The sequence below is a fragment of the Lepisosteus oculatus genome, chromosome 11 (assembly GCF_040954835.1).
Source record: "Lepisosteus oculatus isolate fLepOcu1 chromosome 11, fLepOcu1.hap2, whole genome shotgun sequence".
NCBI lineage: Eukaryota > Metazoa > Chordata > Actinopteri > Semionotiformes > Lepisosteidae > Lepisosteus > Lepisosteus oculatus.
In genome coordinates this window covers 4,582,782-4,651,816 of record NC_090706.1, presented here as the reverse complement: position 1 = coordinate 4,651,816, position 69,035 = coordinate 4,582,782, and the positions used below count along the sequence as shown (strand labels likewise).

The window sequence follows — 69,035 nt, the reverse complement described above, 5'->3', positions numbered from 1 at the left end:
TAGACCTTTTCTGCACTCGGTTCTTGGTTGTAAAAATATCCAAATATTAAACCCTACTGACACTCTACTTGAAAGTATATAGTTGCTAAAATTATATTCATGAAGAAATGTATATACTCTTCAACATGCTAATTAAAACATGGGTGGGAATGATAATGTACCAAACACTACTTATAGTAGGTCCAGTTAAGACAGCTCACAGTGCCTGAACAAGGGGAGTTTTGAAACTCAGTAGCTGACATAGGGTTAAAACCCATTACTGTGCCCACACAAATGAGCTCTTGGACACTCTGCAGATCGACAGTTGGGTTGCAGAGCCTGAGCTGTGATTGATAATGTAACTGAAATGAGCTATTCACCAACTGGCAAATCATCTGCATCATCAGCAAATCTACAGAAAGCTGGCAAAGTGGCACGTGCATCCAAAACAGGGCTGTCACTGATCCAGCAGTTTAACACGCTTCACTTTTTCCCATAGCTCAGAGTTCATTCATGTTTCCTCGTTTCTTAATAGTCATTGTCAATCCCTATGACATCAGATCAGGTTACGCAACTGAGTCGTGTAATGACAGAGATGCGAATGATGTAAATTAAGAGTCTGAGCAGCTGATGATTCATAATAGAAATTCTCAGCATCGTGTATTGCTTTTCTTCCCAACGGAACTCAAAGCACTTATGTATATGAGGGACCAATTCGCCCACCACTGAAATCACCCTCCTGAGTGATGCATAGGAGCAATTCTGCACCAGCAGCCCCACTATATAGCTGAGCAGATAGGGAAGTGAGAAATACGTTCAGGAGTGTAGGCCTTTAATACTGCCGAGCTCTGCATCACTGAGTGACTGTGATACCTTCAGGGATCTTTGGTACAGTAGCTTCTGGACTCAGTAGCATGAAAATGTTCAATATCTTTGTACTGAAGAGGACAGTAATGTGAAGGTGGATATGTAACAGCTTGGAGACTGCTAGCCAAATCTGAACAAGGTCCTTAAAGTTATGCAGAGTGCACAGGTAACCCTGTAATGTAACTTGAAGTTTTAATGTGGATTTCTATTTTCTTTTCTAGTCTTGAGCCGGACAAGGACAAGGACAAGGCAGACACTGATATCCCCAAGCTCTATTATAATGGATCGGCCAGATGCCATTACTGTTGAGTGCCATGTCTTCACCAACAGAGCTCGTGACAATGACAGCAAGCCTCAGGGTGATAAAACTGAGCAGAGCACGTCCCCTGCCCACTGCAGAGACTCCAGTGTTGGTAAAGAAGTGCCCACCCCCAACAGGACCGATTGCAGTGCCACTGGCACCAAGCCCGGTGGCCTCTGGAAGGACTGCCATGTCCCTTCCACTGTACTGCAGACTCACTCCAGTCACTTCACTGAAGATGACCACAGGTGTACCCAGGCTTGCTCTCACTCAAATGTGTCTGTCACCCCTAATCATAAGCCTCCAGTCCCTGGCGATGATACTGACCTCCTCAGCAACCCACTGCATATTTCTTCTTCCCAGCCTGTCACCCCTACAAAACAGGCTGGGACACCTCATGACCACCTGATTCCTCCTAGCGACCAGACATGCGTGTCTGGAGCAAACCCCAGTAACCATGATGAGCACGCCAGTATGCATGGCAACCAGGGACACCTTAACAGTAACCACACAACAACCCCTGCTGACAGCCTGCCTGTTTCCCCAGTTGTAAAGGCTTTCCCTCATGGCCAGCCAGCTCATACCTCTGGAGACCACGGGAATCCAGTTTCCCAACTTTGCCATGAGACAGTTTTTGATGGCGACAATCGTCTTTGTCTGCTTGGCAGCCAGACTGATACCCCCAGACCTCTGACTTGCATGCTTGACAACCCCACTGCAAACACTTGCAATGGTGCTGGGCATTTCAGCAAACAAAGTGATACCCCAGAAGACCTAATAGGCGCATGTAGCAACAATAGTGTGAGCCCTAGAGTGGATGCTTTTCTCTCAAGCAGCCCACAGTCCCCTTCTGATGACCAGATAAGCACCCCCGAGTGCCAGCCAGTTGCTCTGCCTAACGCAGCTAAAAACCATGGGTTTACCCCCAGTGACGTGTGCCCTCCTAGACAGCCTAGCGATCATGTTCTCCCACACAGCCATCAGCCTGCCCCAGCTTCTCCTGGGGCTAGCATCACACCTGTCCAGGAGATCAGGTGTCCAGCGTGCGGGTGGACATGGCACCAGGAACCTACAGAGACGTGGGAAGGGCAAAGCCTGGCATGGACAGCGTCTGGCAGAAAGCTGGAGAGGAAGGAACACTTTCAGAGAGATACCCCACCAGGCTCGGAGGTCCGCAGAGGGAGACGGCGAGGAGACCAAAGCCTTCAGACAGCCGCCAGGCAGCACAAACAGCTCTCAGTAAGAAACTGTCAGGTAGCGTCTTTCAGGGCAGATAGGGATCTAATCAGCAAACAGTCCTTGATCAAAAAACGTACTGGTACAGTAAAGAGTAAAAAAAAAAAACCATGAACATTGCGAGAGTGCATCAGCTCACACTAGGTAGAAACACTACGCATAGCTCTGCAATTTGGAAAGCCCCCCATTCCTTTTTGAGAGATGTCAGCAGACACAGACGCGCCTACCCTGCTGAGCTGTTGAAGAAGTGCGGGGTCAGAGGTGGCACACGTGTCGGGGTGCCCGCTGCACTCCTCAGCTCTCCCTTCTTCTCGTCTCTCGCTCCCAGCATTCCCGCTGCAGGCGAAGTGACCAGCCGGCCCCCCCGGAGAGCGAGCTGGCCCCGCCCGAACCCGCGGGCACTCAGTCCGACAGCGCCATCCAAAACCAGGAGCTTGTGGGCAAGGAGAGGCTGTTCTACGGGGCACACGTTGGCAGAGAGACCCGCAACGTGGAGTTCAAGCGTGGCGGAGGCAAGTGCAGTAGGATGAAGGTGTGATATTCCGAGGCAGAGGGGCGAGGCTGCCTGTGACCTCACTTACTCCGCCTGTTAACTTGTTGCAGATCTGTACTTAATTGTGTGGGGCTGCTTGAAAAACCTTCAGGACTCCAGTTCTTTGATACCCCTGCCAGAGGGAGTCAAACTGAGCTGTTCGATGTTGGAATTAAAACCTAAAAGCAAAGGAATGATATTGTTCTTGGGGTTGATAGAATACACAGTATATACACAGTTCTGTGAGTGTAGTGGCAATGCCATATACAGTATATAAATAAGGTACAAAATATCCAAATGCTTTATATGAACATATTGGATTGAGATGTTTACGAATGTGACTTGATTTGGATAGTTTTCCCAGTGCGCTGTGTTCGGTATTAACACACAGTGGCTCATGCGGTCGAGAGCAGTGATCTTGGCGAGCAGAACCGGCCCAGAACCGGGACAGGGGAACTCTGGGAACGACTTCAGCGGGAGCACATTCGTGTCCAGATACCGCCTAGGCCTTCGTGTCTGCGCTGTGAGTGGAGTTTGATCTCATCGCCGGATTCCATGGGCCGCAAATTATCTCCGTCACGTTTAATATTCTGGAAACTGATCGCATTTAACCGTCATCTTCGGCATACAGCGGGCCAACACTAGGTTTTTCGCTCAGGTAACGCCGTTTTTTTTGTCTACATTTAAATGCTGGAAATGTGTATTGGTGTAGATGCAAAGCACCGCCGCAGCTCACTTTAATGAAGCGAAGTGTTTTCTAACAAGAGAAAATGCTGGTAGATGATTTTGTGGGATTACGCTGGCGGGGGGCGCTTTTGGGCGTTTATTTTTTTCCCATCGATTTTGTTTCCAGTGTAATATGTGAACCAAGCTTCAAGACTACGGTTGCTTGTGTTTTATATTAATGAGTCGTTACAATTTGCATTGTTTTCCAAACTGCATTGTGCATTGAACGTGTGTGTTAATATACGAGGATTATTCGCGGCTTTATGTACACAGTTCGGGCTAGGCTTGGCGTATTTTTTCTTTATAGCAGAGCCTTTGAAAAGCTGTGCACAGGTGATCTGTACGTGGCGTGGCGCTACTTGCTACAGTATGCTGAACGTGTGAACACGCCAAGTTGAGACGGCGATTGCAAATTCATTTACTGCTCACGAGGCTGAGAAATTAATATATATATTAACACAAACAGCGAAACTTTTGGATTTTATCCACGCGTCAATTTCTCTTAAGAGCCCTCGTTTCTGTAGGCATCTGAAACACTGCTCTTGCTCATTTCAAACAGGTGGCATTTGTGGTTGGTAAGATGTGCGTTGTCAAGTGCCACTCGTTTCTAGAGAGCTCTCTTAGTTTTATTCCACCCGAGCTGTTAATTGTTTCATTGTTGAGATGATAATTCTGTTTCCCAGCTCCATTCCGGTTGGAATTCACGGTAGACCAGGTCTTAGGTGCAATTTGTAAATTATTGGTCAATTCTGAAAGATAACATTCCCTGTGAAACTCGTCTCGTTATGAATTTTGGAAAGCGCTTATTTTATTATTTGAAATACTAAGTAGAATTATTTTGCATCCCAAGCATTGCACTTTTCTGTCCGATTAAACACCATCCTGTAGGAGTTTAACCACAGATTCAACGACTTAGGAAAAGGCTACCAGTGGGCTCAATTTTATACGGTTTGCTGGTAATAATTAACTTCATGACCAAGCTTTCTCACGGCTCGTGCCCGAGGATGTCGATCCAGGGGAAGTGTTAGGGAACCGGTCCAAGTATCTCATCCAGCCGTTCCCGGAAAGAAACCAGGGTTTCGGCACCTTCCACACTCAGGGAGTACCTGAAGAAGGGGTTCCACCAGCACCTCCGGAAGTACGCCTGCGCCTTCCTGAACGGGGGAGGGGGCAGCCTGCTGGTGGGCGTGGACGACGCGGGCGTGGTGCGGGGCGTGCGCTGCGACCCCCGGCAGGAGGACCGCCTGCGGCTGCTGGTCGACGCACAGCTACCGCCTGGGCTTCGTGCCCGTGGTGCGGCCCGGCGCCCCCTCGCGGCTCTCCCTGCGGGTGCTGCGGCTCCGCCTGTGCCCGCCGCCGGCCCCGGCCCCGCCGGTGCTGTACCAGACGGACCGGGGCCAGGTCTACCTGCGGCGGGACGGCAGCGTGCAGGGGCCCCTGCCCGCCAGCGCCATCCAGGAGTGGTGCCGACAGGTAGGCCTTCCCGGGACTCCTTCCCCTTTTCCGCTCACGCCAGCCGCCATCCCCACTCCCCCGGTCTGCGTACGGACCCTTCGTCACGCGCTCGGACTCCAGCTCTTCGTCAGGGAGAAGTGCGCCTCGAAAGGCCCGTGCAGTGGCTGCCGCCAGGCTCTTCTTGGATCGTCTTCAAAATGGGCAGCGTGCGCGGCCAGTCCCGGTCCTTCCTCCTTGAGTACTTCAATCAAAACATCCCCACTACTGTTCTTCAGCTGTCGGATTGTGTTCGGTGTTGTTGATTAAGTAGTGGCTTCCGTAAGGAAAGGACAGCTGCATAAATGAGTTGGAAACGGGGTGCTCGTTTCTGTGCCCCGCCCGTGACGTCTCCAGCTGACTGTGTGGATGTGTTGTCCAGGGGTGGAGTGTGGAGGTGGGGAGGCTGCAGCACTGTGTGGAGACCCTGCTGATGGAGAAGCAGCGGCTGCACCAGGAGATCCAGGAGCAGAGCAGGGCCATCGCCTTACTGCTGAAAGGACCGAGGGGAGTTCGGGGACTCAAGGAGAGGATTGGGGAGAGGCTGAGGTGGAGGCAGAAAGGGCCAGGTACGACATCTCCGTTGGAACAGAAGGGAGCGGACTAATCAGTAACTGATTAAAGCATAAAAAAGACTATGTTCTTAACAGATAATTAGCTTAGTAATCAGGACCAGAGATATGGTGAAAATCAAAGGATCCTCCTGTGACCCCGAAGCCTGGGGGTACTCATCCCTGGTCTAGCTATGGTGTGCTCTTTGTTGTTTGGCTGCCATATTGTTTTTTTGCAACTCTGCACCACTGTTGTTTCAGTACTTCATTAACAGGTTAAGAAGTATGCATCTCTTTTCTTCCTTTGTTGCTCATCGCCTAGCAGTGTGGTGTCTCTGTGCTGTAGCGAGCAGTCAAAACGTCCACAACATACTGTAATTCAAACCACAGCCCCACAGCATATGTAGATTTCCAGTCACCCCCCAGGATCTTTGGTTCCATCAGAGACCTATTTCCCGCAGCTCACCTGAGATCGGCAAATTCTTCCGGCTGCCATCCAGATCCCCTAATGGACCAGCCTTTACAGACGGACCAGAAGTCCTCCAATGACCCAAGCTTATTCTGGCTTCAGGGTTCTCCGAAAGACCTGCCTCCTACTCAGATCAGGGGGACCGGAAGGGATGACTGGGATCTGGGGAACCTGGTGTCTCTTTCAGCTCATTCAAGGGGACGCAGTGGGTTTACTGAGGAACCACTCTGCTCCCAGAGATCCAACAGCAGCTACCAGAACTCCCACAGCCCGCAATTCCGTTGTCCCAAGAGCGTTGAATTAATTCAGGGATACGGTCCTGGCAGCAGGGGAGGTACAAATGATGCAGAATCACCAAGTGAAGCAGGTGAGGGAAATTCTACAGGTCAGACTTCTGGCAGAGATTCTTCTTCACAAAGAAATTTGAGAACTCGCTTTTGCAGCCTAATGTAGCCGCGTTACATACCTGAGAAACATGACCACATTGTGGACTGAGATTTCAAGGCATGCTTGTGCTTCTGCAATACATACCAACATAAGCAACGTGAAGCTGTCTGTTCTGATTTCTTCATGTGTCCTTCATGAATATGAGTCCTTATGGGTTTCTGCTTAAGTAGGGTATATTTTTTGGGGGCTTCATCAATTTGTACGAGACGATAGTGCTGAAAAATCTAAAATGAAGAAGTGTTACCAGGCTCTAATAAAGTGGCTGCTCAGGCACTAGATATCTATCGTTCTTCAGGGTTCCTTTTGTTTGGTGTGTATCTCTTCTGCCCAGTAAGTAAAGGAGGGAGCATGGTACTACGCGTTGTAATATTCTGTCTGTACACCAGAGGGCGCCAAAGCAGCAAATTTGTTTTAAGTGATCCGGGTGAGTTTAGATTAGTGTTGATGAATCTGCTGTTCCACACAACAAGATGAGTCACAGGGCACGGGGAGCTGTAGTGACGGCACAGTGGCGCACTGGCAGGAGTTACGTCACCTTCAGGAAGAGACACACATTGCCTGGAGTGTGACAGAAGCTGCCAGTCCAGTTTGCGTGTCAGGCTTGGGGGTGGCCATGAGAATTATACAACGTTGAGGTATAATCCAGTGTTAGTAACACTATTTATTACCATTTGAGTGAAGAGCCTGGAGGTTACTGAAGTCTAAAATGTACAGTATATCATAAGCATAATTCCTCAAACCAAACTTATGTGCAGAAATTAGTTTAAATTAAATTATTTCCGCTACCTGTCCTGTACTTTTGTCTTCCAGGGGGTAATCGCGTTGTTTGTAATCCTATTGATTTGTCCCCTGTTAGGAAATTAGGTTTACAGCCTCAACAGGTCCCCCCCCTCTCCAACAAAATACCATCTGCAGATTTCTGTTGTCGTGTTGACTATGGTCTTTGCACCAGCTGGGGTGTGATGAGTTGTGTGTGCATGTCTATGTTGTGCACATGTTTGCTTCCAGGTGGGTATCAAACACTGCACCCCTTGGTCCATTTTAGTGTTGTTCTTTGGCATAGCCATTTCAATTAATTAAGTAGTTGAATTAAGTACCAACTAATGAAACTTGCCAAGCTGAACATCCTGCTGTGGAAGTGATCAGAAGGACAAGCTCCTCTTCTAGGTTGGAGCCTTGGTCCCGGGCAGAAAAACAGTTTTAAGTAGCAATGGGAAATTCCAGTCTCGCCCCTTATGTTATGGTAAATCACTAAGACCGTGTGGCACATAGCACAGACAGTGCAGCTGCCACCCTCAAGAGCTTCTTCGCTTTTCATTCTACCCCGGATCTAAGTTGCTTAATTAAACTCATTATTTGGATTTTAAAAAATGAATCAAGCCTTTTTAATTGCTGTCTGTTGTTGGGTTGGGGGTGCTTTCCCACCCAGTTTTCTATTAATAAATTGAACCAATTCATGACCACATCCATGAACATGTATATGTGATATGTGGGCTGAGACTGAAGTCATCTACAAAGTTGGGACCGTTGGTTTGTGTGGTGTGCTGTGTGGTAGGCTCAGATACCCCAATGGTGGATTACTTGTGTCGCACAGGTCTCTCTTCAATCCATTGATAAACAAAGCTCTTTGTTAGGATTTTCCTAAGTGTTGGTGCGCAGCTGACGTCTTGTTGATGGGGTGACTATTTCTGCAAGCTGGTCAGGGCCCTCTGAGCTCTCAGTGATCAGGGACTCCTGCATGCTTGAGAGATGCGCTTGTCAAAGCTGACTCTCCTGTCAGTGTGATCCTGAAGTTGGGCACAACAGAGCAACAGACCTGCTAGTCTCATTATTTTCCTGAGCCTGTAGAGGAGTCATCATCAGAGAGCTGAAATGTAAACTCCAATTGGCAATCCCAAGTTTGGCTGGTGTGTGATAAGACAACGAGCGATTCTAACTTTAAAAAAATGGGGAAAGATGTTAATATGTGACAGATCTGTTAAATGAAATGTTTAAGATCTCTGGTTGGAGCAACGACCAGTCCAGTTTTATCATATTTCAAGAGTTGATGTCTACACAGTTCCTGTGGTCTAGCTCACACATGGGCAGATACAATCAAGGTGGATGACTTTGCATTTTACAGGTAAATATCAATCAGTAACTGATTAAAGCATAAAAAAGACTATGTTCTTAACAGATAATTAGCTTAGTAATTAGGACCAGAGATATGGTGAAAATCAAAGGATCCTCCTGTGACCCCGAAGCCTGGGGGTACTCATCCCTGGTCTAGCTATGGTGTGCTCTTTGTTGTTTGGCTGCCATATTGTTTTTTTGCAACTCTGCACCACTGTTGTTTCAGTACTTCATTAACAGGTTAAGAAGTATGCATCTCTTTTCTTCCTTTGTTGCTCATCGCCTAGCAGTGTGGTGTCTCTGTGCTGTAGCGAGCAGTCAAAACGGACACAACATACTGTAATTCAAACCACAGCCCCGCAGCAAGAAAACAGGAAGGCACCCAAAACAGTCTGTGTTAAAGTGACCAAAACCACTGATTTGAGCAGATTGGAGGGCAGAGAGTGAGCAAGAGATGGGTGATGGGACTGTTTGTGTGAACTAGCTTTCTTAAATATCTGCACTGGCTTCAGAGACAAGAGAGAACACAAAATAATTAATCAGCCCAGGGCATCACCTTGGAAAATCTTCATTCTGTTAAAATACTGGGTCAGGGATTTCTGAAAAGTGCACTACACTGCATCCTTCCCACAGTCTGAGGAAAGATTGGTTGAGTTTTTATTCCTGCAAGACTCTCATTTGAACTAATTATTCAATTGATGTACTGTATTCAGCTATAACAATAGTTGTAATTTTCTAGTTCGTTATGAATATGTGGGTAAGTTTAAAATCTTTTAGAGGCGGAGAGCTCAAAAATGTTGTAAAAATGTCTATGGTAAATTACTTATCAAATGTGGCATTCAATTGACAATTAAATTGGAACAAAAACCAGACAGTTGAGAGACAGACAGATGACATTGGATTGAGAAGTGAACATTGGTTTAATAGAACAGTCACATGTTGGGAAAATGATTGCATACCTCTTGTGTACAAAACAAAAACCCAGAACTGTAATGTCTTTTTGTGCAATCACTTTCTGATCTGTTGATCCATTTTGACTGGTGCTAACAATGTGTGGTGAAGCCTGACTAATACACCGGATATAATGGCAATGATTTATTTTTATTTCCACTTGGAATACTAGTGCCAGAGCAAATCTTTGAATAGGGCCTGAAGGACAGTAGAGACGATACAATAGCATCCATCTGGATAAAGAACTGCCAATTCATCAGTCCAGTTTTCCTCTAGATCAGGGGTTCGTGACGGTACTGCAGGGAGTTCGTGAGATTGTGATGGAAATGTCAATGTCAAATTAATTAGTCCTATTAATAAATAACAATGTCATAATAAGAAAAACAACAGTAGTGATATTAATATTGTACAAAGGGAAAAGAAGCTTGTGAAGGGGGTTGCTGTAGCATTGAACTACATTTATTGAACAGTTTGATTTAGTTAAAATCTCAAGGGTGTACTTGAAGCAAATAATTTAGGTTGAAAGGGGTTCAGCTGACAAAAAAGGTTGGGACCCTCTGCTCTAGATGCAAAAGATCTGTGGATCTGTCAGTCAGTGTTAGGTTCCTGTTGTTGGTTCGGAAGCATATATCTTCCTTGTTATTGTAGGAAGGACCCTGGCTTTGTCAAGGTTACTCAGGTTTTCAGAGTCTCTTTGCTTTGCATTTTGATCAGCTCAAGACTTAAAGAAAAGTCCTCCACTGACGTATTGTACATTACTTGATTTTCTGTCATTATCTTCCTTTGACTTTTTACTGTAGCTCCCCCAATGTTTTATGTAGCTGCAAGGATAACAGCCGCTCTTTTTCAGCCTGCTTGTTAGCTTTTGTGAAGAGAAATCTTCTTTGGTGGAGATTAAACAGGGCTCACTCAATAAAGGGGAACATTTTAATTAAGATTAGACAGGGAATAATAAGGGGAAAACAACACAGTACAGTAGATCTGAGTAAAGTGGTCAGAGAAATCCTGTCAAGTGAGACGGACATAGAGGTCTGAATAAAGGATCTGATCTTTTAAAAACACAAAGAAAGTTTAAATCATCCTGGCTTATCTGACTCGGCACGTACTGTATGTGTATTTACAGGTGAAGATACATTTGCATAGCCTGTGCAGAACTCCTCCCAGAAGCACTATCACAAGTGATTCATGAACAAGGCTGCTGTGGCAATGAACGCTGCCTCCTGATCTTGGATAAGAACAGGCTGTCCGGCCAGTCCTGTGTGGATCTTACACAGAGTGACTGAGGGAGAGGTTTCCAAGGCTGAAATCTAAATAGAACAAAAAATGCTGAGGATGCCTGATAACGAGGCACAACCTTCTAACTTCATGTCTACCAGGAAAACCCTGTGCGTGGCAGTGGACATAGTGTCCTCAACACAGACAGCGGTGTGGCCTCTGCGCTGGGGTGGTAAAGTTAGGTCTGTTGTCTGCTTGCCTTCATCTTGTCCACTTCAAGTGGGTTGATTAATGGCAGCTTTGTTTTGATCCGTCTTTCCGATCTGGGCATGTCTAGCCCTTTATTGAGCAATCTGCGTGCTGTCATTGAGGTGGTAAACTCAAAACAAGACTCCCAGGTCTGCCTGGAATGGAAAAAAACAGGGGGAAAACAGATAACCAGAAAACAAGCAAAGTTGCCTACACCTCTGTACTGAGTGCTGACGCAGAAGGACTGTCTGTGGGAAGCCTGTGACGTGATGATGTAGCCATGCAAATCATGGAAATGTTGAACTCTGGAAATGATCCAAGCCTCTGTTAGGTGAACTGTGTTATTTTGTGGCTGTAGAGGATAGACCTTGAGAGAATGGAGGTTGTCATCTCAAGCATCATTGCCTTCTCTCTGTTGTTTGTTACGCCCAACATGAACAGTGCTTTGGTATTCCTGGACAGTAAAATGTTGCAGTACTGGGATATGGGTTATTATGGAACCTCAGGGTGTTGGTTATGGACAACAAGCAGACTATGGCCATGTATTTATTATTACAAGGCACACCTGTGCTGTACTCACCACTCTTTTACATGAGCTTGGAAAAACATGCTTACTAATCTCTCAAAAACCAAACTGAGACCCACAAGCAGAATCAGGTTTTTGATCCTTCCTGTCAAGAGTTGTAAACAAGTCTACACACGCAAAACTGGAACGCCAGCGCGGTCACAGACGCTGACGCTGGCACACACACATACCTGTGCACACTGGCAGAGCAAAATGAAGTCACACTTCAGATCAGGAGAGCAGACACACCCTACTGCACAAAATGCTTTAATTCGTGTCAGAAGTGTGAGTTTTTAAGAATTAACACCTGCACGGTGGGTCCTGAATGGCAGAAGGTCATGTTAAGTTGTGTGGCCTTTGTCTCTCCATTAATGCACCATCGATGGAATGTACTGTAGATGCATCAGGGCAGGTTGTTGTAAATCTCTTTGATTAAATAGCACTGTATGTCTTATTCCAGATTACATTAATTTTAGATATATGTATTTAGATTATGAATTTAGATTAAATATCCTGGTGTTTAAAGGTTTACATATATAGGCATACAAACAGATAAATAGGTCAACATAAATTTATACATTTTGAACTGAGAAAAGTGAGGGTATGACGTACTGTTTTTGACAATATCTGTGCCAGATGGCCAGGCTTTGCCTTTTTTATTTATATACCACCAGCTATGGAGCTCAGAAACTCGTAGATGTATCCAAAGTGCCTAAAGACAAACATCTATAGGCTTGTTGTAATGCAGAACTGAGCCCACTTGGCGTCAGATCTGAATTAACAGATATCTGGAGCTCTTTATCTTAGAACGGTGGAAGTGTGAAAAACAGCATACATGGCACTCAGAAGACAGAGTGTAATCTAGGATGATTTAGAGTCAGTTAGAGTAGCTCGGGCTGGACAAATACAGAAATGCCGCATTTGATAGTGAGCAGAAGTGATTCACAGAAAGGTACTGTATGATGAGAAACTACAAGGAGCTGCATGAAGCACAGTCATGCAATTCACAGAGCACTTGTTGGGGAAAATTAAAAAAAAACAATACACCTCAGGTGAATGACACATGTCGAAAATAAGATCAAATAATTGGTAAATACAGTTGGAATATTGACGTTCTGTTGGTTGTTTTTCATTTTTTATAGGAGGGGCAAAGTTCCCTGTCAGTGTTTTCTCCACTGAATTTTGTGATCTCCTTTGTGTCTTCGTTCTAACCGAAACAGGACAGAACCAGAATAGACCAGGTTTGAAAAACATTGGTTATCGTATGTGTTTCTCTTAACACCTGTGCTGTTGTGCACAAGAGTTATGTTATGTCAGCTGGACCTGAAATGTACTTTAGACTTTCTGAGGTTGAAGGATCACATGTGTGTCCATGTGACGGTCCTGCTGCCAAAAGACGAAAAGTTTGTCAAGAAATGTTTTTACTTGATTTTTTGTCCTTCTGCGATGTCTTCTGTGTGTTTGTGCTGCTCAGTAGTTATTTTTTTTAATCATATTTCCTGCAGTGGTTGCCAAGATCAGGCAGTCACATCAGACACAACCACCTTGCAAGTGATTTAACAACAACCGTTTTTTTTTCTTTAAAGGGCTATGCACAACACGGTTCTTTACGGGCATGCTGATGATCTAATCTAGTTTGGGCACTCAGAGCACCTTTTTTGAGCCTGTATGTCTTCAAGATCCTTCTCCCTCTCAGTCCTGTCTTGCTTTTCTCTGTCCCTAATCCTCTCTAAAGCTCTGCTCCAATTGCTTGACAAGTGGAGATGGATTTTCCTCTTAACCTGTCCATGCCTGGGTTTTTCCACTTTAAGCTCTCCGTGGAGTGTGTATGTGCCTGCACGACTTTATGAACATCTCAAGCTTCCGTTGCTACTAAAAATGTGGCATTCTGAGAGACACTACAAAAAGCATTTTTCAGTTTAGACAACATCCAAGTATCTTTGCTTCTGTTTTTATAAAGCAGCTAGTAATGAACAGGTAAAATCTGCTCACGCAAAGCTGGATCATTTAAGAAAAGCACACAATACTGAGTACTGCTGGGATTTAAGAAATATTCAGGTTACCTTGTAGTAACAGGTTAGGAGGATGTGGTAGTGTATACTCAAACAAGGAGACACATTTTCAGCCTGTTCTGTATATGACACAGAGGTATTAACAGCTGCTTCTGTAGCTGAGGCGCACACTGTACTGCACTGGAGTACTGTACTGTACTGAATTTCATGTAATGGCCAAAAAGAGGATAGCCTATTCTCCAGCTGCTATACGTTTCTCAAAAAGGGTTTGAAACCTGTTTCTTTGAAGTCTGTACTTCGAGTGCCGAGTTGTTGACAAGCTACAAAAGTTACACAAAACCTGAAAAAAACACTGGAGTTTCTGAATTTCCGTCGTCAGTTTGGGGATATGGTCTCAAGATATTTGTAAGCAGTCTGCCGGAATCAAGTCAGCTTAAGGATTAACCACAGAGATGGTTCCTTATTCTGCGTAACATATTCAGTACCGGTAATTTCTAGAGCGTAGACTACTTCTTTAACACAGATTGTTTTGGATGTCCATCCAGGCTTTGTTTCTGGGCTTGGGGGTCGCCGGGTGATTCGATGTGATCCTAACTGAGAAAGCCACCCTAGAAGCAGCTCTGCCGTCGTGACACCGAAGGCCCGCTCCAATCTGCAGAGAAGCAGCAGGAGCAGGACCAGCTGAGCGAAAAGTTGTTTGTTGACGGCTGCAGTTTCTTTAAATAGAAAGCCCTTGCCACTGAAGGGGGGGGGGGGGTTGGCCTTCAAGAGAGTGCAGAAAACCGAAAACCTCAGATAATCTTCTTGATTATTGTGTTTGGATTAATTTCAAATCCACGGCAAAAATACCCTTCTCTTTTCTTTTTTTTGTCATGGAAATGGCAGGTTGCACTTTCAGTTATCGTCTTTGTGTTGACGCCAAAAATTTTCTGGGGTTTACAAAAGAAAAAAAATTGGTCATATATTTCTGGACAATCCAGGCTTCACTGTTGACTTATTCAGAGAGTAATGAATTCACAGGAAGAGCGTTGAGTAATCCTGTAGCTGAGGGTGACATGCTAGTGTGAAATAACGAACAGTCAAGTGAGTGAGGTTTCTGCAGAATCCCTGCCTCCTTGCATTTTCTCCCTTTGCTCTTGAATGCATCTTTGTATGAGATAGCACCAATAAAGGGACAGCCAACATATACGAGCAAGGTGAAAATCATTTGCTCTTTCTATGAGGACTTGAGGGCAAAAGTGTGTATAGACATCCGATTAAAAGTCCTGAAAAGGACTATTCCGCCGTTTTGCAGGCGGAATTATCCTCTTACACCTGTTACCCCTGGTAAAACCTTCATTCTCCAAACGACCTGAGAATTCCCTGCAGATCCTTGTCTCAAACTTCCGTGACATGTCATTCAAAGGGGGTTTAACCGGCAGTGCTTCTGGTATGTTGTTTGGTGTTTGCTGTGTGCATGTGCTGTTTATCTGTGGTGCCTTTGCAACACACCTGGAAATTGACATTCGGTGAGCAGTGCATGAGAGAGGTATTTTGGATCCAAAACTGCTTTTGTGTGGACCTGCCAGGATCAGAGCAGGTGACGTTCCCAGTGTCAAGAACATATCTTCAGGGTGGCTCTGCCCCACCCTATTCAATATAACGAACTCTAAAACCACATTTCCTTTATCTCCGTGCCACTGTGAGGCTTCTGAAATGACAAATCCTGCGCCAACCTGTTTCCTTCAAGTTGCAGTCTCTTTTTATTTAAAGTGAAATGCAATATTTCCTGACACGCCCTCCCTGGGCTACAGGAGCAAGTGGGGAGTATTACAGTGTGTTGCCATGGCCGGTGCAGCCAGCTTCCGCTTTTCACTGCTGCTTTTGAGGGGTAGTGCTCAGCCCAGCCTTCCTGAAACATTCTTGAAAGTGTTCGCCATAGCGGCCAGAAAGGAAAGTGCATGCATGCCTTTCCCATTTTAAAACCTTTGGCACTAGGTTTGCACAGGCTGAATTGTTGCAGGCAACCCGACTTCGATTTTGAATTGGAATATGTGGTTTTGTGCTCTTCGACTAAGCTCCAGTGTAATTGGCCAAATCCTACATTGGGCTTTGTCAGCTCTGCTGGGACTATGACCTCCACCTGTAGTTTTTACCAGTGGTTATCAGCCATCCAGCTTATCTGTGTACTGGATCTCCCTAACTGCTACCTGGAAGCAGCAGGGCGGCTTTGTGTCGGCACCTTGCAATACACTTTCTGGACATAGTCTTCAACTCATCACTGTATTACAGTAATCTCCTTACCTTTCATTGTTTCATTATTGTCGTAAGAAGGTGAATCCCTTTTGTTTACTTCCCTTGTACACTCCCCGATTGTTTTGAAAGTTGCCCGGAAAAAGGTGCCGGATGAGTAGCGCCGTTCATGTCTTCTGCTGCTAGTGGTGTCTTCAGTATAGCAGCTCAGAGCAAGGCCCTGCCAGTCAACCACAAAGGGATCACTCCCTTCCCCAGGGGGCGTGGATTGAGCGCACCCCTCCCACACACGCCTCGTCCAAACAAGCAGATGAGTCCTCAGTCTGGCTTTGTTCATTAAATAAATACTTTATTATTACCGCTTAAAATAAATACATTTTCTTAAAATAGAATCAACAACATCGAAAAGGGAACCAGCAAGGTGAGAGTGGGAGAAGGCTGCAGCAGGTGCCGACTGACGCCGACATCCGTTCCCCGTAGGAATTCCGTTATAAAATGACCACTTTTCTTTATACACCTTAAATTATTTACCCACTAAATATAAGAGTGCCGCAGAATGAGCCTGGTATTTGGTCCCTGGGATCGAGGGGTCTGTCTGGGAGATGCCAGGTCTGGGTTCTTTGTGGACACCTTGAATTTTGGGGTGCTAAATTCAATCATCCCGTCAACGAAAAGCTAACCTAGTTGCCCCCCACCCCCCGTCACTGCCAGGAACCAGACCCAATTTGCACATTTAGTCTCAGTGTTGTGGAAATGCTTGTTATTTTTAATTGAATTTTAAACAGGAAAAAAGGTTAATTGGCTTCTAAGAACTCGATTAGCTTATTACATGACTGTTTGGAATTGTTTTTGAGGTTCACAAATGTTATGGGCAAAATTCAAAGCAGTCCAGACCAAATTCCCCTTTCTTTACTCAAGTGCTGAATGAACCCAGTCTCAACAACATATCTCCCAGGTGGATCCCTCGACCCCCACAACAGTCTACGCACAGGAGATGAGGAACGTTTGTGTAAGGGGGGGTTGGTATTAGATGTATATAAACGTATGCAAAGGATTTTTTTTATCACTCAAAACATCCAGTACACAGTAAAGTAAGACTCAAGACATTTACTAAAAATTGAAGCTAAGTCTTTTGTACAAGCCCTGGTCCTGGAGAGCCACAATCTAGCAGGTTTCATCAGTTGCCACCATGGGAATGCTTTAACCCCGACCAATGACCTGCTTAAGTGCAGGAGATTCAGAGATAGTTTGGAACACAAATCATACATTTAAGCTCTCGGGGACCAGAGTTCCTCAAAAGTGACATTACTTGCTTAATTGATTAACAACTTAGATGGGTTCCCAGTCTTTAGAAAGAGGTGATCCAGGGTGACGCTACAAGACCTATTCACTGCCAGGAGCAGGGCTGGACACCCCTGACCTAAATGGTATCCAGGCAATTCAGGCTTTTTTAACGTAGTGGTAAACCCCATTTGAGGAACATCAACTGATTGCAAAGTGATTGACCCACTTCAAAGACCTTAGACTTATTTAACTATTTATTTTGTGGTACCAAGATATTTAACACTAAAGAACTGATTGCACAACATTGTGCAAACTTCAGTAATTAAAATCAATAGCATCCTCTAAATCGTGAACATCTCTCAATTTTACTCGTTTCCACCATTAGTGCAGCGGTGGCCAACTCGGCTCCTGGTGATCTAAAAACCTGCAGTGTTTACCTTTCAGTCATCAACATCAATTTCTAAACACCTGCAACACCGTCATCTTGACCAGTTAAAGGGGTAATTTGTGCTTTAAGTTGTAGAGTGATTATCTGAAGTTTAAAACCCAACACCATGTAGCACTCAAAGATCACGGTTGGCCATTCCTGACTTAATTGAATCAATTAACTGACTAAACCGATCAAAACCCACATGTTGAAAGCTTTTACAATTTGGTGGCTTTGGGGTGACCAATAAGACCCGCTGGACTGCAGCTCTGTGGGAGGAGGGATGGGCACCCCTTAGCAAGTTGTAGCAAGAACAGGGGGAATGCAACTCTAGCCCTGGACAGAACTACAGTATTCCCATCTACCGTCTAGCTGAGTGCTGAATAACTTAATTGGATCAATCAGTTGTTTAAATAATAGACATTAACATGTCCATTAACGTGTTCTACAATAGATCTCTCTACCTGACCATTTCAAGCTAACAGTAAAACCTGCAGGACTCTAAGAGTTACAGACCACAGTGTCTAATATCCACCCAGGTTTTTGACATTTAAAAATCGTTACAATTTGTTACAGCAATGTTTTTTTTATAAAATCAATTTCTAAATTAAAAAATAGTGACATAAGAAAAAAAATGGTAATGACTTCATTTTGTAGTTGAAATGAGTCTTTTTTTTCCTGTCCATTAGCTTTCACAGTCTACATCAGCTCACATCACAGCCCTACATGCTGTTTCAAATCATGAAATTTCTGAGGAAGTACAGCAGAAAATCTGCACAAAACAGTAGGAAGCCAAGAAATCTGCCAGCTGGCAATTAATGCTTATCAGAAAACAGAAGTTAAAATGGTTTCTCAGCCACAGGTTTCTTTCCAAGCTAGTGGCTGAGAAATTAATTAATTTCACTGTAGTTACAATCCCACCTATATTGCGTGCCCTAAAGCAGAGAATCCACTCCCTCAAATCCAGGACCAGTTGAACAGGTATGGTTTTCCAGATCCAAAATTCCTGGTAATTCCGGGTAAGCTTCCCATACCCACTGCTGGAACTACGCCCCTTTAGGGATCATAGAACACATTTAAAATTTGATAAACCCGGAATTGTCCCTTAAATGTTCTTGAGACCTGAATTGCAAAGATTACAGGATTAATCCAAGTTTTTGAAGCTACCTAAGGAGTATTTTCCTTTTTAAATTTTAATTCTAATATAACAGTTAAGCTCCCCTTGGCATTTACTCTACCCTGAACTGCCCTGATATTATGGCATGCAGTCTGTGTGTGGCCTTTTCTTTTCACTTCACTGTAACTGGAGAGATTTCAGAGATCAGATCACCCGCGTTAAACACCATCTGGCTGATTGTGGTTAGCAAGGCTGAAGGACTGGACAACCCAAACTAGCACTGACTCCGAGCTCATGATTAACATGCACATGGCTGTCGGGTGGGAAAAAAAAATGGCGCACATCATAAGCACTGGGGTAACCTCAAATGTAGTTTAATAAAGGTTAAGAAAATGTATGTGCAGAAGACATTGGTATTTAAAAAAAGACATCTCTAAACACTCAAGTCATCTCATCAAATCTGTAGAAAACTAAAGCAGATTGTATTTCCACAGCAGAAGTTTGTCGGTACCCCCTTTTCAGCAATAAAAATTATTAGAGTCGCACATTTCGTCACGCAAACAAATGTTGCTGCTCCCAGGTCTTTTTCTCCAATCCAACCACCGTGATGAGGTTAAAGATCAAACCATTTGTTACCAGGCCTTGTTTAGGAATCCCCCCCTTCCAAAAATAATAAAAATAAAATAGCAAAATAAATAATGCTGCAGTATTAAGGCAGTTCTACAACTTAGATTGGACCTAATGTTGAAGCTTGGATCAATCTGTTGTAAGGAGAGTAGGAAGACTCAACAGTAGGTTCTGGGGCAAACATACATCCGAGCAAACATGGCAGGGAAGAATCTTTCAGAGGCATAGGAGCTACATGAACTGCAGGCAGGCCCACTGGCATAGGTGTGCGTCAAGTGTTTTGGAATGAGCGGAGGTGGCACTTAAGTTAACGCTGAAACTAGGTTTACTGATCATTTGCTCACAGTACCAGCTACAGTAATGCTTTTCTTTCAGTAGGTTTTTGCTGAATTTGCCATACACCTATAACTGGAGAAAGCTGCTACATTGTCATCCCCAATTTGGGCATTGTACTCATCTTGAAGTCCTAGACTCACAAGAACAGGTTTCTCTTTCAAATTCAGATGTGAAAGGTCCAGGCCTAAGCCAGGAATCAGACAGCTTGTTTGCAAAAAAAAAACAGCAGTTTAAGAAGGAGAGCTCATTGTTTTTGAACTGGTTGGGAAAGTGGGACAGCTCACGTCTATTAGTTTGTTCAGTGTCCGAAGTCTGTGAAGGAAAAATAAATAAGTTAAAAGTTGCCGCAGAACCCATTTCTCCACGGTTGGGCAACAATCAAAGTATCTGCATTGTTCCGAGTGGCTTCTGAATTCTGCCAAGTGTGGTTACATTCATCCCTTTGGACAAAGGAGGCAGGAGGCAGGCAGGTGAAGACTGAACCCTGACTGGTCACGGCGCTGTGCTCCACTGACAAAAGATGGCAATCCTGCGAGTAATCCAGTGCAAAGCTTCTATTCATCATGATAAATATATATTAAAAGAAAAGATTGTCCGGCGTGCATCTCACCGTGCCACCCAACCCAATCCTTCTCCAAGCACCTCAACCCCCCCACCCCCAAAACACCCCCCCCCCCCCCCCCAACCCCACTGTTCTCGCCAGGACTTCAGCAGCTCACAGTGCTGGGCTGCTGCTTGCTCACGAAGTCCGAGATGAAATCAAACTCATTCTGCCCCAGGAAGAGTTCGGGCAACTCCTGGATACGGTCCAAGCCAAGTTCCAACACGAGAGACGTCAGGACCTCCTCGTCGATGAAGTCCGTGTCGGCGACGTTAAGCCCCAGGGGGGGGCCGCCCATGTGCTGCATGCCTGCCAGCTGACCGGAGCCCATCCGGTACTGGGGGCCATTTCCCATGTGGTTCCCGTTCATGACCATGAAGGGGTGTCCGTGGTACTGAGTGTTGAGTTTCTGCAGGTGCATGCTGGCCATGAGCTGCTGGGAGGTCAGGCCCCCTCCCATGTACTGCTGCTGGGGAGCCTGCTGCTGTGGGTGCATGGGGTGGTGCTGCTGCTGTTGCTGGGGGTGGTGCTGCTGGCTCTGGCTGCTGTACATCATGTTGCCCGCCATCTGGTGATGGTGACCCATCTGCCCATTGTTCATTTGCCCATTCATGCCCGCCACCATCCCCGGCCTCTGCCTCATCACGGCCTCCATGTTGGCCTGCGGCCCCGGGCCGTAGTGCATCATCTGGCCGCCGGGCAGGTTGCGGAGTCCCGGCGGCGGCGTGTGCTGTTGGGGCCCGGCTTGCAGGCTGCCGTTCACGCCCATCCGAAAGCCGTGCAGACCTCCGCCGCCACCGGAGCCGTGATTCATGGGCATCATGAGATGGTCGGCCATGACTTCCTTCGTGATTCACTGGGGGGGGGGGGGCGTTGAGAGAGAGGAAAAAAACGGGACTATTTAGGACGACATGTAAAAATAAAATCGTGTTCCGTTTAAGTTTAATGGTGCGAGTTGTTGCGTACAGTCAGCAACAGAGACACGTGACCGTCACTGCGTGGGGGAAAAAGTACAAGTTTAGCAGCAGCATTAAAGTCCCTCTGCAGTAAGCAAACTGGATTCTCCCAGCATTTACATTTCGCGATAAAACCGCAAGAGCGCTGAAACACTACCTGGAAGGCAGCACCTTAAAACCGCGTTGCTTTCGGGAAAATGATCGCGCCAGTAGTGTTGCCCTATATTACGATCTAGTATCCCTTAGATCTGCAGTTCTGGACTCCGAGCTGAATGCACTTCACGACAAACGTCCGATGTATATGAAAATAAAAAGGCCACTTAGTTTAACGACCGACCGCGGTGTAAGCTTTTTACCAATTGGCCTTTTCGGATCCATACAAACTGCTACTAGCTAAGCACTAAGATGACATTACAAATATTTTGAGAGCAGCCTGTAACATCGATGTATTTTTTTTTTTAATATATATATTTCGATCAAAGAGCGACAGTTCCTTCTACGTGACGGTCCTGGAGAAGAGTTCTCAACCTCTAATTCTTCAGTAACAAATCTCTTTAGAAACTCCATTGTCACAATGGCCCTTGAATAACTACTCTGAATGGCTGATCCCTCGAAATGGCACTTTTATTCCAGGCGACAGTGTAGCCTACTTGGTTTCTTACACACTCGCATCAAGGTTTCATTCTTACTGCTTGTAAGGAGACACAACAGAGCTGCGCGTACTTAAGCTACAAAGCATCGTTTTCTAGTGTTAACATTTTCCCCTTCCCTTGAAAGTCGACAATTGCCGATTCGCTGCCGATCGTTTCCCCCTGAGATGCCTGCTTGAAAACAAAGATAGGCAAGCAGGCATTTTTAACTAAACACTTAACCCTTTCCTGCTCTGTGCGCTATTGCACAAGCAGGCAGTTCTTTGTGTCTTCAAAAAGAAATGGGTTCCTACAGGTTTGCATAAGCAGAACCCACTGACCAAAAAAATAGAATTAATCGAAGAATAGGTGCAGGTTAGTACATTAAATAAAGTGAATGCAACATCTCTCTAAATAAATGCACTGTCTGATGCTTTTTTTTTGCAAAGAAAAAGCAACACACACACGCACACAATACAGACCACACATAAACGAAACGGGAATATCAAAAAACAATTCTGAATCTAGTTATTAATTTGAAAAGAAAGGAGACGTTTTCTGCTACACGTTAAAAGCTGCAAACAAAGACATCATCGTCGCATCTACGGTAAATGTCTAAAATATGTATCTGCACGGATAACTAGGTCAGATTGCAGTAGATAATCCAATGAATAAGAAGGTAACAATAGATAAACCCATGGAGCACCTCACTACCTCGGTCGCGTACTGTATTTTTTAATAAAATATACATACCAGTTCACGCTCTCTCTACAAAGTTCAGTGACTTTGTTGCTGCTGTTGGCTAGATTTCTTTTACTCCGCACAGCGAAGATCCGAAAGATTAGAACATATATTCCAAAGGGTTAAGCTTCATACTCTAACGGGTCTGGAACACAAAGGCAAGCGCATCTGATCTTGAAACGAGTGCCTATTTTCTGGGTCAACCCCGGGATTATATACATCTAAAAAGCTCAGAGGCAGCGCGACAGAGAGAGGTGGAGCTTCCGGATCGCTCGTACCCTTTGTTGCGATTGGCCCTACTTTAATCATCGTGCACCAAAAAAAAACCCAGTGGATTCTCTGAAAGAAACACTGTGGCCAATTAGTTCCCTCCCATTTGTTTTTGTTTAATTTTTTTTCTCTCGTTTGAATAAGGACGGTCTTGGTTTAGTTCGGTTTACTAGTTTTGATTCTGTTGGTTAACAGAAGAAACGGGAGGCGCCAGTCAGCTATCTGTCAAAACCAAGAGGTTTACGAATCGGCTGTCTGTTCGCCTGTAAGTAGTTCATTAGCGTGCGTTGCTACTTTGGGCACCGGAGAAAAACACAAGGAGCAATACCTATTATTCCATCAGCCGATAAAACCTTGGCCATTTTAATATTTCCCCTCTTACGTTTAACCCACCCGTTCTTTATCCTTACTCCTTTACGCCTTTTAAAGCAGCGCAAAAGCTTCTTTTGAGTTATTTTGCTCATGCTTAGATGACAACACACGACGTGTCAGGACGCTCTTCCACGATTCCGTTTTTTTTATTTTCTATGGATGGAGATCTGTTTCACGGCAGCGGACTCCTGCTGTTAATGTTGGTTCAGTTAGCACAGCTAGTTTTCAGGTCTGTCCGAAATATTGTGTTGCCAAAGCGGAGTTTGTAGAGTCCAGTAATCCATCACTTTACCTGTGGTGAGCACGTTGAGTGGTGTTATTAAGTTATAAAGTACGAGTCAAGAAATTATTATGGTCCATCTTGTACGACCTCTTGCTGAGCACCATATGCTTTTGTAGAGCTCTACGCATAATTGATGTCCATATTTTTAATGGCCTATTTAAACATGCATGATAGAAATGATAATGATTTCTATGTATCCAGGCATTCTGTTGGAACATAATCACAGCAGAACAATAGTTACAAACAGGAGGAGGCAGTTCAGCTCACCTAGTAGTTAATAACTTAAGGATCTCACACAGCTGTTCCTTGAAGGTAGTCTGTATCGATTTTAACAACAGCTTGTACTGGGCAGCTTGTTCCATAATCCCACAACCCTTTGGATGAAGATGTGCCTCATGTTATCATTTTAAATTGGCTTTTTTATGGCTTCCCTGCATTAAATAATTCCGATGATTCTAATGCCAAAACCCTGCCCATGGGTGGCCTCTCCAGGTTTAGTATGCTGTTTGCTAACCTTTGATGATCTGTGTGTGATCCTGAATGTGTTACAAGCTTTGGAGAATTCCTGTGACCCCTGCCCACACTACCACGAACACACTAACTACCCTACACAAATCATCGGCTTGCACCCAGTATACCTGTGACCTACATGTCCAGTTTGGAGAGAGAACCTGCATTCTTGACCATCAGTTCGTAAGGGAAGCATTGTTGTCAGTCTCATGAAAACAATGATACAGTGATCTAATCTGACAATCAGTTGGTACAATCCTAGCACTGTCTAGCCATTTAGAGTATTTTTATCATCAGCTGACAACTGGCTGCATTTTAACATAGTGTGAACAACTTGTGCTCATTTGGAACATGCTCCTCTCTATTCAGAATCTAGAATTAATAAGTTGACAGTCAGGCTGTCACTTGAAACCAACACCAAACCCACAAGATTACCGTTTGTGTTTGTCTGCTTCTTCAACATACAGATACTGTCCAGTGTACCTTGTCATGCAGGAGAGCCAATGAGAGATGTTTACACTTGGTTTGGGATATGAACATAATAATTGCTATATTCCAACTGTATAAATATATACACAAAGAAGGATAATAATTCATAATAATTGCTTACACTTATATAGCGCTTTTCTGGACCCTCCATTTAAAGCGCTTTACAGGTAATGGGGATCCCCTCCACCAGTGTGCAGCATCCACCTGGATGACTAGACATTTTAATTATTCCTTTATGTGTTATACAACTGTAAACGATTACATAACCGGTGATGGCACATTCTGTGTGTTACAAGAAACAAAATCATATCCAGCCTCTCGTGTCCAGTCCACGAGGCTGCGATGCAGTATCTCCTGGCTCTCACTTGAGCTACACTTTTCCGCCCCCTGTGAAAGAGTGATGTGGCCCGGAGATCCGGCGCGAGCAGAGGCCAGATCCACACTGAGGCGCAGACAGTGAGAAGACACAGCATTGGCGCCCTTGGTCCTGCTTCACGCGCGAGGGCTGTCTTTTCGGCGTGGAGTTAACCTCTGCTTGTTCCCATCCAGGGGAGCCACACAGTCAAACAGACCGCCTCCTGGCTGCCTGCTACGTGCGCCCGGTGACACAGCGACGTGCGTCCGTGTGACTCAGGGCCCGTGCGGCGTGGAGGCTGGGGGGAAGGAGCTATGGAGCTATTCTGAGAAGCAGCCCTGCCCCAGCCGCTGTCCCCTCTCTGCAGGCACAGGCTGTGGATTGTTTGCCTAACAAAAGCTTTCTCCTGGAGCAGCAGGGGTGTCAGATTACCTCTGAAGGGCTGAGTCCAGAAGTTGCTCACATGTTTATCCGTAGCGGGGGTGGGTGGAAAGCAAGCTGTGGAAGACTGTAAACACCCGTGGAAAACAAAGATATTTATTTTTATTTTATTGTGAGGCAGACATGCTTGCACGCATAATTACAATGAGACGGTGGCTTGTTTACCACTTTCAGCATTATAGTTTTGTGTGCTTTTTTTTAAGCTTTATTCAGTTTTCTGTTCTGCAAAAACCGTCCAACTGAAAAATGAAATGTTCTCAGGGCAATCTCTTGAAATTGTTGATGGCTGAGGCTAAAAGGAGAAACCCCACTTAGAAAAACACATGGTTATGTTTCGGCTGGCAGTGTGGAGTTGGTGCAAATCCCAGGTGAGAAGCTGTTGTTGTGCCCTTGAGCACGATGCTTTGCTCTGATCGCTCCAATAAATGCTCTGCTGGGCAAATGGGCGATCTCCTGGCCATCCTTGTAAATGTGAAGTTGTTCAAAATGGGCATTTCTGGATAAATAAAAGATTCAAAAGGTGTAGTAAACCCCAGTAAAATCACTGTGGAATAATCTAAGGTATGATTAGGAAAATCAATGCATGTTGTGAGCCCAGTAAAAAAATGATCAATTTGCAAAATCATCATGCATATTTACCAAGGTAAACTGTCACATGGGCCCACTGAGGTGAAATGTGAAAGGACACCTTTCTTGGCGTCATGCTCATCCAGCTGTTATTAGTTTCATTTCAGAGTTCTTTTCCAAGCTCCTTTCAATCAATGAATCACTGTCTTCAATGTGTTTTGGTAGTCTGTTCCTTGTAAATAAATGCTTCTTATTCTTTCATTTCTAATCTGTTATCGCTTAATTTCAATTTTTGTCCTCTGTCCTTTGTGTTTCTGAGTCTGAAGTACTCCTTTGGGTTGATTTTTCTCAGTTCTTTCAGGATTTTAAATAACAGATCTCCCCAAAGTGGCCTTTGTTCACAGATAAAGTGATTCAGTTCTTTCATGTTGTCTGTGTGTCATATTCCCTTCAGTCTGAGTATCATTGCAAATGCTTTATGTTTTCTCATTCTCTGACTGGTGAGAGGGTGGAAAAGTCTGGGTGCAGTACTTTGGATGAGGTCATAGGAAAGCAACAGTTTTCATTTTTTTCACACTTGAATTTAAACTCTTTTGCACACCCCAGCAATCTGCTTTTTATTACTTCCTTTCATTGTCTGACTGGGTATTAAAAGGTCAGCTTTAAATTCAGGATCTGCTGGTGCAGTACCACCATTTAATGTTTGTATTTACGCTTAATTTGTAATGTTTTCACCAAGTCCCATGCAAATTCCTATCAGCTGTGTATCTGAAACCATTTGCAAGACAAGAGTGTCAAGGAAATAAATTCCTAAACATGGGCGAGAAAATCCAACATAATTTGTGAGTTGGACGAAGAGCTGGGTTAGAAACAGGAAACAGGAAGTCCTTTTAAGGGAACTAACCTCATCTCCATGCATTTGCAGTTTGTGCTTTGAAACCTTATTAATATTTATATTTGTTTTACTATACTGTTTGTTAAATGTTGACTGACATTTAACTAATATTTTAAAAGTTCACATTTTTCATTCAGTGCTTATGTAAGACTGCTTTCCAGGTTTCTACACGTGCTGCCTGCTTTCAAACTTTGCATTGCAGCTACCAGGTTATCCTGGTCAACCAGTTTTTACAGTGTATGTAAAAAAAAGCCTTCTGTATTTCTTCAAGTTTCCATCTAGGACCTAGTTACATTCACAGGGCCTGTATGCAGAACTGTTTCATTTTTTAGTTGACATAAAAAAGACCAATGAATAAGTTGCGATCACCATGATTTATCCTACTCGGATATGCTGGACTGCTGGTATATGTGGCACAGCCAGCGAAGTAAAATATTTATTAAAATCTGGTGTAGTCGTAAAAAAGGCTGGACCAAGATGACATTAACCAAAAAGTCACTGAAACTGACCACAACCTGACCGTAGTGCATAGCAAAGAAACCCAATTGTCAGACCCTAGAAAGTGTCAGCTGTTCCTGTTGCTCTGGCTGCAGTGTTAGGTCATTATCAGACCCATTGTTTCAAGTGGGCCGAAGGGGATACTGCAGCCTCAGCATGCCTGAAGTAGTCATCCAGGCACGATCTGTTCGGCATTATTTTCATCGCTGCCGCATCCGAGGAGCCCAGCCAATGGAGGAACTGTAATGTAGCAGTGTCCTTGCAGAGCGCCCCTGTGGCTGGGTTCGCTGAGACTGAGGCCGTATCGCCTCTCTGTGGTGTTGAATTAAACTGGGAAACACTGTGGCAAGACGTGTAGATGCTTATAAAGTGAAGGGCTGACCTAGTGAAATTTGTCTGTGTGATGGTGAAAACACTGGGGACAGAGCGCGTAAGCCCTGCTGACTTTCTTGTGTTTTTTCTGTTTCTTTCTCACTTTTCTCCTTGTTAGAGACTCTGTTTCAGTCTTCTCTGCCTCCTCTCGTTTCTCGCAGCCTTTCCTTCTGTGCTTCACCCCCTCTGTCTCATCGTTCTCTGCCTCTTTTTCTTTTCCTCCCATTTGCTGTGTCACTGGCTCTTTTTTTTTCATTCTGAGTCTTGGTTTCATAAGTTTCATGTCTTGGCCAACAGGCTTAATGGAGTTGCGCCACAGCAACTGAAATCAACAGCAGTTCAAGGCAACTACAGAAATGGACTATTGTTGATTTGTCTATTTGAGGTTAATTAGCTGAAGTAGACTAACTCTACACTAAGAAAGCAGAAATTTGTCAAGCAAAGTATGAGGTCAAAGCAACCTGTCTGAATTGAACCCTTCATCACCCTATTAGTATACTGTTTCCTCCACTATTGCTAATGATTGATGACATTCCCCTGTTTGTAACTGGTAATGCTTGTGGGTGGATTCTAGTTTATGCATTTCTGGACAAACTTTCAGGTTACAACCAGGCACATTAAGCTTGCAGTGCAACTCACATATAGTGGTTTCAAAAGCAAATATGCATTGAGACTGAAAGACGTTAGAGGTAGTGATACCTCTGAGATAGAATAGAGTATCTCATTTGCAGGATATTTTCTTATAGTCTAAATTGATTACATTTACAGCACTGCTTTTACAGTTTACAAGATGCTAAGTATGTCTAAACTTGGTGCAAAGTTCAGAGTGAGCTTAAGAAAATTTGATAAAACGTGGGCACTGTGGATCTTTCAAAATCCAGCTGCTAGTGTCTCTGTGTAAACCTCCAAACTATGTTTTCCTGTTCAGAGTAACACTGATAGCAGTGTTAATACAACACAGTGCAGAGAGCCTCTAGATAGTAATCTTCTCCACTGTGACATGCAGCTCAGTACTGAGCAGCAATTCCTTCTCTCTCTTTCCCACCTTCTGGTACCAGAAATCAGTCCTGCATCCCTCTCCGTCCAATTGTTCCTTTTAGCGGGTGAAACATGTCATCTCTCCACTTGAACTCACAGCTGTGAAAACTTCAGCGCAGTATGCATTCAAAAAATAAGCTCAGTACAGTGAACGGTCCGCCTCCTTTCCATCAGGATACCATGTGCAAAAAGTCTAGATGCATATGTCAGACTGGAGCGACGTGGGACATGCAGGAATTCCCGGATCCCTGCTGTCGCTGTTGTGCCTCGATTGTTTCATTTGCATTTTAAGTGGTCAGAGAATTCACTCGGCCCAAAGCTGGCAGAGCAGGTTTGCTGTGTAAAAGAGAGGCTGCAGTTCAGGACGGCTCTCCTTGCACGTTGCACATTACCAGCAAATCCCAGGCACAGGCTTATGGTGTTTGACTTTCCGAAAACGCAAAGGTGACATCATGGATCTTTCAGAGCTCACAAGTGAAAACCACATGGAAATGGTTTTATACTGAGAGCTGGAGCTACCTGCTCACAATCTCACGGACAAATTCATGCGGTTGACTCTCCCTTTGTCCCTAATAGAGAATCTGGTGCAAGGGAACGTGGGGGTGGGCACGAATCGGAGCAAGGCAGCTCTCTCTTCGGCTGTATTTACGTGCGGCAGGTCAGATGTCTGGAAACCGTTGTTGGGAAACTGAGCCGAAAGAAAAACAAACAAGAAGAAAATCAATACACCCTGGCACTGCATCAGTGGGCAAAATGCTCATATTCCCAAACACAGGAAGCTAAGCAGGTATGCAACAACAGTAAATACGTCCAGACACCGATTTGCACCTCTTCCCAGGGTTCCCCCGTGCCTGCATTGCTTCTGCGGCGGTGTCCTGTGTTTTTATGGCTCTTGTCTAGGCTTCACTGTGTATGTACCAGGAGTCCACCGGTGCTGTTCTGCACTTTCACTGCCGTATGTCACAGTCGTGTTTTATCGCAGGCGGCAACAACTCGACCCCGCAAAAAGAAAACAAACAAAGAACCTGCCACTGTGGAGATGAATTCAATGACTTAATGACTTGCCCTCAGTCGGCTGTGTGTAAGACCCAGCAGCCTAATCTTTTTTTTTTTCCATGGAGGACCTTGCAAGAAACCGGAGCACACCTGCAGTGTTACAGCTTATCCCCTCCTCCACCTCTGCCCCCAACCCCCCCCCAGTCTGTGGTGTGAAAGCCGTTATGTTGTGTGTTTGTTTGACTCCTCGGAAAGACCTGAAGTTCCCCTTTGTTACTGTGTCACAGCAGCTCAGCGCAAGAATTCAAACCACACTGTAACAAGAACAGTATCCAGTGCACTGCGTACTGGCAGAGATGCCATTGCACAAGGGGGTTCGTTAGCAAATTCGTTATTGCAGCAAACCTGGTGGACTGCCTTGAATGGAACCCTCTCCACTACAAAGGAAGAGTGCTCTTGATAAGTAAACCCGGAAATGTGCAGAACAGCCCACTTATAGGCCACAAAGCTATGCACATCATTTAATTAAACCCTATTTTTGCTTTTGGGCCAACCTGGAATCTGCACGTAAATTTGCAGACATTCGTACCGTTCCTATTTAGACACCTATGTATTTCACTAATCTTTGCGATTAAAAATGAGCATCAGTAGCTATAGCATCGGAATCACTTTCGCAAAAACAATTTCCTCTTGCAGATATCACTGATATGTATTTTGATTGTCTAATGTGCTAACTAATTAATTTAACTCCTGTTTACAACACAAATGGGATTCCAGATACTACGTGCTGAGCAGCAGCCTGCTACAAGTAAAGATGGAGAGACCCCATCGGCTGCTTTCATTTAGCCAGGGAGAGTCAGAATCAGTGTGTTTTCCCCCGTTCACTCCTTTCTCTGTGCGTGATCTTGTTTTGGCAGCTGCACAGCCCTGGACCCACACCGCCCTCCCTGTCTCTCACTCCTCTGACCAGGCCCAGCACACAGTCCACACTGCTGACCTCCTGCAGGCCACCTTCGCACATCACCTTTCTCAGCCTCTGATTCTTGGGACATCTATCAAAACACTCTAGTCCTTTATTCCTCCATATCATTGGTACTGCCGCCATAAGTGTGTATCTGCCTGGTGTGAGTCAAACCCAGTGCTGTGTGTTCATCTGAGCCACTTCTTTGTGTTCAGCAGTGCCAGTTGAAGTTAGTGACAGTTCTTTTTTTCCCTCATGTAACTAATTCAGGACGTGAGTCACTGACAGGGGTAGCTTAGGATAGAGTAGAGGGATATGGGGAGCTCTGTGTCCCTGTTTATCTGACTTTTTACACAGCAAGTTCAGCACAGGGGAAGCTGTCTTTCTGCAGAGTAGCATACAGTAGAGCTGTATTAGAAGTTTAAAATAGTGAAGTCAAGTGAAAAAAGCAGTTTCAATCACTAAATCATTTGCCTACAGTGAATACCAACAACAGACAAAAATCAGTTATATAAAAATGTACTTCCTGTCTCTGTTTTCTGTTTCTCTCTCATAAGTGCAAGGAAGTTAAAAAAAAAATCTTTAAGATCTTTTCTAGCTGGTCTTTTTATTAATGACCTTTGTTATTGTTTTGAGGGTAAGAAAGACACCATTCAGTTAATTGGTGTTAATTGGTAAATTCAGCTCTGCCATACAAAGCGTTGCCTCTGGCCACTTTTAGATGGAGCCCAGATCCCAGGCAAACAGGTGAGATTTGCTATCTCCTGTTTTGTGGCTGCGGTATGGTTTTTTTTAAAGGAACTGGAAAGAAAACACAATACAGCTCTCCGCTCTGATGTGGACAAAGGTCTGTGGGCTAGTAAAGCTGTCCTTTTGGTGAGCCCAGAACGTGTGTCTGCTGTAATCGTCCCCAACAGCAGACGCTCACAGAGGGCTGTCCCTCGAAACTACATTTTCCGAAAAAACGCCAAACAGGTGTCTTGCAGCCAGATACTGTGCTCGGTTTTCGGTTTTGTTTTTGCAGTTTGTAGAAAAAGTGCAATTTGGCTCTGTCTTTTTTTCATTACTATGATGCTATAAATACATCAAAATGTCCTCTGTGCTGTGTGTGCGCTTAGTCAAAGAGGAAGTACAGAGGGCTGTATCACCAAGGTCTCCACTACCACAGGGGGTGGGAGAGGGGGATGGGTGATTTCTGGTAAATTACACATTGCTCCCCTGGGGATGAGTTAGGGTGAGGTTTGTAATCTGCTGCTGAAATGAAAGATCTCAGGGCATGTTTTCTTTCTGAAGTTCTGTGTTCCAAAGGATATATTGGCACAGTTATAAGGAGCTGCCATCTGCTCTTTGACACAGCCTTACAGAATGAAATCTGGGGTGGAACCTCCCCACGTTCAGTGACTCTGGAGCTGATGCTGATGGATTTGGGAAGATGAAAGCTGGCACTTACTTTCAAAAATGTGTCTTCCCTGTTCGCAACCTGTCTTTAGGTCTGTGCTTTTGAAGGGTTCAAACCTTTGTCATCATCAGCTAGAAAGGCTGCCTAAGAGTGGAGGTGATGAGTCAGCATTTTTTAACAACATTGGCCAAATAAACCCCATTGAGATTCATTATTTCAGTTCATGAATGGAGCCATGTGGCCTCTGTTGACATAATGCTGCTCTCCTGCAGCCAGAATACCTGGAATGTCCATGTTACAGATAGTTGCAGTATATCACTGCTTAGAACTCCTCTGACACAATGCAATATGGTTTGACATTCGGTTTTGTGGTTTGGAGAAATGTGGCACTGTATTTTTTTTGTGAATTCCCTTTTTTATTAGATATCAAAGCCCATCTTTCAGTATCGGGCCCAGGAAGCTGTTTCAAATGTTATTTGGGCTAGAACGGTTTTTAATTTCATATGTGATTCAGCCTCAGGACGGGAAAGGTAATACAGTCACCCAGCAGGATCTGTCTGTAGGATCGACGGTGGCCAAGTGCTATTAAATGAAAGCTTTCCTATACAAATGACTCTTGGGTGTTGCCCAGTTTTTGTGAAAGTTTCTTTTCTGCTTCATGATTTTACAGGGTTGCTTGAGGTTCTTTGCTTCTGTATTAAATAAATGATGTTGTACCGCCCCCACAACTTTGTCTGCCCTCAGCCAACCATGATGGGTGACTCTCTACATAACTTTTTCAAACTGTTGGACAGGGGTCCCAGTTGCTGGGGGTAGCCCCCGCCCAGCAAGGGAATCCCCTCACCCGACAGGACTTACCCCACTAGATTAGCCTCTGCCCATTCAAGAACGCAAAAAGCACAGAGAGAGGCTCTGGTGAACAGTACAGTGGAATTTGGAATGTGTGATTGGACAGGCATTTTCATTTAATCTGTATCGTCTTCCAACAGTTTCAAACACATTGGCATCACATTAAAGTGAAATATTGCGTGTGTGAAAACTGTTCATATCACCCAGAAGAGAAATGTTAGCTTAAGTCGAAGCGCTTCAATTTCTAAACAGCAATCAGCTGCTTCCATGAGTTTTGTTTTTTTGAAAGCATGTCTGTTGACACTACTGTAACCCAGGCTTTTGGCCCAGTGACATTGTCGTCATGGAGACTGGGAGGGGGAACTGGAAGGTGTGTGTTATGGAGTGGGGGATTAAGAAGGGTTATAAACGAGAGGTGGACATTTGGCTCTTCTGACCCATTTGGTTAGTTCGTTGCAAATGAGCTATTAACTGATCCGAGGAACTCATCCTCTCATCTGGCTGTTTCTTGAAAGAAGCAACAACATGGTTTGTTAGCCTTTTCCATTCCCCCACAACCCTCTGGGCAAAGAAGCACCTTGTCTTCTTATTTGTAATTGCAGTTTAATTTCCAGCAGGCAATAACTCAGGTTTTGGGAAAACTTGTGACGGGACTTAGCAGGCAGGATTGTTTATTTCAGGTGAGTGGTTTGGGACAGTTCCAGAGAGGACCGTAATTCATCCTTGGCTGGAACACTTGCCTCCACCTGATGTTGCTTTCCATCCTCCAACCAATCAATGGCACCAAGGCATGATTACCTGATCGGTGCACTGTATTCATTCCTTTCTGTGAGTACCTATTGATCAGGATTGACATTCAACAGGTTAAATCACCAGGTCACCTGTGCCCAATCTACACCCCTCTTGTCAATGCAGAGATTCAGTGCTTAAGCAACACTCAAAGACACTGGGGATTATTGTGGATTACTCTGTCATCAATGATCAGTTAATTAAAACGATGCCATGAATATTTAATCATCTTCCAAAATAAGTATACTTTACTTTTCTAAAACATCCCAAAATATAGTGATAGATCTCTTTAGATTCTCGGTATATGTATATAAACTGAAATGCACTCCATTACCTATTGACTAATTTATAGCACTTCTGTTTCTGAAGTTTGTTGTCTTTTGTCACACCTACTGTTGTATGTGTACTGCATCTCTGTTTTTGCTTACTTTTAGGTTGTTTGCCATGCAAACTAACTTTTCCAACTAAAAAAGAAGATTCTGGAAAGACTTCTTAAAGGCAGATAACCCAGTTTCACTCTTTAAGGGGGCAGTTCTTCAGTGCACTGGTGCAAGTGGATGGACTCTGATTCAGTTTCCTGGTGCCCTTCCTTTCCCTCGGCTTTGAGTGGACTGGCCAGTCAGCTGTGTCCCTTCAGTGATCAGCCATGGCCTGAATTAGGGTCAGGGTTACCACCAGCCAGTTTTCACATGTTTGTGCACGACAGGCAGCAGAAAGACAGGGAAGTCACGGATACTGTGATCAATGTGAGAAGGCAGGCGCACTCGGAGAACACCGGCATTAAGGACTGTGCATGAATCATTAATTACCCGCAAGCCCACTTAATGAAGTGACAGCATTTGAATAATTAGTGATCCTATGAAGGCATATTTATATAGTTGCAGCCTGAGGACAAGAAAATGGAAGCAGGAATAAAAAAAAACATGGGTGTACTGCCAAAAGCTTTATAGATTAGCCTTACAAACGTTTGTCTCCTTATCAGGAAACAGAGCTGTATGTGCATTCTATACTTTGTACATATATATATTATAACTCATAATGTCCCATTCACTCCTGTTTTCTGATTTTCTTTTTTATTTTAGATGCCCAATGATCATTTTCCAATATCGTAACACCTTCCTTACGTGCAAGGGGCAGACAAACTTTTGCTTTGGATCGCAGATTAACTCACACAAACCTGATTAACAGGTTCCCAGGTGGAGCAGATTTGTAAGGGTGCTAGACATTTACATACAGGGTTCGGTTAGGTCAGCAGTGCAGCATAATGATTATGGCTCTAATTCATGATTAGAAGAGTGTGGGTTCAAAAATAAGTGTGACACTGGTGCTGTACCTCTGTACAAATTGTATTTCCCAGATTACTTTACCAAATCCAACTGTTAAAGTGGGTGTCAGAGTGTGTGGGCTTTATAGACCAATACTGTGTAGATCCATTTATTGGGAAAAGATAAAAAATAATATCACCCAATACTTGTTCTAACAAATTACTGTCAGTGAAACTATACAGCATCTAGGCAGGGGTTCTCTTCATATAAAACCAGCTCATTGCAATGCAAAACATAAAGTGAAGTTAAAAGCTGGTTTAAATCTTTATATTTACAAATTCACCTTTGCTGCATGTTATTCGTACCATTTGAAATAAACGTTCTAGCTAAAACACAAGACATGCAGTGTGCTGAGAGAGGGTTCTGGCAGTTCTGCTTGGGGGAGGGGATCTCTGTTCAGGCCAGTCAGCTAATTGAGACAGAGCCAGCAGGGCTAAGGAGATTAGTGCTGTTCTCCAGTGTGTCATCATCCCCCTCCGCAAACAGAATCATTAAGGCTGAGCCTTGAGAGAGACAGATATAGGCCCAGAGAAATGCACACAACAAGCATGCAAAGGCACAGTCCCGCTCGCTGACACGCCCGCCCGCTGCAGGAGCACACCCAGACCGCCGTGACACGCGCAGAGAGATCCTCTCCTTCCCGCAGAACAAACGCGTTTCCACGCAGTCATGTAAACCTGCAGAAAAACTCACACACCTACACAAGTATGCACACAGAGAGACATGAACATCCTCTGTCTCTCTTGAAACATCCTTCAGGTACAGCATTAATGATCAGTCTTGGAAGAGAATGAATTTTGGTAGAACTTGAAGGAGAACTCTGTAATCCAGAACACTAACAATTGGTTTTGAATATATAAAGCCCTGGTCTAAACACGTCTGGGGGGAAAGGACCACAGATAGCACTGTAGACGACCTGAAACTGCCTAATTACTTGGAATGGCAAAGTCCTTGATTTGTCCCATCGTGGTCTTCAAGAGGCTCAACACAGCTGGCTTCTTTTAGGAATCTTAAGAACTCAGGAAAGCAGTTTTTGTACCAGTTAGGGATCAACTTGTCTCATTTCTCTTTTCTCCCCAAGTCTTAATCTACTGTTGATTTACGAAGAGATCTTGAAAACCTGCTGGGTTACAGCTCTCCAGCACCGGGACTCTCGACAGTGAGTGCCCTTGCTTGTCCCACTGCAAGAGCCTGGCGACAGGGAGGTACATGGCTGCTCACTCCGTGTGTCATCATGGCTCTTAAAAATAGTAGCCTTTCATTAAACACCCTCCACATTGAGCAATAACTGGAGATGTGTCAGATGACAGCAACACTGGTCCACTGTGCTGCCTGTTCTGGTTCAATATCCTGTTTTTTTTTTGCTCGGCTATGAAGCCCACACTGTGTTTTCGTTCTCCCCAGGAAGCTGTGGGAGATGGAGCAGATCTTTTGTTGTGAAAGTCAGTCAGCCCTGAATGTGGCATGAAAACAACACATGACCTTTGGGGAAAAAAAAAAGGTGGAAAACGTCACCCTCTCCGTTGCGCAGATCACAACCCAAATTTGAGGATTGCGCAAATGCAATAACGACACAACTCAAAACAGCAGCCTGTCACATGCATGCATTATCACCCACTTCAATCACAGTGCAAGGTCACACTGGTGTCAGACATCTTCAATTGGTTCCTTATGATTATTAGTTCAGCTCACAGTGCTGTCTTAAATCCCAGGAGACAGTGTGCCTGGTTCTGGAGTGGGCTGGCCCTGACCAGTAGAAATGTACTGTACAGTGTGTGTTTTTTAGGAGTGGTTGCGAGTCCACCTTTAGTCAAAAATGTCTCTCTGGTTGTCAGAGAGACAAAAGTAATGGGGTTCTGAATTCTGCCTTCTTATTCTGTGTGGATGAATAGTTTTAATCTTCCTTTCCAAAAAAGCAGAATTACAAGTTAAGAAACAGACATTCTTTAGGTTCATGTTTAGGGATAGGAGTATTAACAGTAACTGTACAGCTACACTGGTGCCCTGGTTAAATTCCACTCTGGGCTTGTACAGTCTGATCTCCATGAAGTTCCCTCTCAACTCAACAGGTGAAGTAAGTTCTCACTTCTCCACCGGATCAAAGTCTATACACATGATCAGCATAATTGAAAGGATAACAACGTATAAACAACAGCGCCTTATCAAAAAAAAATATTCTAAATGTTGAGAAGTTGATGTCCATCAAAAATGACTGATCCATTGAAAAAATGTGGCTCTGTATTTAGACGAAACTGCACAATTTATGAACAGATCCAAATAATTTAGAAAAACAGGGATCTGGAGGGATAAACTACTGACACAAACATGCATATTAACAAGGCAGAGCTCCATTTCAAATAAAAACAAGAAAGAAAGCTCTGTGATTAGATCTAGACTGTATGATTGCTTGACCATGAATGGTTGATTTAGATTTCAGTTTCTTACAAAGATGTACACTAGGAATTGTAAACTGAACACAATATAAGACAATCAGATAAAGAATGTCAAGAAAACACTTGTTCTTCCAATGGGAATGGGAAGAAACAAAGACAGGTCATCAATGGGATTTTATAATAAAAGATCTGATCAATGTAGCAAATGGTATGCTATAACTGAGAGCTCTTGCTGACCATTGAGCTTTGAGGTGAAAGGTAAGATGGTCAGTGCAGATTTCAGAGCATGCTGGCCTTCTGTGCTGCTGCAGGGGCTGGTCATTATTGGTCAATAAGCCCTACTGATAACACTACTCTTAAGAAAAAAAACACATACAGGAGCTGGGAGAGAAAGGGGTAAGTGCAGTAGTTGACAGTTCTTGTGGTTTTTGATTGTGACAAAATGTTTACACAACCCATTGCTTGCAAAGGGTGTGGAGGCCCCTGGACGCAACAGAAGAAAATAGGAGTGAGGTCACTACAAAGTCTTGGTCCATTTAGAGGCTGTTTTAGGGGCCTACTAGTCCGGGAGGAGATTAGCAGTTGGAAGGTGTGTACTCAATAAGTCTGTTCTTGTAGTGACACACCTTACACCCCACCCACCCTCCTTCGCAACACATACCACATACGGCACAGAGCTACTTTGGGCCAGCACCTCAACAGTTCTGAACAGCGGGCCTGCTTGAAAAAGCTCCCCACCCAGCCAGTGAGCACAGAGCCTCATTAGCACAACAACAGTCTGGGGAAGGAGGAAGGAGGAGGGCCTGTTGAAAGAGAGAGGTAGTGAGAAAGAATTTAGAAAGAAAGAGGATGGAAGGGGGGAGTGACAAGATGGAGGAATAGAGGGATTGTTGAGGAATGGAAGAAAGGGTAGATTCAAGGGTAATGAGAGAAGGAGGAAGGAGAAAGAAAGGACATAGGGAAGCAACCGAAGAGAGATGGAAAGAGGAACTTAAAGGATGTGTCCTAGTGCTTGGAGCAACAGTATTTGATTAACAATAACGGTTATTCTGCTATCAGTTTAGATCATTCTACATTTAAATGTAGACATCTTCACAAGGAAATTAGAGAGAGATACAATGAGCACATTCTTTGTACAATGAATTGCAAGTACGTCAGTCTCATCCAGCAATTGTGCTTGAGAGTTTATATCAGAAAAAATACTAAATGAGTTTTAAATGTCTCAAATTACTTTAGGGGTTCTGCCATCATTTGAAACCATTTTCCCAACCAGTAACACACTGGATCAACCTTATTCATCTATCAACCACCATTCAGTGTCAGTACAGGAACTGGTCACACTGAACCAATTCCTACTTAGCACTGCTTAGACACAAGACTCTACACGTAGATTGTAGACTAGTATTTTAAGTACCCTATCAACAACGCTGCTTGGCTGGTCTGTCCGTCTATGGAAGTGATGACAATGTGGACACCATGGTGAAAAGCTGGTTGCCTTAGGTCTTTTGGCTCTCTGGAGTGGCAGAAGATCAGGGCTGACCTCCATATTGCTAATTGGCCAAGAAAAACACAACAGCTGAGAAGCATGTCCCAACAGGTCTCTCTGCACCCATGTTGAATATTCTGGTGTTTTAGGTTATTAACTGATTTTTTTATCCATTGTGCAAATATTGATTTTCTAAATCAATCTCTAATAATACATTATCACCCAGTTTTCTACATTTTGTAAGGATAATGAGTGAGATATATTCATAGAATAATGATTCATCTACAGTGACCCAAGTGTTCAATGAAAAAATAAACATTTTATTTTTGTGTGGTGAAACTCATAAAAGCTATTTTTTTCTTTCATGCTAAAAAAAACTTTGCTGTGGCCAGGATTCAATTTTTGTGGTGGTACGCAATTCACATCTGGCTCTTTTGTAGATGAACTCTGGTCAGTGTTCACCTCAATTCTGCAGTCTGTGCAGTCTGATGTCTGATTGATGTGACTTTTCTTCTGGTGGATTTTCAAGTTCCAAAAGGCCATAAAGAGTTCATTGTTCTGGAGACATACATAATACTTATTTTTATCTGATTGCCTTTCGAGACAAAAGTGTCATAAACCTGAGGATCTTAGATGTTCAGATATAGCTTGCCTGTCTACATTTATGCCACTCTAAAACAAGATATGATCCCAGCATGCCTGCAGAACTATTGCCAGCTCTTGGCTTCTCATTGGCTGTAACATGGTGTCAGATGTCATAACTATGATATAACATACAAAGCAGTTCAAAGTTCCTCAATTATGTGTTGATTGTACTGTGCACGAAGAAGCCTGTTTGCATTGTGAATAGCAATCTAAACAGAGACCACAGCAACAGCAGGGGACTCAGCAGGGTCTGCATAATGAGGCAAAGGAATCCTTCCAATGTGCTTTGTAAACTTTTCTTCATTGTTCACTGTGATGTGAGCATCTTCTGATGATCTGCATGAACAAGAAGTCAAAGCAAAAGACAAGAAACAAATCTAACCGAAATGTCTTGACTTGGGTTTGGTTTGAGTAAACTTACCAATATTTATGTAGCTTCAGCAGTAATTATTGTTTCTTCAATTTGCTCAAAACCGTTTGAACGTTTGAACTCCATGCAATGGCTGCTGTATGTATTTGCCCACTTTCAGTATAAGTACTGGACCAGCTATGTTGTATCTTACATAAAAAAATTGTCAAACCTCTTTCAAAGTGGGTTACAAAATACATACGTGCAGCAATCTGCAAAGAATTCTGGATTTCAGAAGACTACAGCTTATTTTATAGCTCCCCACCACTGCACATTTAAGCAATCAACTTTAGAACAAGGGTATACAGTTTTTGCAATGTTAATGTTAATGTTAAGATAATTAAGCATAAATGTTGTGGACTTTACACGGGAAAGAATGAGTTTCTTAGGTAATCATTTATTAAGGATTCTCTACAGGCTGGGGCACAAAGTCAGGATAACAGGATGAGAAAATATGGAATACACCTCTCTTTCCTGATAGCAGCATAACTCAAGCTGTTCCTAGTCATCTATAATATGTTAGTTATTGAGGGTTTCAGAAATACAAAGTCGGTGGTTTTACCATTGACTTATAAGCACTCAGTAAGCTCCCTGTCTTTCAGTATAACAAAGCCCCCCTGTTAAAGCAGTCTTTCACAGTCTGCTGTTGGCTGAGAACTGGTTAATACTGGCTGGCAGCTGGTTTGTATTTAGGTGATATAGTTGGGCTGCTCTTGGCTCGATGTTGACTGCCAAGTCTTGCCTGTTTGCCCCAAACTTTGAAGAGCAAGATGGCATTGGTACGTGGTTACTGCTGTGTAGACAGCATGGCAGTAAATTAAATCCTGTGTTGATTGCCTTGGCTATTTGTTCTTGTACCCTACAGATTAAGCAGCTGTCTGTTTAAGGGCTAATTTTCTGAACATACAAGCAGAATAGAGGAAACAGTATGGAGAAGAAAGGGCTACATTCATTCAGTGATGGCAGTCGACAAGAATGGCAGTGAATCAGTGTCTGTGCTATGGCTTGGATATTGTTTCTGTGTACTTACAGCTAGAGAACTGGAGTGGATCAGCAAAGAGTGACAAATAGGCTCCTTTAGAAAATGGCTCATCTGGTCAAAGCCCCCATTCAGAAAGCGGGAAGTGTCCTGTAGCCTGAAAACTGCTGGTTCACATCCCTCTTTTATCATAGTCTAGTGTGATAGTGTGCTAAACACGGTGAAAGCGTGGTAACTTAGTGTGAAGTGTAAATTCAGGAGAAAGGGTTTAAAGATTAAGATATACGTGCAATATAAATCTTTCAGAAGAGAAAGAATAAAGTTTCAAAGATTGTAATCTACATTCAAGAGAAGATCTTGACTGAGAGATCGAAATTACCAGAGCCATGAAAATGTGCTGGATGAACCATTTGTAAGAGAAATAATAAATCCTTGAACAATACTGTGTCCGGAAACTGTGTTCACAAGAATTCCAGACACAAAGACATCACGAAGAAACAATTTCACACCCTTTGCAAACAGCGGGGTGAACAAACATTTTTTGTCCTGTTAAAAAGGACAAACTCCTTGACTCTGTGGCTTTGGCACAGTAGATGTAGTGAGTGAGGAAAAAAATGTCTTAGCTTTCAACTTTAGTTACTCATCGTGGAAGCAGAATTGTTGGCCAGAATCAGGATTGTTTTGTTTTGTTTTTATGTAAGATCGCGCAAAGAGCTCAACATTCATCCCAGAATTCAGTGTTTCTCCTCTTCCCTTCCAGCACCAGTCCTTTGAATTTGAGTGTCATTCTCTGCCAATGCAGGAGTTTTCCATGGTTCACTCTCCACAGGGAAGAGACTGGGAAAGAGGGAGGGGGCAGAGGCAGACAGAGTGAGTAAGGGATCGGCAGCGCTAGCTGCTCTCTGTCAGTTCACTCTGTGGTGATTTCCATATCAATATTTGAGTGGCACTGAAATATTTATGGCCCAGTGGTGACACAATAGGGCACGAGGCAGTGTGGCGCCTATAGTATTCCACTCCAGTGCTATTTTTGGGGGACATGATTCTTCAGCTTTACCTTAATCTTCTACTCCCCTTTTTAAAACTGTGTTACTTAATTTTTTATCATTTTTATTCATAACTCACTAAGATATTTACAGCTTGTGAATCGCTGCTCTTTTTTGAAAAAGGTTAGAGAATGTATGTATGCTGAACTCTGTAATATATCTGTTGCCTTTCGTCTCCATGTACTTCTTATTTTTCAGGAGAAGTGTTGAAACTGGCAGGGCGTTCTGCTGCTCTTCCTGCCCTGTTTTCAACCTTTTCTAGCTGTGTTTGTTGTCTCAGTTTGGACTTCCTTAAAGCTTGCCTGGCTTGTGGGCAATCGATTGGCAGAAAGGTCGGATCAATACAAGGCAACATGGAGAGGGAGGTTAGCATGGCAAGCAGTCTAAACAGAAAACACTAACAGGAAATGAGAAAGAACATCTAAATCTTCACATGTGGATTAGCCAGATGGTCTCATGAGATTTTATTTCACTTCTTACGTACATACAATCTTTTTTTCTATCAGGACAGTTGTTTTGTGCTTAAGGCTGCTTTTTTAATCAGTGCATTAAATCATTCTGACTTGCTGAGTGCCTCTGTATTTTGCCTTGCTATTTGTCTGTCAGTAAGCTTCTCTGATTGACCAATTATGATTCTGTACGTCTTGCATGCACAAGGTCCACTCTTCATGAATGATTATATAATCATGTGGAAGTGGTATGCATGATTAGGACTAGATACGTTACACATATGGCAGTGTAAAATCAGCAAATGTTGTTTATGTAATATCTGAATGACCTCCAAAAATGTCTGTTTCTTTGCAGCTGTATTTGTCCAGTTAGGGTTACTGAGCGTTAATTATTAGTTAAACTTCAAATAGATCTAGCCTTGACCTGAAGGTGTTTCTAAATGTGATCAGCATAATGTCACATCCCAACAGCCAACATAGTTAAAATTTAAAACACAAATCCGAGCATGCCAGGTTTAAAGTCCATGGCTTTTCCCAGTTGTTCCAGAACGTGTGCTGTACGCAGGAGGTCAGTGGTTTGGATCCATTTTGAATGGCCAGGCAATGTCTATCTTGGCAGCCTTTAGCCAGTTTTGTACCATGATAAGTGTTCTTCCAGGCCACATTTGTGGACTGATGCAGTCTGGATGCGAACCTGTGATTTTTAGGGCAAAGCCAGACAAGGTATTTTCTGATTGGATCAGCCAGGAATAAATTGAAGTGGTACCAAATGGCAGACTGAGGACAGGTTAAGCTTATGGGTTTATGGTTGTGAGGGACAGGATACCCCCACACCCACCGACAAAGGACAGCCCCCCAGCCCCTGGGGTGACCTGTCACAAGCAGTGTCCTTGACCCACCCCACTCTGTCTGGTTTATCATTACCCAAAACTCTCTCTCTCTCTGCCTGTCCCCAGGCATACTTCTGTACATTTCCTGTTTGCATTTGCTACACTGGCCCTGCCCCCACCCCTTTTCTGTCCCTGCTGAGAAAGAGAGAGAGAGAGGGAAAGACAGAGACTAGCTTTGGAGCATGCCGCTGCTCTTCAACATATACCATCCTGCTGTCCGTGCTGCAACTTCTAAAGGAGATCAGCGGGACAATATCAAAATGTTTTTAAAAACTCAGCACCAGTTAGTTTTGTCTCAATCTATCCTCTGTTCTTTAGAGCCATTTAGACAGTGTAAGTAGCTCCAGAGGCTGAACTGCAGTGTTCAAAATAATAGACTGTAAAAGAAAACAGTGTTTTTGTGTTGTTTGCAAATGCTATGAGCAGTCTAACCAACCATATTAATTTGCTTAGAAGATCTCTAAAGGAACATGTAATTCCAAGGGGTCTCCAAATATGTTTACCATCCAAGCCCAAAGAAAACATTCCAGGTCCCTGCAATCAGATGAACTATAATAAGAACACAAGGAAACGGAAAATGACATTGTACCACGGATACGTACAAAAACATTCTGAGGAAACAAAGTTTTAAAGATGCACTTGACAATTATACATTACCTTACACATGAAGTGAATCTTAAAACTGACTAAAGAAGAGCAAATTTTGCTACAGAACATACAAAAGTGAGATGGCAACAAAATTAAACCAACAAACAAAGAAGGAGCTCTAGTTGCAAAGAGTATAGACCGCTGCATAATAGAAGCCAACAACCTTCCAGTACCTGCTTCTGTGTTAAGCTTTACAACTATATCCATCCACGTCTACAAAATATTGCAATTTTAAACATTTTGTAATATCAGCTAATCAAAGAACCCCTCACTGTTCTGTTTACTCCCTAAAATCTTCAAACCCAGCAATCCTGAGCTAGTGACCAGTTGTCTGGATGATGTTTTAAAACCCATGCTGGAATCGATTACTGCCCAAGGATTCTACGCATTTGCTACATAAATTGGACCATTTAAAAATGTAGAAACCACTGTGAGAATCTCGTTCTTTTTACAAAGGCCAATAAAAGCCATCATACTGCCATTTCCTGCAGTTGTGTTAAGGTGTCAGCAAAGGAACTAATTTGGACCCATCATATTTCTGCCTTTTTCATGGATATGTCAAAAAATATTTATATCAAATTATAATGATAACATATCTAAACTTTACCTTTGGCACATTGTCAAGGTCTTTGCTATCTGTAATAACTTACGTAATGTCTCAAAACATTTTTTTTACAAACAGTAGCAACTTGCTACACAACTTTGGAATACACAGTGAGTATTTCAGAAACAGGACAGAGTCATTTTTAGGTATTTTCATTGCAGCTTTGAGTTCCAGTGTTAACACCACCATCCACTACAAACCTACCGACTCTTATCTACAACACAACTTCACACACTCAAGGATCTCCAGAGACTCAATTGTTTATTCTCTACATATGAGTCTCAGAAGTATTTTTGAAGCGATGGTCAAGATTTTCTTAACAAAGGTGAAGAAATGTGTGGGTGTTTGGAAAATTGTTATTTTTCCACAGGAGATATGTTTTTATGGCTGAATCCAAAGGCATCAATCATAGATGGAATGCTGTATAGAACAGTAAGAAACAACACCATTCCTCGGGTGCTATGAGATTTCTTCTGGGAAGCTTTTAATGGGCACTTTTCAATACAGTATACCTGGTTGCAGCACCTGTCAATATATAAATTACTACACAGAGAACAGAGGTCTTAAATCATCAGTCAACAATCCCCTAGGTACACACCAACAGGACTAGTATACTGCATTGTCTGCAAAAATGCACCTAATAAAACATCAGATAAATTGAAAGATGATTAGCTGACTCCTTTATGGAACACATAGTTTATGATAAATTCAAAATTAATACCGCAGCTTTTCCAGTTTCTTGACACCTCCAAAGCAATAATCACACTGACAAAGATATCACCATCTACGGATTGAATTGGTATTACGGGCCATGGGGTTTTTCTAACAAAATGATCAAAACCCCTTCAAATAGCAGACATTGCAGCCACTACAAATGAAATGTCTGCATCAGTACAACATCATACTCAGAAGTTTTGAGCAACACGCTTTCTGCAGTGAACTGTTCTGAAATAAATAATTTTAAACATCTGACAAGGAACACATTTCAGGGTTATGATTTTAAGGCATGTTTTTAAGAGATGTTTTTAGGGCAGGAATTTGCTATGATTTTGGGAATCGATATCACTTAGATCTTTCCACAGGGAAAGACTTGTATGCACATTTGACAATTATGAATGCATTTCATGTAATGCACTTTATCACAAGTATAACAGGCCATGTCAGTGAGTCACTATTCACTTTGATTTACTTTTTCCATGCTCAGTGGTTTTTGATTTGTTTGTGGAGGAGGTATTTGTAAGACCTTTAAGTTGATTGCATGCTGCAGTTGTGACTCTCAGTCCATGGCTTTGTCTTCCTGCTTATTTTATACAACAGACTAAATATAGCCAGACCTCAGACACCTGACTAGTCCCATTTCCTGTGTGGATGTAGAATTTGTGTCTGTTTCAGCTTCTGTGTATCCAGTGCCCAGTAGTCCTTTCATAAATCTGCTATACTATGCGTGTGAATTGTTCATATTGTAGTGTATTAGAATTGCTCAATTTGCAGCGAGCTCTGATGGGTTAAATAATCTGGTATCCTGTCATTTCAGTTACTTGTGACAATTCTGTCTTATGGTATGTGCTCCAGCTGAGCTCTGAATTACTTATTTGACCTAATGATTATACCAATTACAGCTCTGAAGATATAGGGGATCCAAATGACCTGCTATACATCTTTGTATATTTTTTAAAATCTGTAACCTTTAAGGAATCGAGGATATGATTAAAATTATTGAGAGTTTCAGTATGAAACTCTCCCCCCCCAGCCCGGCCAGATATGATTAAAATTATTGAGAGTTTCAGTATGAAACTCTCCCCCCCAGCCTGGCCAGATCAGAAGATGAATCAGCCGTTTGTCATGGTTTAAGCTGTGTGAGTGAGCCTGGTGCTCGTTTACAGATTTCAAGCAGGTAAATTACATCTAAAATACTTCCCATTGATTCTGTAAGGGTCTCAAAACTTCACACGGGCACAAACAATCCCTAGGATTTCTTGAGTGCTGGTTAAGGGTGGTTGGGGTGTTAGGAATGTCACTGCTGGTGTAGAGATGACACAGAGGAAGAAAGAGCGAGGCTCTGACTATTTTAAGTACTGCCACCAGTGAAACTGCAAAGGAAACAGAGTTGCTTGCAGTTTGGAATTAAATGCTTTTTATCAGGGGGTCTCAAACATGTGGCATCTAAGTGTCATGGCTCCTAAGGCCAAAGGGCTGCTGCTAGATGGGAATTTCACCTACTTGAGTTGGAAAGGTGCCATTTAAATCCATGATCATTTTAAACATAAAGAAGAAGAACCTGCTGTCTGCAAGAGAATTCAAAGCAAGTTCTCTTTTTCCACATGCTAATTAAACAGTAAGAAATCATGCTGCTAGCAGAGTGGACTGTACAACACAAGCTGTATGCTGTGTTGTTGCATTCATTCCTAGGTGCTCTAATTCATTCCATCTACAAACTTGTGCAAAATTAGCTCCTGAAAACTCTGCCTTTGGCCCACAGCCGGTCCTGTTTTTTTCCTAGTGGACCAATTAGAAAGGTGGATAAAACTGTAACCATTGCATCTGACGTTTGACACAGTTATATAGGTTATGGTAGATAAAGGGGAAGCTCTTCAAAGAGACTGGGAGAGCTCACACAAGAGGAAGTAAATGTGATGATGTGGCATATCCCTTATCAATGTTTTCTGTGCTATACTGTATAAATCATAGTCATAAGGAAAGCATGGTAAGTCATACAGAAGTAAACAGCAGGGCCTGATGCACAGTGTTGAATGCCCTGACAAAGCAAAATAGATGAATGGAATGGGCTTGGAGTAACCTTTGGAACAATGTTCTATGCTCCCTTTTCCCTTAAGGGTTATAGGAGTAAGGGACAAGCTACCCAGTCATGTGGTTGAAGCCAGTACCCTCTCTTGTTTCAAGAAACAGCTAGATGAGTTCCTTGGATAAATGAACTACTAACTCTCAGACGGTCTAAATGGGGCTGAATGGCCTCTTCTTGTTTGTTCCCCATTTATTCTTAAATAGAGAAATGCAAGGCAGGCTTGTCCGGGTGAAGATATGGGCAGTCTGCTCGAATACGTTCTCGCCTGTCTCCGTGGGAGTTCTTTATTATGGAAAAACTGCCGCAATCCTCCAGACATGTTTGTAAACACTGGCTGGCATTTCGCAGGGCGGACTGGGAAAAACAAACAAATGACCTGTTTACGCGACGTAGGCAGGTCTAATTGAATCACAGCTGGGAACAACTGTGAGTTCTGCGCGTGCACACATGCTAACTTCCCATCTCTGCGGATTGAATTCGGAAAGTTTCTATAATCCAATTAATAGCTCAACAACTGAACATAACGACTTAACTCCACCAAGGGCGTGTGGCATGCTTCCCCTGGTTGAACACGCAGTCCCTTGTTTTCCAAATTCACTTAGGCAGCAGATGATGCCGATGGCCTCTGACTTTGGCTGGTGGGTATTTCGGAACAGCCTGAATGCAGACACTCAGCAAGCAGAAGCTCAGATTGGAGGCACCCTGTTATGGAATATCAATTGGTTTCATTCACTAATCAAGCAACCCTGGGGCTGTGCTTAATTATATCCTCAAACCCCATCTGAAAGACTCTTTGCAACATCCTACATGAATCCTGTCAGCCTTCTGTCTGTTGTGTGTCCTATTTGTGAAATAATACTGCATTTCATCCCAAATTCCTTCTAACCCTGGGGGGCAATTTAGCACAACGTAACCTGAGAATAAGGTGGGGGCAAGCCCACACAGAAATTAGGAAGAAATTGACATTTGTTTATTTGTCTGATGCCTTGTTCCACTGTCACTGACATTTTCCACAGTCATTCCATTTATATAGCTGGAAATTTTACTGGCACAATTTTGGATGAGAAACTTTGCTCATGGGTACAATGTCCCACCCAGGATGTAAGCCCCCACCCTCTCAGTCATGAGTCCAGAACCTTAACCTGGTAACCACACTGGTACCTCCAACTCTCATCTTAGTGTTGGTGGGCAGTGGGCTTGCTTGCTTTCATTGTAGAAATCTTAAGCTAATATTTGTTCGTTTTTTTCAGTCAAATCTTCCCCACTGTGAATGTAATGATTTGTTTTTTGCTAACCTAGCAACCCTTAGATGAAAGAAAACTTTTCCTGGCATTAAAATCAAAATCTTATATTATACTGTTTTGAAAATGATTCTCATTTCACGGGAGCAGTTAATTCATGTTTTAAGTACCTTATGAAAAATTAACCAATCCATGGGAGCAGAAATCTAGTTTTTGGCTGATGACATGAGAACATTCTAAATTGAAAGGAGAAATAATGCCCCATTTTAATTTTTGTACACCAATTTCAGGGTGCTGTTTTTTCATCAAGGGAACATATTCTCATTTTCAGATGAATCTTAAATTTTGCCTTACCCCATAGGATGAAACATTTTGCTTGAATTATAGTAAAAGAAATTTCTACTTTGTTTTGAACGTGTTATTTTGTTGTAAACGAGCAATAGCAAATAAGGTGGCTGGCTGTCAGACCGTAATGACATAAGGATACATGCAGGCAGAGATTTAAGCATCCAACTTCACCTGTTGGATTATGTTAGCAATTTAGTGACAGGGAATAAAAGAGTTAAAATGAGAGGAGGACAACTGGACTGCTGGGTTTGTTCAGTTTGGGCTATTCAAAAGCGAATCAGTCCTAAATATTGCTAATATATATGTTTATATACCCACTAAGTTAGGTATCACCAGTTGTTTCTGTTGTGACACCAGGAGACCACAGAAAGAGATGAAATACAATAGACTGGTTAAGGGTGGTTGGGGTGTTAGGAATGTCAGAATATTTTTACGCGAATCGGCGACGAAAAAAAAGAAAGAAAATTCAAATAAAGAAGGACATTTCAAATCTGGCGCGGCACTCACCTGTGCTACGCTTTGGGGACTGGTCACAGAGCCTGTAGCACGCCGGTGCTTCTTTATCGTGCGAGATCAGCCTCAATAAACCGAAAACAAGTGCGGAGGGGAGAGGCAAGTCATGAAAAGCTCGGACGGCGGTGACCAATTCGGCGCATATGTATGACAAGAGTGAGTCTTCGATTCCTGCAATTGAAGACAGAGGAGGCTGTGGGATCTGTTCTCTACTCTGTATCTGCTGTATTACTGTTTTCATAATACTTTAAACTACTTGCACGCAGATACTAATACACTTGTGATTGATGTTACTTGTCGGAGGGTCTATGGGGGGTGTTTGGATTATATGTGATTTTAGGTTATACGCGCTATGTCAGGATCCCTAACTACTGCGTAAAACGGGAGTCTGCTGCACAGGAGTGCTTTCTGTTTTCTCACACTGTATTCACATTTTGTTTCTGAGTTGGACGCGATCCTTTGTGTTGAACATCCAGGTCTCCGTTTTCCGTTTTACTACACGTTCATTTGACACCAGGCCTTTGCAGTTTGCAAACCGACTGAAGCCAGAAGGTGTCAGCTGAGCAAGTTGTGATGAGCCGTCAGTACTGGCCCCTTCCAGTTAAGAATGAAAGAACAGATACTAGCGAGTGGAGGCCTTTTAGTGCATCCAGCTGCTACAGTTCCTGGTAGATTGATCTGAGTATCCATCTGCTTCTTGAAAGAAGCCAGGGTATCGGCTTTAACAATGTGGCTGGGTCGCTTATTAATATCAGTTCTCAGTATTTCTAACACTCTGCTGACAGGTCTTGAACTATCATTTACTTTGGTTCTAGTTTGCCTCTGCAATGTTATGATACCCCCGACATCAGAACTACTCAGATTATAATTTATTGATAATCATAAACCATAGTTCCTTGCAGTTTTTAAATCTAGGTCGAATGGCGCCATTCTGGGAGTCCTAATGACTTAGTAAAGTGAGATTGAAGTCTTTAACAGGGGCCCCAGTATTCTTTGCTTGGTCAGACTCAGACTCATGTAAAATACTTTTTCTTGTTTTGATCTTTGTTTATTTTTATGTTTTGAACTTTATTCAGTCTTTCATAATTGGATAGCTTGATTTAAAAAAAAAAGCTGGTCATGCGATATGCATGTAACCGTGAAGTTCAGCAGATTTCTCATGCTGTACCACATGATCAGCATTCAGAGGTGTCTTTCATTGCTGTTGGTACCTCATTTGGGTTGTGGAATGTTTTATGCTCTGTTAAAGCTCATAGTGCACAGCTTCAGTTTATTAGTCATCAACGAATCTTGACGTAGCCCTTGATTTTTAAAAGTTGTTAAAAGGTTTATTAATGGATGAGTTATGTTTTCTTCAGCATTACCTATTTCTTTAGATTTCCTAAGATAATTTGCTATTCATACGTTTCATTTAAGATAACCTACAATTGGGTAAATCTTTATTTTTATATTGCAAAGCCCTGATCGGTGGTGCAGATTTCATTTTAATTTCAGTTTCTAGTTTTGATTTCCTTCTTCATTAGTAAAGCTTTTGAGTCATGAGCGGACCAGGCTGCCCATTCTAGTGGTCTTTTTGTTAGTTGCTCATTCTTCCAAAAACCTGGCTGAGCTGTTCCTTTGAAGGCTCCTGGAGGAACCCTATCTGCAACATTCCTTGCATGTTTGTTCCATAAAACCACACCTCTTTGTTTCAGGAAGTGACTCCCACTCCTTGTTCCGAATCTGCTTGCGCTACATTTCAGTTTTCGCCCTCTGCTCATCTGTGGCGCGAAGTGTGAAGAATAATGTGCCAGCTCTCTGGGAGACTCTGGAACCAATAGTCCTGATTTCTTTTTTGGTACAAGACTAAAAGCGACTCATGTTATCTGAACATTTCCTTTCCTTCAGTTCTGGCGCTGTACTGGATGTATCAACTGGTTTACTTTAAGGTTTAGTTTAATGACCTTTATTTTATATAGCACCTTTCATTATTAAAGTGTGACACTCAAAACTAGATTGTCTAGTTTTTACATTAAACATGATAAAAATGCTCATTCCAGACACACTGTAGACCCTTTTAATTACTTTGTCACATTGTCTGCTTGCAGATGTGGGTGACAACAGATACTGCTTTCTTTGAAAATGTGAGCCCCCTGGTTAATAAAAGAAAAAAGTCCCCTCTAGACACTTAGGAGACTGGCTGTGCTTGTGTTGTGTTGGGGGTGGGGTTACTGACCGGAGGAGCAGGGCTCAGCTCTTCAGTGGCAGAAGGGATTAGTAACCTGATGAACAAAGCATCAAAGGTGATCTGTGGAAGGAGGAATGAGAGAAAGATGCTTTCAAATGAGCAACTGAAGTAACAACAGCTGTTTTGAATAGAATCTGTGCAGAATTCCAAGCCGGAACTTGAACAGAAAACCTACACAAGCATGGAAAGGGAGCCTTTATATAATACGCCGCTTGTCTCCTACCACATCTTGATACATCTTGATATGTGTTACTGGGCCCAGTGGTCTAGATCTATGTGTTTAGATAATCATTCCATTCGAAGAAGCCTCTCAAAGCTCTTTGTCAAAATGATGCCGTCGTGATCCGGTCAGTGTTCCACAAAAGTGAGAACAATTTCAACAGTAACGCAGTGAGAAGATTTTGGTTTGGTAGTTTGCTGTGCTGCCTCATCACAGAGGCCCTGGGTTTGATTCTGTTATGCTTTGCCTTCTGAGCGGAGCTTGCACGTTCTCACTGTATTCAGCTTCTTCCTACCTCCCAAAAGCATTATAAACACATTTAAATAATATGTCTAAATTGTCCCTGTGTGAACTGGTGTCCCATCCAGGGCATAGTGCATAGTACCTGGGCATCTTGTGCCCTGTGCTTCCAGAATAAGCCTTCCTGTGTTTCCATGAACCTCCTTCCAGTATTTCGTCTAAGAACTGATTATTCTTGTCTACTGTTAATTGCAGGAGTAACAGCCATGGACATGACGCACTGCATTTTATCACCTCCCCTTTCTTCTTAAACAATCCCCTTCCTGTCAGTGCTTAGGTGCTAGAGGGCTTCACAACAAGCCCTTTTCTGTGGTTTAGCCTATTGTAGTATGTTTTTGAAACCTGACAATAGCTCACTTCACTGTCCTTTCAAAGCAGTTTTTATTCTTGCAGAGTAACATCTTGTAAAGCTTTTTAAGATGGTCCTCATAGCTCTTTAAGATGTTAATGAATTAATCAATTGACAAAGTAACGTTTTATGGTCATAAAATAAAGCAACAGGCCACTATTTGGCGGGTAATATGAACTGTGCTTCTTTAATGTTCTATTGGTACAGAAGCCTAATTGATTGCTATTGCAGTGAGTGACAAGTCTTTGGCTGATGCAATCAAAATTAAAAATTGCCAGGAGCTTGTTTTTTTTTAACACTAGAACACTTGTTGTAGAACATTGTGTCTTTGTCATGATAAAGCCTTGCAATTGTTATTTCCTCTTGCTGCAGATTTTGTTTTCTTTTACGCTGATTCAGTGTCATAACATTGAATGCTTTGGCCATTTTTAAACCTTGTCTATGCTTGGAATGAAGCCCAGATCCCGGTTCCAGAACACCTAAGAAAGAGACTAAAAAAGGGGGCCAATTTGCACTTTGTTCTTTAAATATTAACTCTCAAAAGGATGAAGGAGCCACTTTGTTTTGTTATAGTTCAAGGAGGTAGCTGAGTCAGCATGCGTAAGCTGCAAAGGAACATGTAAAGGTTTATTCCATGCTGAAAAGAGAAGAAAAGAATCACAATGTTTCGGCTGTGGAGCCTTCTTCGGGTGTGTGTTGTTTTGCTGTCAGATTTGAAAGAAAATACTGTCGGTCTCAAAGTTACCTTTTATTCATTTTTCTCTGGAATAGTGTATGCATTGCAGTGTGGTGCAGTGTAGACTATGCAATGATATCACATTCACTGTGTGTCTCCTACCTTGGATCTTGTTACTCCCATTTCCAGAATTACCTTGTTCCCTTAGTTTTACAATATTTTGCATTACTTATGGGAAACAGTTGGAATTTGTTAATCAGTTAAAAAGAATTAAATTATAGAACACTGGTCCTTGAGGACTGAAGGGTATTTAGATGTTGGTATTTGAATAATCTCTCCTTAGTTTAACAAATCACCGCTTAACCGTGGTCATTAAAGATTAATGATATAATGGAAGTCCATACAAGCTACTGGTCTGGGGTTTTTTGGGGATCAGGGCTGGAGGTTGGCACTGTAATACCCCAGGGTGACCTGAGAGGACTGGGGGGGCGCTGTCCTTCAGTTCTGGGCTGGTGAACTCCTGAAGTGACAATGGAGGTCATTCCTTCATCATCTTGTTAGCATCAGCAGCAGACCTGCCAGCGCCAGTGCTGCTCGCTTTTAGAGGGATGTGTGAAGTTCCCACATGAATAGAGGGGGAGATCTCGACGGAGGAAGGGGAGAAACGGACAACGAAGGAGGGGGGCGCGAGGTGGGCTCCGCATGCTGGGACTGAGGAACTGGAAGGACAGAGAAAGCGGCGAGATAGGAAGGGAGGGGAAGATGGCTCATGCAGGGGGAAGGGAGATAACAAAAGGGAGCGCGGGTGCAGACGGAGATATTGATAGCACCCTCTCTGTCTCTCCCCTCCCCCTCGCACCCAGCACAAACCAGCACTGCGGATACAGTATGTGGCAAGGCACAGGCAGCAGTGTAGCGTGCCTGCTGGGCGCTCACTGACTGGTGCACACACACACACGGTCCCTGGCCAAGGGGAACACACTGTCGGCATGCCCTGCTAAGAAACACACCACCCAGTCCAGACTCATACACACAAATGCATGTGCATGGACCATTCTTGCACGTTCACAGTAACATTACCCTGGCACCCATGCCGATCCACTACCTGCTCTGTTCATCAAACATTAGCCATCTGCCAGGAAAAAGGAGGAGGAGGAGGAGGGGCGGGGTGGCGAGGGGACGGACAAAGTCTGCCTTCTCATTGTATCTTTTTTTTTCCAAAAACAAAGGATCTGTTTAGCTGACACAGGGCCTGGAGCAGCTGAGCGAGGCAAGGAGGAGTTCTTACAGATTCTGGTCACTGAAACACAGACAGTGAGGGAGAAATGAAGAGAGAGGCAGCCTTCCTCCCTTTATCAGAAGGCACCCATTAAAAGACGCACTGTCTGGTAATTGGAGCAGCTGCCAGGCAGATTGTAAGGGCCTGAACAGGAAGCCAGACCCAGATGCTTAGCAACCACTGGGCTGGCATTGGCAACAGGCATGGTTGGTGACGAGTAATTCGTCAGTGGTGCTGCCATTGTTGATATAGCAAATGGCCAGGTCCCTTGTCTACATAACAAAGTGAGCATGCAGTTTTCTCTCATTCAGAAATACACGTGGACAGATAGTAGGTGTGATATTAGATATTGCTGGTTTCGGGACACGGATACTAACAATGACAGAACCTCCCAATGAGAGCACTAAGTGATTACTGCTTGGCAAGGGTGTGCACTCCACTCTCCTTGTTCCCAGTATCTGTTTTCATAAGCCACTGCGGGGAAAGAAATGTCTATTTAAATGACTTGAGCTGATCTTAATGGTGGACAACAGGGTTCATTTGGAAAACTTTGGAAAGCTGGATGGTGGATTCAGGACAGAGAAGCACTACATCATATCTTGATTTTGACTTTAAGGAGTTATTATTGGTTGCAGCTAGTCTCTTGTACTTACATTCTCAAAATTAACAAACATTGACATTGCATATTTGCTCTGAGAGAGCCTTAACACAATAAATTTATTTGATAAATGTTGATAAGAAAGTTTAAAGACAAAGAAAACTAATGCTGTTTCTGCACGCTATTCTACAATGATACCTAACTGCTAGAAACTGGAAATGTCTAACTTATACATTCCCTGTTTAACTGTATTTAATGAGTGGTGAGCAAGCAGAAATAAACAGTAAAACATTTTGCCAATAAGTGTTTTTATGCAAAAGCAGATTTTAGTTGGGGACATTAATTTGCTTTTAATTAACTTTTTTCATTGCTTTACATATCTTCATTAATAAAGTGTGAACTAGGATATTCCCTGCAACTATAAATCATTGTTTTAATTATGCGCCAACACTTTATTGTGCTTCCCTGCAATTTATCATACATAAACCTTTTTGTTGCTTTTCTGTTTATTTTAGCATTCACTACCTGAAATTGTGCATGCTTGCAGCACATTTGGCATTTTAGTTATGACATTTTCAATATCTTTTTTTTTAAAAAGCTTGCACCTGAAAATTGTCTGCAGTTGAATCTATACAGTATATCCGCTGTGCTTGGTAGCAGTGCAATCTTGTCGGTAAACTGCCAGCTGTGATCTGGTTATTCTTCTCTTTGAGCACAAATTGCCCTCGCTTTGCATGGCAATCTTGAAGAACCAGGTGGTTCATGTCAAAATCTTTACTGCAAAGATAAGAGAAGAGAACCCTAAACAGGGCGCCGAGCGTGTTCACCACTTCCTCGCAGGCTGGAAAAGAAAGACAAAAAGCAGGGGAAATGCTGTTCCTGTAAAGGAGGGACAGGAGTAATGGAGATATAAAGAGATGGGGATCTGTTGTGAGTCCTTGATGAATGGAGAGGATGGCTTCATTGTGGCCAGCGTGTGAGGCTGAGGGGAGTGCTGGGCAGTTCTCTGGTTGTGACGCTCCCAGTGCTTTCTCACAGCTCTCCAGCCCCTGCCCCACTGCGAGCAGAGCACCCTGGTGAAGGGAACCCCAGACGGGCTCTCCGCACACAGGCGGGCACGGAGGGGAAATGTCCACTGATTTAAGAACACAAGAAAGAGAGGATAATGATAATGAATAAATCCTTACACATATATAGTGCTTTTTTCTGGACACTCCACTCAAAGCGCTTTACAGGTAATGGGGTCTCCCCTCCACCACCACCAATGTGCAGCCCCACCTGGATGATGCAACAGCTGTCAGAGTGCACCAGTCCGCTCCCCACACACCAGCCCTCAGGGGGGAGGAGAGCAGAGCGATGAAGCCAGTTCAGAGATGGAGATTATTAGGAGGCCATGAGTGGTAAAGGCCAGGGGGAAATTTGGCCAGGACTCTGGGGTCAGTGTAACACCCCTACTCTTTTCGAGAAACGCCCTGGTATATGTAATGACCACAGAGAGTCAGGACCTCGGTTTTATGTCTCATCCGAAGGACGACGCCTGTTTACAGTCTAGTGTCCCCGTCACTATACCGGGGCATTAGGACCCACACAGACCGCAGGGTGAGCGCCCCCTGCTGGCCCCACTAACACCTCTTCCAGCAGCAACCTTAGTTTTTCCCAGAAGATCTGCCATCCAGGTACTGAGCTCCAGTGGGCTGCCAGTTGCTCGCTGCAGGGTGCTAAAGCTGCTGGCTAACAGTGCGAGTCCTCGACGAGAGTGAACGAGAGTGAAAACGAGTGAACGAGAGTGAAAAGAGTTGCCAGGGAGGGAGGTTAGAGAAATAGCTCCCAGCGGAGGGGAGGTGACACTCTGGCAGTCGAGAAGGACAAGTGGACGTCAGTGTTATGGAAATGACGGTGGGAATGACTTCTGTTTATTTGTTTTCCACAAAACGCAATGTTGGTTTCAGTGAGTGAATCCCATCTTTTGAGCGCAGGGTGAGAGCGCTCCGTGTTGCCTGTTGCCCACTGCTGCCAGCCCAGTACTGCGCGGAGTCACCCTGAACTGTCAGAGCCACGTCTTGATAAGGTCACTGGCCTCATTCCCATGGTGATCATTGTTTTTTTTTTCTTTTGGTTGGGTTGCAGTTGGCTTAGGGTTGGCCATACAGCAACAGCAGCATCAAACCTTGAAACCAAAGCCAAAACAACAGCAGAGATATCCGATGACGGCATGACTCAAACTGGAACGCCAGCTGATTGGTGTTGAGCAAAACATCCCGTTGTTACAGTGCAAAGAATCAGTGCCAGTTTACCATCACTAGACTTGCAGAAGTCCTTGTACAGCTGTTGTTTTATTTCTTTTCCCTTTCGTGCAACACTTATTTCTTTCCTCTGTGCGCTTCCCAGACATCGAGTGTGAGAACTCCGAGGGCCTGTGCTTGCAGGAATTGTTTTCTACATTGGCAGGCACATAAGTTGACTGATAGAAATGACAGAAATCAGACAGAGCACACAGGACATGAAACCATGAAGCACAGGACTCAGTCTGCAGCTGCTGCTGCTGTGCTGTTTGTGTGAATGGCCGTTGGTGTCTGTTTAGGAGCCACTCATAATGACTGTTCGATTCTTTCGGAGTGGTACAGTAGTTTCTGGGCAGGCGTTACAGTGGACTGATGTGATTAACAATGAAAAACTGAAAGGCTTTGTTTTGAGTAATCAGAGCTCCAGGGGAGGAAGTGAAAGCAACTGCTTTCACCTGGTGAGAGAGGAAAGGAATGTTTCACACGCTGCCATTTGTTCAGATTTTTTGTTTTCCCATCGACTCTAAAACCCTTCGCTTGGTTGTGTCATTGAAATAAACCTAACCCTTCAACACACAACCTCACACCAGCCAAGCTCAATCATGTCCATCATGTCCTGACGTTCTACCTGTCTGGTATGACAGCAAGGTCACACCGACAGCGGTTGACCTTCAGCTATGAAAATCTCTGATGGCATGAATAAACAAACAAGGCACTGAAGTGAGTATACCCACATGGTTTGCAGCACATAACAATGTCTGGTGTTAGCTTAGAGAACTTTGTAACATGAGCTAACAGGCCTAGAAGCAGCTTCACTGTGTGAGCTATTTGAAGTTCATAACAAAGGTTCGAAAAAGCCCCAAATACCTACCAATCCCATGCTTTAGAGTCTGAACCACTGTTTCCTAGCACTTACATGCAAACGCCCCTCCACCATCCCCACTCCCCATCAGCAGTTTAAGAGGGGGGAGTCCAGTCAGTCAGGCAGCCATCCCCCAAAACAGGGAGATGAAAGGAAAAAAATAATCAGAAGAGGCTTCTCTGCAAATCTGTATTTTCTGAACTGTTACTTAAGTCATACACTTTCCTTCACTCTTCATTCATTCTTGTTGGGGCCATAAAAAATAATTTATACATGGCTCCTCACTCCATCAGATGAATTTCTGGACAGCCCTTAAGGCACTACTAGTGGTAATCTGTTCTTACGTAACACTGTTCAATAAGAGCTGACCTTGTGTCTGAAGGGCCTTTCTGCTTGTTGGTCTGCTGCACAGCGTCCCTGTGGGAGAGGGGACCACGGGTGGCGTCGGGCTAGCTAAAGGAGCAGTCCCTCTGCCTGCCTGGTGTCCATTCACAAACCACACTGGATCGTCTGGAGAAGGGTTTGAATGGCCCATTGAGCTGCCCCCCGATCAGTGGCTGTGTATTGTGGAGGACAGCTGGGGCTCTTGTTTACTCCTCCACTTGGGACAAATGGCCCGGCTGCCTGCAGATAGGGTTTCCATGATCCCTGGAGAAGAGCTATTGACGGGAGGCACAAAGAGGTCTAACTCGGGGAATTCCGTCTGTGTGGTCTGTTTCTCTCATGTTTTCTTCCGTCACCCCCGTTCAACAGTGCCGCCGAGTCCTCTTGCGATAATGTCTTGTAGTTTTTGGAAAGATGCTGGATCTGCTGTTTTGTGGTCTTGATTTATGTGAAAGACACATACTTTGCAATAGGTGGCTTTGGGACAAATTTAAGATAAAGGAGGTTGGAGCAGTGCTTTCACTGAGCAACTACTACCAGTGTATAAGCACGTTGCTCAGATTGTGGAATCCTCCTCTCCAGCACTCAGATCTCTACCCCACTTAAGTTAGGACCCTCCCAGTATAAGTACACACATTCACTATTTTAAGACTCGTAATGTGTAATTTGAAGTTGTATGCAGCACAACGTATGGAGTACTTGTAATAAAATACTTGAATTTGTATAAACACCCCGTCTCTCCTCATCCTTAAAGGGGCTGGGCTTGTTTTCAGAAGCAGTCCTGGGTTTTTTACCTCGTAAGACCTGGCATGTCTGGCCTCCACCCCATCCCCCTCTGCCCCCAGTGCAGACCATGATCCTCACAATAGGCCCTCAGCTCGGGGCTGCAGTACCAGACGTCTGCAGCCTTACTGCATGTGCTCTGAGAGAGAGAGAGAGAGAAAGAGAAATACATGCTTTCCTTTACAAAAACTGTGGCAAAAATTAATTTCAATCCGTGTGTCCACATTATGAGTGCAAGCATTTATAGAGCACAGTAAAAACCTAAAGAAAGGAATGGGCTGTAATATTACCCAGTATAGTGCCTCTATTTTCAATGTTTCATGAAGGTGTACAATATTCATAACTATACATACACATCATGTTGAAGTACTTCCAGGAAGACCCTTACTTTATATTAAATGTCAACATGTTCCATACTTGCTCCAAAGCTAACTCCTTTTTCCCCCTTCCCTTATTCTAATTCTTCCTTATTGCTCCAGTTCTTGGCATCTTTTCCCATACTCCCACCTCTTCCCAGCGTGCAGTGTGATTGGTGTGCTGTGGCTCTGGAGCGTGATGGGTTTGCACTCTGCAGCAGAAGGGGAGTGGATTGAAGTGGCCAAACAGGGGGGGATTAGAGCTATTTAAAGCGCTGTATGTCTTTCCCTTCAGGCTCCAGCTCCAAATATAACTCTCTGAGCAACTGACGCCCAGATAGTCCAGGCCTCTTGGCTCGATCCACTTATATAATCTTTAAAGGAGCAGCTTCCATCACCTGCCTTCGCCTCTTGCTGCGTTTCTGCTCATAGAAATTGTGACCCATTGTGGGGACGTCTCGATCACCAAGTCTGCGTGAGAAAACCTTGTGTGTATCTGACACTCTCACGTCTTACAACAGCTTCACTCTGATCGACTTTCATTTAATACAAAAGCACATGTATCAAACGTGCTGATTCCCATAGAGCTGGGTGATCACAAGTATTTCAGTTCAATTGTTTAGGGGAAATAATAATAATAATAATAATAATAATAATAATAATAATAATAATAATAATTGCTTACACTTATATAGCGCTGCTTATTTCTGGACACTCCACTCAAAGCACTTTACAGGTAATGGGGACTCCCCTCCACCACCACCAATGTGCAGCATCCACCTGGATGATAATAATAATATTCCCTTAATAATCCACCAGATATTCATTTATATTAATATTCAACATATCATATTAGAAGTAGAGCTTTGAATTAAATGCATGCATGACTCTATATACTGCAGGTATTCTGGCTAGTAATGGAACAGTAGCCTGTGTGCAAACCTAGTGATTCAGTGACCTTCTTCAGGCCTTGTAACTGGAATAGTTTATCAACACAACAGATAACAACATGAAAAGGAGTGACAAAGGGTACTGTACATGCAGAAGGACACAGAGTTAGGTAAGAAGTAAACATTAGAAAAAAGATCATGATCTGTCTTTTCCAAGTGCAGGCAATGAAAGATCTATTTATATACTCTATACTGCATGGATCTTACAAGGAACTCCTTTCAGGGCTATAGTGCCTTTGAACAGAAATAAATAGCTATGAATTATGGGAATAATAATTAATCCATCCATTTTCAGAAACTGCAGGGTTTAAAACAGAGGTGTTCTATGAAAGACACATATTTACTGTATGCTTTAATGGTCAAAGTTAGCTATGCCTTATTGATGAACCCAGATAAACTAAGCAGCTGCCTGTAGCTGATAACTTTGGCTTTACATACACAAAAGGAGAACGAGAAGTCTATTTAAACAGTTCTGTTTCCTTGAGTGGTGAAACAACCGGAGCTTATTAATACTCATCCTTATTCTTCATAGAACCTATCTGTTTTTCTATCAATCTATGAGTCTGTCTGCGAGTGGATACAGCACAAACAATGGGATAGCTTCATTATTTGGAGCATGTCAGATGGTTTCTTGGGACAAGGCATTGTTTCTCCTGCACAAAAATCGCATCGAGTTTCGGACTGTTCGCTTCCCCGCTTTGCATTGTGATGCATTGTCCCGGTACAGCTGTAGTGGAAGAAATAGTTAAACAAGGTCTTTTGTGAGTCAGCTGTCTGCCTGGCATTGTCATTCCAATGACTGTCAGGCCGTAGTGGAACAGGCTCCAGTGCTTTGGGATGCTAATGCTCTGCTGCTGTCCCCAGGGTCCTGGATCCTGCATTCCAGCCCTGGGAAGGAGACTGATGGAAAGAAAGCTGGACTGGCTGAAGTGTGCCAGGCGGCAGTGGATTATGGTAATAGCCCACTGTGAAAGGGAACCCGGCAACCATTGTCTTCCCCATTCAGAAATCGAGCTCCAGCCCTTGAAATGGAATACTACGTGCTGGTGGAATGGTTCGAAATTGTCATGGGAGCTGAAACAAACACATCTATATTAGTGTTGTAAAAAAATTAGTGCCCTTTTAAAATGAAATCTAAGGACCCCCACCCCCCTTAAAAGCATCACAATATCCCATCTGAATCAAGCTCCTTCATGGATGCAGATCAGTGGGCAGAACACTGACGACACTCTGTGCCAGCCTATCAGGCCCCTAACTGCTGACTGGTCATGGGAAAGCCTCATGCGGCTCTCTGTAACAAGGCCCATGTGAACAAAGAGCGCACCATATCACATCTGGACCATGTGAAAAGAAAACGCACCAGGGCCAAAAAGCGAGGAAAAGTTTGTAATTCCGATTCACTCAGACCGGAGAGAGAATTTAATCAGGCTACATTTCATCTAATCTGTATTGGGTTTGTTCGTGGCGCCGACTGTAACTTCCACTGTCCTTTGGACAAATTCAGTCATTCTCTGTGCCAGTAGACAGAAGCACAGACCTTTGATGTAACATCTCCAATACAAACCAGCCCCTCCTACAGCACGCAACGGTGCTGGTTTGGAATTTTGTTTTCGGAGATGAGATACAGATTATAACCCACTGGTCTATCATCACTACTTCCTAACTTACTGCTTACTCTTTCCTATACTTTCTGTATTTACTGCAAGACCCACCCAATGTCCCACAAATTCATTCCTGACTGGCCAGGACCAATCTGGATTAATCTCGTAAATTCTGAGCAACATATGTTGGTACCATATGTGAGAGAGGAAAACAGTAAAGGCTAGTGGATATAGCAGATCTAGCAGGGAGTCTTGGAGGATTGCACTGTGCAGCTGACAAGGCAGGTAGCAGTCAGCACTAATGTTTCAAATCTTGAAAACTGAGAAGGAGGGAATGTGATGTCATAGTGAGCTGTTGCCTAATTGTTTCTTCACCGGTTGATTGTTTTGCGCGTGACATGAACTGATAATGTCTTTTAAGGAGGCTTTAAACACCCTTCAGAAGCAGAAACTGCTTGTGCTTATAAAAGAGGAGATACTGTGGTGGTGCAGCAGCAGCAACACCATAAGCAGATGCTAATGGGGACAGAAAGAAACGGCCCGTGTTCTTACTGGGAGTATTGCACAGAGGTGAAACAGTTTGTTCTGAAGGCTGAAGGGAATGTCCTTGTGCTTCTTAGAACAACAGAAATGCGGCACGAAGCACAGCTCCCAGCCCCCTCCACTTGTGCTGAGACTGTCCTGCTGCGAGAGCACATTCCCCACATTCCATCTCCGCCGATTGAGCAACGAGCAGCCCAGGGCACGGAGACCGAAACAAAGGGCCTGGGAAACTGCTCTTCTCTCCAGATCGCTGCTGCAGCCCTGGCCTGTCACAGCAGTTTGCCCTCTGTGCCCCCAACACTCTCTGACCCCCCCGTCTGATGAGAAACCCCCATTGAACTCGGCTGCCCACCAAAACAAGTAAGAGTCTCTCGGTGCCTGATGGGCAGCTGTGTGGAGCAGGGAATTGTAACCGGAGTGTTGTGGGTTCACATCCCATGTGTGACACTGCTGTGGTACCCTGCAGCAGATTGCTTCAGTAAAACACCCAGCTGCAGAAAGCTATCAAACACTACACTGGATTCAGCCAAATTAAATCAGTGACGAATGTGATGGGGATCTCTGGGTGTGGCCTGAACTTTCAATACTGAGCCTCAGATTGCCAACCACTGTTGGACCAATAGTAAGGGTCAGTGGATCTGTTGTGGGGTACTTGGTCTGCTTGTAGTATGAATACCAGTATTAAGCAAGGCTGGCACAGTGACTTTAACGGGTTTGAGGAGTCGAATGGCATGCTTGCATTGTCATTTGCATTTTCCACTTCGGAATTAATGGTAGCTGCATGCTGACTTTATACCTTGCATACAGGGTGGAAAAAGTGTTTGCCTTGCAGTGAACAGAGTGAGGCTGAGGCAAGCAGAAAGGAAGAAAGTGTGCGAAAGACAAAACAGCCAGAGAGATTTCATCTCAGATTTGAAACTTTGTGTCAGCAGCACAGACGAGATGTGCAATAACGAAAAAATGCAGATGCACTGCTCAAGCGTTTTACATGTTTCAAAATCTTTCCTTCAGAATGGAGGCTGGCCTGTTCCTCCCTGCCCCCCCTGGTTCATGATGGACCCAGAGCCATGAGCACAGCAGATTTCTGTTAAGAGGACATGTGGACAGCTCAGTGTTCTCACCTAGTTTCCCTTGTCTAACCCTGGAGAGGGTCATCATCGCATTACCAGCTTGAATGGTGCCATCCATGAGCAATGTCCACTTTGTGTCCAGGAACCAAAAGAGACTGAGGTGTTGTCCATGGCTCCTAGCTGGCTCTTACCCAACTGCTCCCACTATCAATTATTAATTCCTCAGACCTTTTTTAAAAACACTATTTAAATGACAGACTGCCCTGTCTTGACCACCACTAGAAGACACAACTATTCTACTATTCTATACTATATACTGACTTTACTCTGCCTTTTTGTCCAGATTCTTCAGTTAAGTATTGGGATAATTTCCTGGATGGTATTTTAAAAACAACTAATAACAATCAGATGAAACAGGTTAAGATCCTAGGCGCTGGTAAATGATTCAAGTGAGAAGTATAGAATCAGACCAAGGTTTCCCCAGACTGGTTAGGAGAAATATGTGATTCTTGTTATCCTTCCTAGAAGTTCAGCCTTGCCTTCTGATTTCCTGGTAATGGGACGCAGTCCAGTGTGGTGTTGTGTTGTGTAAACAGTTTGTTACATCGTGTTCTGGGAGTCTCTCGGAGTGTACAGCCATCAATCCTGTCAAGTCAGAATATCCCCTTTTTATGAGCTGGGGGAGCTGCCCCTTTGCAAAATAGTCATCCCCCCCCACGACTACCACCATTACAAAAAAGGAAAGTAGAACACTGTCATCTCAGCAAAGAGTGCCCGTCCTCAATTTTGCATTTCTTCTGCTTAATTCACAGCGTTACATAAAAGACAATTATACAACAGAGTCACTGTGCTTCTCAATCAGAGAACTGTCACAAGGGCGCTTCAAGTACGGGGGGGGATATGGAGCACAGAGAGAAACAATAACGTCTCTTCTCCATACTGTGCCATCCTAGTGGCTATTCCGAAATGCTGTGTAGCTATTTTCCATGTTTTTTTAAGTAAACTGTTTTTTTTAATTGTACACACAGAGAAATAATCATGGTTACTTTTTCCCCTTTTTAATGTGATGTGAACTCTGATTCACTAAGGATAAAGCTGTTACTGAGAATGGATTCTAGGTAAGACTGATGAAAGTCTTCTAGAAATCTCCTCACAAATGTTGTTTTTATAACCTAAACTTAATTTTAGTTGTTATGATTAATTTGTTTATTTTTTTACTTTTGCAAAATACTTCCTGCCATCCCATAGCTTTACAGATCTCACTGCATCTATAGTGCCTGCACTCCTGTCACATAGAGCGTTTATCAGTATGAACAATATGTAGCGCAGAATGCCACAGCATGTTGATTATTCACTGAATATCTTCTTACAAGCCAGGTCACATCTGTATCACAACTGTATCAACAAGATTAAGGAGTGCAAGTCAATCTGCCCTTTCTTGCTGCACTATTTGAATAGACAAAGAAGAGATTAATTCCAGGATAATTTGTCTACCTTCTCATGAACTTTTATGATTTGGTGAGAGATCCACCAACAATGCGTGGTTCAGAGCTCTAATCAGCAGAATGAGTTCAGACCCTATTTAGGCTCTTGCTTGTGAGCATCCTGGGATGCCTGAAGTTTCTTTCTTTCCAGAAGAAAATGTGTCCAATATTCATTTCGACAAACTGTTTCAGCCCGGCCAGAATCCAGCCTTCACATTCTGAGAGAACAGGCACCTTCATATTGGATGCAAGCATGATGATGAGAGGATAAATTGTGGTTTGTGGAAAACCATGAAATGCTGGATATTGCTTTTTGAAGGAAAACTTTCTACATATACATTTACACATAAAGTGAAAAGGTTAAGTCAGGTCAGTAGACCATCGATAATGTTGGTTGGAAATGTATGGGATGGGTGTGTATCACATTCTCATTCAAATCCTTTGCAGTGATCTTCAAACTGGAATGATAACCACATTAGTCTGTGTCAATACCGTGTGAAAGCTTTACTGTACATCCAACAGGTGTTGTGAGTGTACTAAGCTATTTATGTATAAAAACTGTCACCCCATCTTAATCTTCATACACACAACCCTTAAGAGACAGCATGAAAATCTTGCACATTTTATTAAAAAACGATAATGCAGTCCTCACATCAGCTGGTGTCAATAAACAGAGATGTTCCTCACTCACGTTCGGTTGAACGCAATATTCCAAACGAGACCTTAGCAGTGCATTAGAAAACTTGACCATAACTTCCCTCGATTTAAATTTCCACACTTTTTGTTGTGTATCCAAGCATTCTGTTTGATCGTTTGTATCTTCCCCCGCATTGTCTTGAACAGGACATAGAAGGATCTATGGAAACCCCAAGAGACCTTTCATGCAAAGTTTCCTGCAGCTCAGATTCAGTCACATGATACTGTGTACAGCCTGTGCTCACTGTGCACTCATCAGTGTTAGATTTTGTCTGCCAGGTATCAATCATTTTGTTACTCCTTGACCACAATCTCTGTTTGTCACTCTGCCTATGTTTTATATGATGTATAAATGTAACTAGTTTGCGAACTATCAAATGTATGTTAATTATCACACTATAATGGTTGATATGGATCGAAGATGAGAACAGAGCCTAGAATGGATCCCTGCAGTGCCAGATTGCTTGAATCAGGCTGTCATCCCTTAAGATGATGTGCTGGTTCTTGCTTGGTAACCAGTTCTTGATGCATGTGCACAAATTACCTTGGATTCCAATGGCTTTTAATTTGGATTATTAAAAGCCACCAGGAATTCTAAATATATCAGAGACTGGTAATAATAAACAGTGCCATTGAGGTTGTGAGTTAGCAACTCAACAGGTCAAAGGAAAGGCAGAGTTAACTAGGCTGCCTTGAGTTCATGTTTGTTCAAGAGGAAGGGAAGGATGATTTCTAATAGCAACTACCCAGATAAGGAAATTCAGGGTACTGAACTACAGTAAGGACTTACCATAGACTCGGTCTGCAATCTCCAGGTCATAGAGCTCTCGCCTTGTGCTGGACACGCAGTTCTCTTTCAAAGGAATACACTGTAAGCAGCCGGCTACTGCCCGGGCAGGCCAGTCCCACATTCCAAGCAACATGTGATGAGGAATTGCGCCTCATTTAAGTCAATTACTCCTCTGTCTGTAGCCTGACAGCTCCAGTCACGTGCTGAGAGTCCCACTAGGGGGTGACTCAATTAATAAGGCACAACTGGCACGCTGATGGGGTCGTTACTGTTTTTTCTAATTATTAAAAAATCCTTCTCTTGCACCTTTATTTCAGTTGTGTTGTAACAGGAGGTAAAGTACTTTGAGGCGGAGTGGCTGAGAAATTATTGAGAAAGATAATCATGGAAAAAATGGAAGGTTCTTTTGAGGAAAATGAATTTGTTACTTTATTCTGTTGGATATGTGGAGAATGTCTTCATAGTCCCAATACTACAGCAAGCCACCAGTAGGAAATGTATCTTGAGCTGGAAAAACCCCAGAATAACTCTGTGCATTCTGTCTTTATCTCAAGGATAGGGTGGAAATTCCCTGAACCTTATTTTGTAGCTTTAGAAAGTGAAAACAAAGAAAATTGCCTTTACACTAGGGCATACAAGGTAACTTTCTGAACACTTAGCGTCAGTCTGTGGATGGGCAGAAGAAAGTAAGTCAGTTCTATAAAATGTGTAAGGGCTGCAGAATCCTATTCCCTTCCCTCCTTAAGTCAGGTCTAGCTAGAAACAAAAAAAACAATGTTTTTGACAAAACCTTTTTAAAGGTTTCGGTATCAATTTTTGCTGACTCAAAAACCAGACCATTATCTTAAAGACTCAGAGCCGTTGGTAAGCAGCGTCGCGTGATCTGTATCAGTGTTTAACGGCTCAGACACTTCCTTCCTCTCCAGTAAAAACTTCATTTCCAAGGGGATGAATAAAGTATTTTGAATTGAACTGAACTGAACCGAACTGAATTGAATTGAAAGGTAGAAGTTCTGTTTTGCTCGTAGCCTGTTGTCATCTCTTTTCTCCTCCTGGGTGCCAGTTTTGGGTTCCCCTGACTGTATCACCTAAACAGCCCGTGAATGTGTCACCTTCCCCCACCACCTGCTCTTCCTGTGGGGCTGTTCCCCTGCAACGCTGGTTCCGACATGTGTTTGTACCGTTTGAGTTGAGTTCGGTTCTCGGTAGCTGGAAATCTTCAACCTTTTTTGGAGTTGATATTAATAAGAATAAAAGAAAAAAAATCCCGTTGAGCAAGATCGCACCTCAGTTAACAATTCCATTAAGTACAAATGTGCCCAGCTGGAATGAAAGGACACAAACATCAGGGTCAAGCATAGCCCTTCTTGTATGGAGGGTACCAAAATACACACAAGCCGCATCACATCCAACCTAAGCTAGAATTGCTTGATGTTCAGGGAAATTGCAAGCTCTGAAGGGTTGAATAATGCAATGCAATACACTCACACGGATATAGAAATGTTTATACAGGGCATCCCAGGGTACCTCAAAGAAAAAGCTTCTGTGAAAGCATTAATTCGTCATTTTATCCAGGTCAAGTGTAAGCTGCAGAATACCTTTTGAAGATGTGGTTTAGAACAAACGTTCAGCAGTCCCAGACTGGGGATTGCACTCACAGTGCAATGGTCTGGACTTGGACCTCTTGCGCCAGATTCATGATCTCAAGGAATGGCTTGTCGTTGTTTCACTTGCTGCGTGTGCTGTTCCAGTGTTTGGTTCCCATGATCTTCATGTTCCTTGCTCCTTAAAGCTTGGCCCTCCCAGGACTGACCCGGTAGCACCTCGATTAGCTCTGTCCTAACATCTTGACAAGCTCAGGCTCCAAGATGTTAAATCCTGCTGATGTCAAGTGGAGCTCTCACTGAACCTATAGTACTGATTTCTGGAAAAGAGAACCGGAAAAGTGAGGTGCATTTCTGTCATCGAGACGTGGTAACAGCTCATTGTCTCAGTTCCTGAGGTTTTCTTTTTTCAGCATGTGTGCGAACTTAATAGTTACTGAGAGACAGAGAGTTTAGAAGTTGTTT

General features: G+C 43.4%; 2 protein-coding genes and 1 long non-coding RNA gene across 5 annotated transcripts; 1 reads left to right on the top strand and 2 right to left on the bottom strand.

Moving 5' to 3' along the window:
• The first annotated feature begins 1,769 nt into the window (after positions 1–1,769).
• Positions 1,770–6,798, top strand: LOC102693147 (uncharacterized). The gene is given in 6 exon segments (XM_069195902.1): positions 1,770–2,386; positions 2,712–2,899; positions 4,741–4,905; positions 4,907–5,114; positions 5,515–5,701; positions 6,145–6,798. Coding segments are annotated over 6 exon segments (1,749 nt in total). The 5' UTR covers positions 1,770–1,846; the 3' UTR covers positions 6,606–6,798.
• Positions 6,799–20,403: 13,605 nt separating this feature from the next.
• Positions 20,404–22,881, bottom strand: cited4b (Cbp/p300-interacting transactivator, with Glu/Asp-rich carboxy-terminal domain, 4b). The gene is made up of 2 exons (XM_006631246.3): positions 22,666–22,881; positions 20,404–21,183 (listed from the first exon to the last, which is right to left on the bottom strand). Exon 2 carries the CDS (start codon positions 21,163–21,165, stop codon positions 20,434–20,436), a length of 732 nt encoding a protein of 243 aa, XP_006631309.1. The 5' UTR covers positions 21,166–21,183; positions 22,666–22,881; the 3' UTR covers positions 20,404–20,433.
• Positions 22,882–25,453: 2,572 nt separating this feature from the next.
• LOC107077529 (uncharacterized) lies at positions 25,454–67,114 on the bottom strand. 3 transcript variants are annotated; one of them, XR_011191088.1, is made up of 6 exons: positions 66,967–67,114; positions 60,518–60,612; positions 59,488–59,615; positions 51,732–51,803; positions 49,511–49,687; positions 25,454–29,431 (listed from the first exon to the last, which is right to left on the bottom strand). It is a non-coding gene; the product is annotated as an uncharacterized lncRNA (long non-coding RNA). The 3 variants fall into 3 exon arrangements; XR_011191089.1 differs by lacking the exon at positions 60,518–60,612 and having other exon boundaries at positions 66,967–67,110; XR_011191090.1 differs by lacking the exons at positions 60,518–60,612; positions 66,967–67,114 and adding an exon at positions 59,865–59,985.
• Positions 67,115–69,035: the final 1,921 nt, after the last annotated feature.

What these genes read in the sequence shown, in the direction of transcription:
- cited4b (XM_006631246.3), bottom strand. Translation starts at nt 21,165, where the DNA reads ATGGCCGACCATCTCATGATGCCCATGAATCACGGCTCCGGTGGCGGC.